Source organism: Chenopodium quinoa, unplaced genomic scaffold (genome assembly GCF_001683475.1).
Source record: "Chenopodium quinoa cultivar QQ74 unplaced genomic scaffold, ASM168347v1, whole genome shotgun sequence".
Classification (NCBI taxonomy): Eukaryota; Viridiplantae; Streptophyta; class Magnoliopsida; order Caryophyllales; family Amaranthaceae; genus Chenopodium; species Chenopodium quinoa.
Window position 1 is genome coordinate 446,463 of NW_018744722.1, and position 72,089 is coordinate 518,551.

At 40.1% G+C, this 72,089-nt stretch overlaps 1 protein-coding gene across 2 annotated transcripts; it reads right to left on the reverse strand.

Annotated features, from left to right (window-relative positions):
• Window positions 1-31,064: 31,064 nt before the first annotated feature.
• Window positions 31,065-36,489, reverse strand: LOC110703517 (arginine-glutamic acid dipeptide repeats protein-like). Of its 2 annotated transcripts, none has more exons than XM_021881321.1 (3): window positions 36,174-36,489; window positions 33,527-33,820; window positions 31,065-32,637 (listed from the first exon to the last, which is right to left on the reverse strand). In XM_021881321.1, exons 1-3 carry the CDS (start codon window positions 36,309-36,311, stop codon window positions 31,432-31,434), a joined length of 1,638 nt encoding a protein of 545 aa, XP_021737013.1. In that variant the 5' UTR covers window positions 36,312-36,489; the 3' UTR covers window positions 31,065-31,431. The 2 variants fall into 2 exon arrangements, with proteins under 2 accessions (XP_021737013.1, XP_021737014.1); XM_021881322.1 differs by having other exon boundaries at window positions 33,527-33,817; window positions 36,174-36,488.
• Between the last annotated feature and the right edge of the window lie 35,600 nt (window positions 36,490-72,089).

The window sequence follows — 72,089 nt, forward strand, 5'->3', positions numbered from 1 at the left end:
AGGGATCTTTTTCAAGAGCTTGGGGCTTGTTAGAATAATTCTGAACCACATTAACACTACAGCAAGTCTCCTCTGTCATGGGGCTCTTAGGGGTACTATTAAGATTAAAATTAATTATATCGTCCCCTACTGATAGTGTTAATTTTCCACTTCTCACATCTATAATTGCTCCTGCAGTGTTAAGGAATGGTCTACCAAAAATGATTGGGGTTTGCATATCCTCAGCTATATAAAAAACAACAAAATCAACAGGTATATAAAATTTATGTACTCTAACGGGAACATCCTCTAAAAGACCTAAGGGGTATTTGAAAGAACGGTCGGCCATTTGTAGAGTAATATTAGTAGCTTTTAATTTACCCATATTCAACTTGGAACACACAGATAATGGAATAACACTAACGCTAGCACCCAAATCACACAATGCATTATAAATCATTAGATTGCCTATATGACAAGGGATAGAAAAACTACCCGGATCTTTTAATTTAGGTGGAGATTTATTTTAAAGTACGGCACTACACTCTGCAGTGAAAGCTACTGTCTCTACCTCACTAATAGACCTTTTTCTTGTCAATATTTCTTTCATAAATTTTGCATATGCAGGAATTTGTGTGATTAATTCAGTGAAGGGAATTGTTACCTTCAAATCTTTTACCATCTGTAGGAACTTACCAAACTGCTTATCCAAATTTGTTTTCAGTTGACGATTGGGGAATGGAAGTTTGATAATTGGCTTTGGTGCATTACTGCTCCTATCTGGAGTGGCCACCTTCTCTGGAGTCGTACCCTGCAATGTAAAATTAGATATATTAGTACTACGCTTTAGCCCTGCAGGGCTATTAGCTACATTGTCTGGTTTAACGGAATCAAGATTAGCATTATTTATTAAAACAGGTTCATCAACTCTGGGCATAGGGTGCCTTCATAGTTTGAACCTATCCTTAGAGTAATTGCATAGGCTTGATCCGTAGGCCTGGCCGGTTGTGCTAGCAGAGCTCCCTATTGGCGGGCTTGTAGAGTGGCGGAAAGTTGCGCAATTTGATTATCTACAATTTTATTGTGTGCTAGAATTGAATCAATTTGTGCATCTCTACTCTCCATGTGCTTCTGCATATTAACCAACATTGCTCTAATTTGGACCAAGGTGGGGTCGGAAGATGAGGAGGGTTGTTGTGGTTGGTTCTTCTGGCCAGCATTGGGATGGTAATATTTCTGCTGTTGTTGTTGTGGCGCCTGTGGTTCTTGTGGTGTTGGACTTTGAACATTAGTGCTCCGGTAGGAAAGGTACGGATGGTTCCGGTACCCAGGATTGTAGGTGTTGGAGTATGGGTTATTCTGCCTATAAGCTTGAAAGGCATTAACTTGCTCCACGAAACTCCTGCAATCTTGTTCCCAATGACCTAAAATTCCACAATTTTCACAGAAAGCCTCATTAGCACTATTATTAATTGCAGAAACATTAGCTACATGAGCAGTGCTAAGATTATCTAATTTCTAGCAGATAGAGGTTAATTGAGCTTGCAAAAAGGATACGGAGTCAACACTATGCTTCCCCTTGTTAGCAAAGCCTCTAGGATTCCCATATTGGGAATTATGTATCGCCATATCTTCAATAACCTAACCTGCATCATCAACATTAAGATTCATAAACCTCCCACTAGCTGCGGAATCTTAAATTATTCTAGATGAATTTCCAATGCCATTGTAAAAGGCTTGGATTAACTGACATTGTGCCAAATTATGGTGGGGGAATTCTCTTTGTAGGTCCTTGAACCTCTCCCAAGCCTCATATAAAGTTTCATCGGCTTCTTGGGCAAAGTTCTGAATTGCACTCCGTAGTAAGGTTGTTCTCTCTGCATGATAATACTTGTTATAAAAATTCAAAACAAGAATTTCCCAGTCAGTTATACCAAGTGCAGTTCTATTTAAACCATTAAACCATAATTTGGCTTTTCAAGTTAAAGAGAAAGGAAAGAGAATCTCCCAGATTTGGTCTTGTGTGACCCCGGCTTGCCTAATGGTATTACAATATTGACAATAGTCTACAATGTGAAGATTTGGGTCTTCACCCTTAGCTCCACTAGATTGCTTCCTCTCTATCATCGTTATAAATTGAGGTTTAATCTCAAATTGTACCCCATCAAGAGCCAGAGTGGGAGTGAGATGTGGAAAATTTGTAAGCTTTGGTTGTGAGTAATCACTAAGCTTCTTTGGAGTCGTCATCTCTGGTTCTAGATCTGATGATACCTCTGAATCGCTAGAACCAGTTGGAGGATCTCGGTGATTATTATAATCACCAGAATCTGCCAGAATTTGCTTGTAAAAATTCTTCTGTCTATGGAAGGATCGTTCGATCTCAGGATCGAATGGGACGTACCCTGATATGCAACACCTGGGCATAAACAAAAAAAACTAAAAGCAAATATGAGACTTGCCTCAAAGAACTAACGTTCTCTGAGACAAAAAGTAATAACCTAGACTACAACAATAATCAGAAATAAAAATAAAATTGTCTCCCCGGCAACGGCGCCAAATTTTGACAGGGTAAAGTCGTATCCCCTAATCAAAAGTAATTCCTAAATCCTCTAACTAATGTGGATAGGGAAGTAGGGTCGAATCCACAGAGAAACGAGTCTTTCTATTCCTAATTTATTAAAGTAATCTAAATTATAAAGTAACCAATATGTAAATTTGGATATGAAACTAAACTACGAAGATTAAGAATGAGGAGAAAACAATGAATAAAAGGATCTAGGGCATAGGTTCACCAATAAATAATATTACAGGGTAAAATATAATAATCAATCATCAACGCATACATTAATCAGATCATACTGGGCTTTCGCTACGCATTACAATCACACAATTAATTTACCGGTATTAAATCTCATCTTTCGAATCTCGACTCAACCATTTATAAATTAACCTGCCTATTGAAACTAGACCTAAACATTAATTCTCATCTATCGAATCTCGAATCAATATTGTTAAACTCATGCATAAAAGATCTGCGCAAATCTAGTCACAGAGCATTAAATCAATCAATAATAAATTAATCAAGCATTGATAATTAACAACAATAAATTACCCCTTCATATTATTTATGGATCCCCACAAACCCTGGAAATAGAACTACTCACACATAATAAAAACTAAACTAATCAAAGTAATAAAGCAAGACATGATCAAAAGAATAAAATAAACAACTAAGATCAAGAGAAGAGAAATCGTTACCAAAATAAATCTGGAATTAAAAATAGAGTTGAGAACAAAGTGTATGAGAGAGAAAACTAATCTAAAAGCTAAGTAGAGAGAGAAGATCTAAGAAAATAATTAAGAGAAAGTAAAAGAAGGTACTAAACTTACTTAACGGAAAAATATTTATACTAAGCAAGAATCCTAAACTAAAATAAACTTAAACTTCGAATAATTAACATCTAATAATAACACGCGCCCGATCGGGCACCTTTTTCCTCAGGTACGTTTCTCGCGCCCGGCTGGGCGCGACTTCGGGCGCCAGCCTTGCTTCCCTCGCCTGGCCGGACGCGCCTCAAGGCGCCAGCCTCTTTGGCCGGGCGGCTCTCTTGGGCCACTGATTGGACTACGATTGGGCTCCAATTCTTCGGGCAATCTGGGTTTCCTCTTCGGGTCTTGAATACTTGGTCCAAATGCCCCGGTATCACATATACCGAGCCCTTAATCACCGGTTCAATGGCTCTAACCGGCCTTGGGCTTCAAAGATGGTCGTGCTCCTCTAATTTCCGTAGTTGATCCATGAAACCCAGGAAAATGCTCCAAAAGTGTAATTTCCTGCAAAACTCAACCAAAACTACAAAAACACTAGAAAACACTAATTAGTAATAAAAGTGACTTAAAAGAGCCAAAAACACTACTAATTATGACCAATGGACGGGTGTGAAATACTATATAAATTAGACACATCACCTGGATTCTGGAACTGGGTCTTTGATAGGTCCTATGGGCATGACTAGTTCTTTGTGGTGTAGCTTTTCGAAAGTTGTTTCATAACTCATACCAAGTGGAGTGAACACTCTTTTCGATCTTTGGATTCGTGGTTTAGAGGTGTTTGTAGCATGTACTTCATTAATGGGAGAGGAAGAAGAAGGATGGTCGTTCTTCTTTCCTCTCGCACTATTATCTTTCAGAATGTCATCTTCAATGTCGATGCCTATATTATACACAGCCTTCAAAGTATTCAAGTTGTGTTGGTATTTTAAGTGCTTTGCATATTTTTCTTGATGAACATCCTTACAGACTTCTTTTCGGTGCAAACCTCAACCATATTAGAAGAAGTTTCCCTCCATAAGTTGAAGAAAGAAGTGAACCCTTTGTTTTCTTTTTGTTTTAACATCTCAAGTTGTCTGTGGTCTGTTTCATCTTGGATGTTGCACATATATCTATCTACAAAAGCGTTTTCTATGGAATCCCAAGAAGAGGTTTTCTCTTTGTCAAGGGAAAAGAACCATTGTTGACAAACAGTTTCAAGAGATAAAGAAAATAAGGAATGAAAGACTTTCCAATCAAACCCCTTAATGTTCATTATGGTCTCGAATGCCCTTAAGTGGAAATAAGGTTTGTTTGTAGCCTTGAACTTTGGGATGTCTTTGGCATTGAACTTCTGCGGAAGGAGTTCCTTGCCCACCGAGACCCCTTGTGAGCTAATGTCCTAGAATCTGTAGTCATTAGATATTTTGCTCAAGCAGTCTTGCATGAGCTCCATATGTTGTTCCTTTACATGGTCATTAATTTGGAGGGTTAAAGTCCTCAACACCTCAGTCACGTCTGCCATTTGCTTCTTAAGCTCATTGACTTCTTCTTGACTTTGAATTATCTTCTTAGCTTTTCTTTTTCAACCGACTAGTTTATCAAAAAGTTGTACTTGAACGAAGGTGTTGTCCTTGATTAATCGCCCTTCTCTCCTTGACCAAGTACTGTGGAAAGGGAAATTAGGGATAAGTTTTTTTATCATTTATTTTGAATCAAGCTCTATTCAACATGGAAGAGAATGTGGAAGAGAATGGGAATGGATTGGACCCCCCCCCACTCGAATGACGAAAAACGACTCATGCATGAACCTAAGACATGGTCATGGTGACATATACAAAGTGTGTGCTAAGACTAGTGAGCGTAGGTGACATGTTAAGACTCATGTGTAAGATCATGGGACTAAGTGTTTAGACTCAATTAAGGACTGAATAAGGTTACTGCCATTAATAAAATAACCAAACTGATTAATAAACTGTTTAATTTGACTTGTCGTGATGAATCGAGCAAAAATTTGAACTGTCGCCGCACACTGCAATGCAGCGCCAGATGACAGGGTTGTTGCACGGCGTTGCACAGCAGCGTTTGGCGCTTCTAAATTTTTGCGCCATTACTGGAACATTAATCTGGGACTACTTTCAGTATTTTTACTTTACGGGAAAGGGCCTAAAGTCGAATTAAGTCAGTTTTGATTAATTTATTAAATTAATTAGGCAAAGTCCTTTTAGTCATTAATCAGTTTATTTAGGCTTAAAAACAAGTCAAACAAACGGTTAGGAAAAACACATAGAGTATGCACAATAAATAGTGCACAAATAGTCAAGTAGGCACAATATGATGCAATGAGTTTGCAACCTAATCATGGCTCTAGTTCTCTAAAGTTCGGTATATGGGTTAGTCAAACAGGGTCCCTGGTTATGAGTCCGGATGCACTGCGTGGAAGCCTCACCTTTGGAAGGGTTGGCGCGTGTAGATGGGACCCCGCGAGTTAAACTCGCTTCCATGGTTTGATGAATTCAACATTCTCGGTTGTACCCTTTGTTGCTCAGAGCGTTTAATCAGATAGATGGAGCATGAATTCCCAGAGGGTTATGTCCATATGTAGAGCACATATGGATTTCAGAAAAGTGAGAAAAACTCAATCAGGAAGTAGAATCGAGCCAACAGTGCTAGAACTGGTCGAAACAAGAAGGCAGATTTCTGGCTCGGTATTGGAAAAACGCAACGCCAAGAAACAGGGTTTGTCACCAGGATATGAGCCCTGTCGCCAAGCGACATAGCCATATCTTCGGCGACAGGCTCTGTTTTCTAGACGCCAGTTCCTACATGCCTCAGCAGTTGTCTGTGTTCTTAGAATTTTCCAGTTTTCGTAGTATTATTTCGATTCTAGTTGTGAAAGATATTCCTCAAATTTCCTACGTGTAAAAATCCTATTTTTTTTACTCATTACGGATGCTCTTTCCAATGAGAACCTTTTTTATGCATATGACAATAATATTAATCAAAATTACGCACATGAAATAAAATAGAAATCCTCCCCAGTGGAGTCGCCAAAAACAGTAGGAAATATTTCAAGCATTACCCCAAACTTGAACCCCACTATGATCATACACTTAAGCATCGTGGCGTCCAAAGGGAAAGAAGCTAGAGCAAAAGATTCGCCAACAAGTTTTAGGAACTTGTAAGTCGTTCACATGATAAAGGTTACACCCCTTAACGATCCAAGAGATTGTTAACTCCAATAGGTCTGGAACAAAGACTGGAAGTTCGGGGGTGAAGGTACAAATCCAATCTAAAAGAGAAAGAACCTTCCCTAATAATAGGCCTCTACTTTATTCTTCTCGTATTCATGTGCGCTTTCTAACTAACATGCAATCAATAGGTTTACCCAAAACCTGTTTATATATGTTGGTTGAATATTAATGCACAAATAAATCTATTATTGGCGATCACTTGAATTATAATAAAATTAACCCTAACCAAGATTATTAATTATCTTATTAAGCATGATTACAAGTACAAATTCCCTTTAAACATGCATAAAAGGTGTAATCAAGCAATAACAATATTATAATCAAGCAATAATCATGTCAAAACACAATAATAGCAAGATCCTAGTCATGATACTAACAAGATTAATAACAAACCCTAGCATGTCACTAAACATCAAAGATCAAATCTTTAGCCCTAACATGATACTAACATGTTACTAAGAAAGAAAATAGAAAGCATTCTTTTAATCATACTTGATATTAGGAATTTTTAGTTGTTACCCTAAACATGATACTAGGAAGCAATAAAACATCCTAACATGATAATATATATTAAAATAACAACCTAAGCATGATTTCTATATTATAATATCAATTAAAACAATTAAAGCACTTACTTGGATGCCTCATATCTCTTTCTAATAACAAAATACACACGTTAGTAACTTTAGAGAAAATATAGACAATTAAATTAAATAATTCAAATAGAGATTAGGGACCAAACCCTCAGAAATATCAAACCTTTCACGTCTAGGGCGAAGGCAACTTTGAATTTGGCTAGATGTGTCTAGGTCTTGTGAATGCGGAATTTTGTTTGTAAAAAGCTAGTTTAGAAAGAGAGGGAGAGAGAGAGTCAAGAAATTCTTCATGAGATTTGGTGAGAATTGATGAAGTCTAAGGACGCTATTTATAATGAAAACAGTCCGGATTTTAAAAAAAATATCGGAGTTTGAAAGGAACAAAACACATCGATGTCGCCACAACAGCCCCTGTTGCCGCGCGTCAGGGTCTGTCGCTAGGCGATAGCCTGACGTTCGGCGCTGCATGAGATTTTCCCACAATTTTTCTATTTTTTAATAAAATTAAGTCGTAAAAGTCCGTACATGGGTAAAATCATAATTTCATTTAAAACACTTCTTTTATTCCAAATAAAACTCATAAAACTTAATCATCAATCCTAATCACATTAGGATTCAAAAGAACCTTCTAGAAGATCTAGAAGACTATAATCAATCCTAATTTCATTAAGAATGATAATTCATAATAGGCCCTCGGCCCTCCTCTAGATCATTGGGCCGCATATAGAGATAAAACCGAGCCCAGTTTAGTAATTTGGTCATAACTTCCTCATTATTCATTGGAATTGGGCTTATAATATATAGTTGGAAAGCTCTTTTCGAGCCCTATCCAACTACACTATTATTGGACCCTTGTTATGGACCAAACTAAACTGGATTGGATATTCATAAAATAGAGTAAGTTTTCGAAAAGAGAAAGAAAGATTTTTAATAAAAACTAACCGCAACATTAGACTTTCCACACTTTCACTTCATTCGATTATGATTTGATGCGAAAGGTATTCATCATCAGGTTTGGTTTTGGGGAGACAGAAATGGGTGACTACACCCTAATTTCCCTTACCACGGTACTTGGTCAAGGAGAGAAGTGCGATTAATCAAGGACAACACCTTCGTTCAAGTTCAACTTTTTGATAAACCAGTCGGTCAAAAAAGAAAAGCTAAGAAGATAATGGAAAGTCAAGAAGAAGTCAATGAGCTTAAGAAGGAAATGGCCAAAATGACTGAAGAGTTGAAGGCTTTAACCCTTCAAATCAATGACCCTGTGAAACAACAACAAATGGAGCTCGTGAAAGAAAGCTTGAGCAAAATATCCAATGACTATAGATTCTAGAGCATTAGCTCACAAGGGGTCTCAGTGGACAAGTAGCTTCTTTCGCAGAAGTTCAATGCCAATAACATCCCTATGTTCCAGCCAACGGACAATCCTTACTTTCACTTAAGGGCCTTTGAAACTATAATGAACATTAAGGGGATTGATAAGAATATTTTCCCTCTTTATTCTCAATGTCTTTAGAAACTGTTTGTCAACATTGGTTCTTTTCTCTTGATAAAGAGAAAACTCTACTTGGGATGGAATAAAAAAAGCTTTCATTGACAGATATAAATGTAATATTCAAGTCGAACCGACTATAGAAAACTTGAGATGCTGAGACAAAAAGAGAATGAAGGCTTTAATTCATTCTTTAATAAGTGGAGGGAAACTTCCGCTAAGATGATTGAGGTGCCCACCGAAAAAGAATCTGTAAGGAATGTTTAGCAAGAATCGCCAAGAGAATTATTCAAAGCATTTAAAATATCAACATAATTTCAATACTTCCAAGGCCATTTAAGACATTGGTATTGAAATCGAATATGACCTCGCAAAGCAAAAAGCTACTAACAATTGTAACAACAGTGGCTGGAAAGGAGATAAGAACGACAATCCTTCTTCTTAAAATGCCCACTCTAGTAATAATGTTAGTACCTTTGAACATAACAGTGTCTTAGTTATGGATAATCAAGGATCTAAAAAGAAACCCAAAAGAGAGTTCACACCCATTGGAATGACCTATGATGTTGCTTTCGATTGTCTCTATGATCGAGGATTAATCAAACCTATTGGCCCTACCGAGGATCCAACGCCAGAAAAGCGATCTTGGAGATGGAATCCCAATTCTTATTTCAAGTACCATCAAGGAAATGGTCACGCCACGGATGAATGCTACAGGTTTCAAAATCTCATTCAAGGTCTCGTAGAAGCAAACAAGATCCCATTGCCTCTAGCTAGCAAGAAGACTAAGTGACAATAAAGCAAAAGACACAAGGCGGGCTTCAACGACAAGATTTCGTGACCTATTTTTCTTTTATTATTCTTTTCCCCAATAAGTCTAGCATAGGCACCTTTCACTTTCCTTAGATTTATTTTGTAGGATTTTTTCTTTTCCCTTTTAATAAAATGAGCATTTCTTTTCTTGCATATGATTATTTCATTACATTGCAAAAATTTAAAAAAATCCATGCCGAACTAAGCACAAGGTATAACCATGATTAGAGGCACCTCTTGTAGCCATGTTATACCTCTCACCCATGAAATATATAATCCCTCTCTAGATAAACTGCTTTGAGCCTCGTCTAACGATAGACCTTCATTTTTTCAAACCACATCTACCTAACCATGGGATGGGATAGTGTGCAACTTATGCAAATTCTAAATATAAAATCTTGAGTGATTTTACATAGAACTAAAAAATTCAAAAAAAAAAAAAAAAAAAAAAGCAAAAAATAGAAACAATAAAAGTGTACAAAAGGGCAAGTGTTCCAATGTCATTGATATGAACATGTCTTTGATATGAACGCATCTCAGGTTGCGTCTCTTATCGAGTGCTCGGTACTGTTCCTGAGAAACATGAATGCCAAGTGAGTGATAGACCGCATGATCGGGATTGCCCACACTTATCAAAAAGGTTCAAAATAAAAAGTGCTAAAGCAAAAAAAAAAAGAGAGAGCAAAAATATAAAAGAGAATTCAAAAATAAGAAAACTCAAGCATTAAAAATACAAGGATTCAAATGCAAGGTTGCACACCTTGGGGCTTATCTAGGGACTCGAGCCTTTATCCCCTTCTTCTTCAAACCTTTAGCCTAATCACGTTACAACCTCTAAAAGACCTCTTTGAGGTATACACACACTTGTGCGAGGTTCGGCTAGAGCTACGTTTGGCCTGATTCCTAACGAATACGTAGGAAAACCTCACATCGAGGTGCGGTCGTGATAAAAAAATGCATAATTGATCATATCAAGGGATCCCTAATGCTCATCCCTCTTCATTTAGAGCTAGACTTGGGGCTTGATCCTTACATTATTAGCCTACCTAGCCTTAGAGTCACCACCATTAGACTCTTTTCAATATATTTTTCCACAAACCTAGCCCTTGCGGCCTAACTTTAGTGTCACTATCACACACATCACAGATACATGACCAAATATACTTCCCTTAGGAACCCTTTGTCATGAAATCTTAACACAACGCTGAAGAATGCCTTGTCATATCAAGATCAATCATCATTGCATCACAAAGTATGAAGTACTTATCCTTTGCGCCTAAGTCACCTAATTACTTTCATTATCGAGTCAACTAGGATAGTCTAAGATGTTACAATCCTTGTACAATGAGAGACAATGTTAACATATTAAGCTCATTCAACATACACCATCAAACACGTCGATTCTTTTTTCGCGTCCTTCTCTTTCAGGAGAAAGTCGGTATTCTCCACAAAAATGACGGAAAATTTTTAAATTTTTGAATTTTTGCATTTTGAGTCAAGCACATCACAATATAATCACACGTGTCAATTCACATAAAGTCAACCTCAAGTCAGTCAATAAGTCTTAGGTAAACCCTAAGAAAAGGCATCAAGCCTTAGGTCAACCCTGAGAAAAACACCAGCAAAGTCTTTTGGCAATCTTTTGATTTTTACAAGATACAACTATTCAACAAAGCTCCTGTTCGTAGCCAACCGAACGATCGCAACAAAAATTCAAGTATCAAAGCTCTTTTGTTCAGAGTCGCGTGGACATATCAAAGCTCTTTTATTCAGAGACGCGTGGACATATCAAAAATCTCTTTTGTTCAAAGACGTGTGGACATATCAAAGCTCTTTTGTTCAGAGACGCTTGGACATATCAAAAATCTCTTTTTCTCAAAGACGCGTGGGCATATCATTCAAAGCTTTTTGTTCAGAGACGCGTGGACATGTCTTTCAATCTCTCCTGCTCAGAGACACGTGGGCATCCTATTTGTTTCGGGGTTTTCTGATGTCCTGCGAGAGAGTTACAATTCCGAGACTGGAACCGGACGCCTGTACCTGCAAAACAAACGGATGCTCCGGATGATTGGAGATCCGCCTCCGACGGTCAAGTTAGTACTTGATTAAGGAGTAATTAATGCGGAAATTAAAGTGATTGGGTCTCTCTAGGTGAGAGATTTTAATGTGTGTAATCTGCGTAATCTCCCTTAATGAGGATTAAGGGAGGTATTTATAACCTCGGGAAACGTGCCAATCTAGGTTTAGGTTAACCTTGGGCTGATTGGGCTTCCCACGGAAGTTGGGCCTAGGTGACCGGTTATCCCAGGTGTCATGGGAAGGACACGTGTCGTGTCGTAATTGGTCCATAGTGGACGGATCATTGCTTGACACGTGGCAGGCTCCTATTGGCCCATGTGACGGACACATGGCGGAACCTGATTGGTCCACTTGTCAGATGGTGATTGGTGGGGAAAAATCCCCTAATCATTTGCCCCTCACAGGTGGCACGTGACTGGTCACGTGTTACCTGTGACAGGCATCGCCCTGTAACAGGCGACGGCCTGCTACAGGTGTCACTCGGCGAGAGGCCGAGAGATTCTCCCGCCAAAATTTTGAATTCTAGAAGTGACCCTTCGCCTTCTCACTTCGCCTATATAAAGGAGTGTTGACTTCGGTCATTTTCACACTTGAAAACTTTGTGAGAGAACATTCGGACCCCTGAACTTGCTCTGACATTTTGGACCCTTTCTGCCTACCGCCTGCTCTGACAAGCCGACTGCAAAGGATTTTCATAACTTCATCAATCGTCACTCGTTCAAGTAACCGTCGGTTCTCTTACTCTTAATTTTCTCTTTACTTTATTCTTTTTTGAAATGGCACCACGGAAGCACACGACACGACCTAGGTTAGTGATCAGCCGGTCACCGGGGACGGCTGAATCTAGGACTAGGAGTGTCGCCTGCCCTTTTCTTGACCCATCTTTACCCTTTATACAAAGTCCGACTGTATCTGTGTCTATGCAGAGCATGATGGCCAGAACAAAAAAGACTGCCAGGATCTCAAACTCAGACGGCTCCTCCCACAGGGTGACGATTAGTGAAACATCTGACCAAGCGCCAGATGTGGAAGTGAAACAAAGCGGCTTGAAAGCCGGCAGTTCTGGGGGAGGAGTAAAAGTGACCCCTTCCCATTTTACAGTTGACAATTCTACATTCTCTCCTGCTCCTTTTAAAGGAGAGGAGGCGGGCCCCTCCGGGAGAGGGGAGGAGTCGTCCTCTTCGGACTCGTCAGAGGACGATTCCGAGTCTAGCTCTTCTGGCCATGCTTCTCTGGACACAGAAGAGGAAAACAGTCGCCTGCAAGAGGCGAGGCTTTCTCACGCAGTTGAGAAGGGGGACGATTGGGCGGAGCCATCCGCCTCTCACCGAGAGCAAAATACCCCCTACTACTGCACGGTACCTCGGGGCCGGATCACAACCATGCAAGAGAAAGTGGAGAGCTTTATCCCAAACCACACAATGGGCCCCGGCTTTTTAGTGTTCGTGCCGGATCCAGAAGACACAGTCGTCTGGCCGGCTGGTACCAGTTATGATGGCGCCTGCTTTGGCTGCTACGAGGCGGCCATCAAGGCTGGGCTGCGCTTCCCACTACATCCGGCTGTTCAGCGGATCTTGGATGGGTATGAGTTGGGGTTATGGCAGTTAGCCCCGAACTCCTGGGTACACGTACTCGGCTATGTGGCCGGGTGCGAACTGCACGGGGTGGAGCCGAACTTCGAGGCTTTCACCCACATGAACTACCTCAGCCGGACCCCTAAGGCAGGCGGTACCGGCTGGTATCAATTGACGAGCCACAGGGGCTACCTCATGACCAGAGGTAAAGCAAACAAATGGAAGGGCTGGCGGAGCACCTTCCTTATCATTGAGAGTTCAGACACAGAGCTGAACAAGCGCTTTAACAGGTGGAATAGGAATCCGCCCCTTCTTGCAGGCGGCCGCAGCATGCCGCCTGTTCCCCCCAAGGCTAAGAAAGAGATCCTAGATAAAGGACTCTTCAAAGTAGAGTCGAAGGTGAACTCTACTTCAGGGGTACGAGAGCAAGTACCCCTGCATTGCATCCCGAGCTTTAAATGGCTCTACGACGAGTACTTTTTGGCCGCCTGTGGCCTCAGCAATCGGTGCTCAAGAGGTAGCCGGCCTGTCAAATACTCTGTTGTTCCATGCATTTCTTGTTATGACTTTTATTAACTTTGCTATTTGTTTTTGCAGCGGACGCCATGAGCAAAATTACCGCCTTCAAGACTGCGGCGGCCATGTTGCGGGCCTCCATCATGCAACAGTCTTCAACCGACTCCCCCAACAAGGGGGCACCCTTGGTGGGCTTCGAACCTTTCACCCTCTTTTTGGAGTTGTGTTTATGCATATACTGACTCTTTTCTTCTTTTTTAGACGGGCGCTCCAAGAGCTTCTTCTTCCCAACAGCCGGACCCCAAGGCCCGGAGGACGACTGTTGCGAGCTCTCCTGGTTCTGCCAGGAAACATGTGGCGGCTGAGAAACAGCCGGCCACTTCTTCTAAAACTCCAGCTGGGCCACCTAGAAGTATGAAATTATCCTTGTAAATTTTAGACTTGCTCCCTTTTTTACTAGGTCTAATCCGTTTGTTTATGCTTGATGCAGCCGGCCCTCAGGAGCCTGACTTGGTCGAGGTGGCCAAGTCTATGATCAAGGCCGTTCCTCCAGCTGAAAGGGAGGCGGTCAGGGGTGTCGGCACCCTTGACCTAGACGGGATTGCAGGGGTCCTTGCTGAGGTATACTTAGCATATTTTTTAGTATTTGAATTCCAGGACGCCTGTTTTCTTTTTTATTTGGAAACTGACGCTTGTTCCCCTTTTTACTTAGGCCCTGCTCCGAGTGAACGGCCTTCGCAAGCCGCTTGACCGAAAGAACAAAGAGGTAAAGGCTGCAAAAGCTATGGCCGCCTCTGATTGTGATAAGGCAATGTTTCAAATTGTCCAAAATGAAGTTCTGACCATTGATATTCTTTATTATCAGGCGCAGGCTACCGCCGCTATCCGGGCTCAGTTAGAGGCGGCCCAGAAGAGGAATAGCGAGCTGGAGGCGACCATCAACAACCTCAAGGCCGAGCTGAGACCTCTTCGCCAAAAGATGTCCTCATACGAAACCTTGGAGAAATCCTTGGCGAGCGTAAAGGTACGCCTGGTGACCCAGGAGAAGAGTCTTACTCAGGAGCTCTCGGAAAAGGCCGAGCAAGAAAAGAAAGAGCTGGTCCGGGAGATGATGGAAGACTCTGCTCAAATCCAGCGCATGACTTGGGGCCGCCTCTTCCCCAATGCCGACTTTGCCTCATGGGAAAAAACGTACCGCCAGTGTTCTAATAGATATAATCAAGAGATCCTGGCGGCTACTGAGGAAGAGGCGTTGGAGGAGGAGGAGCAGCCGGTAGTGGCGCTTGTGCCGCTAGGGGGTAATGCATCAAAGAAGGATGCAGCTGAAGCCGAGTCCAGCAAGAAGAGTGCTGACCAGGCGGCAGCTGCTAATATTGAAGATCTGCCCCCTTCTTAAGCTTTATGTCTTCTTTCCACGGCCTGCGTGCCGTTTGTTTGTATTTACCCGGCCAGGGGGCCGGGGCTCTGAATATTTTGCCGGTCTTTGATGACCGGCTTCTTTTTAATGAATTTTTTTTGTTTTGCTTCAAATTTGTTTAAGTATTGAATATTCTGATATCCAATTGTACACTATACCGACTGTTTTACATGGCCGATAGTTGCAAACAGGTACGGATAGTTAGTCACGCCGCCTATGCCCCTGGACGACTGGTTGTCTATTTCCAGGCTAGACGATCAGTCGGCCATTTATCCATTCGGTATTCGAACCATTTTAAAGACTGGATCCCCTTTAGGCAGGCGGTCCTGTCATTTGTAAAATTTAACCAAGTAGGAAAGTTGTTTCCTACTTGTCATGCTTTTAGGCTAGAGACTTTAGGCCGTCTAGGCCGACTGTTCCCGCCATATTAAATCTAGTGTGAACAGGTGCTGTATGAACACCTTTTTAGTTTCATACTAAAATTTTTAAGGAGTGACCAAGTAAACATGATTGTTACCTAGTCGCCAAGTAACTGAGTAGTAGAGGTATCAAGCGATGGGTACCGGTTGTTCCCCTTTATTTGCCAATGTTTGTTGGCTTTTAACTCATAGGTTGTTAACCTAGCAGGAGTAGTGGTTGAGAGCCCCTGTTTGCTAAAAACAGGCGGACGACTCATACCTTTTAGGCTCCATACTAAGTTTGAGAGAGTGACTGTGAGTTAACTTTGGTGTTACTCAGTCGCCGTCACTCCTGCTTGAGTAGTAAAGGTACCAGGCGGCGGAGGCCGGCTAAACCTTTTGATTCGCCGATGTTTGTTGGCTATTAACTCAAGAGGTACCCCCTGCATTTATCCCAAGTAATACAGGCGGTCATCTGACTCAGATGCCAACTGCTACCACTGGTTTGGTTAGTGATAGAGTTATCCTTGTCTCAAATACGGCTATGTGGTTGCCCTTGGGGACAGTCGTATAGGTGCCGTGTAATTAGTTTATAGAGCAATGTTCCACCCAAAAGGGAGCTGCTCTCTGCGACGAATTTAATCCGGAGGGATGCCGCCGGACGCCTGCTATGATGTTGGGACAGGTCGTATTAGTTTAAAGATTGGATCAGTTGGCTTGGCGCCTGGACTGATCATTCGGCTTGTGGAATTGGTTAGTTCTTGGTGAACGTAGGTGCTAAGTAAGAGGAGGGTAGCCGATAAGAATAAAAATTAAACATGGAGAGTGGCCGACTGTTTGTCAGTAGGCATGCCCCTCTTAGGTAAAAATGAAAACTGAGTATGGAGAGTAGCCGACTGTTTGTTAGTAGGCGTGCCCCTCTTAGTACAAAATTGAATATTAAGTATGCAAACTTTTATTAAGTAGCCCTTGACTATTTATATCATTCAAAAGAAATATTTCTTAAGATTATCTGCATTCCAAGTTCGAGCAACGGTTGGCCGTCTGGTGTTTCTAGACGGTAGGTAGCGTCCCTGACCTCTTCACAGATTCGGTAGGGTCCTTCCCAGTTGGGAGTTAGTTTTCCAGACTCATTAGCCCTTCCAACTGCTTCCATTTTTCTAAGTACAAAGTCCCCCACTTTGAGTGGACGCCTGTGTACTTTTTTGTTGTATGATCTAGTCATTCGCAGACGGTAAATTTCATGGCGCAAGACAGCATTGCCCCTCCTTTCAGGAAGTGAGTCTAATGCCAGGCGCATGGCTTCCTAGTTTGCCTCTTCGTCATATAGCATTACTCGAAGAGTCGGCTCGTAGTGTTCTTTTGGAAGAACAGCTTCCGCACCATAAGTTAGGAGGAATGGAGTTTCTCTAGTTGCCCCTTTTTCAGTCGTCCTAATGGCCCAGAGAACATGTGGTAATTCATCCGCCCATAGGCCGCCTGCTCGTTCAATCTTTTTCTTGAGACCGTCTGAGATGATTTTATTAAAGGCTTCTACCTGGCCGTTTGCTTGTGGACGGCCGACAGATGCAAAGTAGTGTGCAATTCCTTGTTCACCCAACCAGCTTTTGAGAACAGGCGTCTCAAATTGGGAACCATTATCAAAAACCATAGACATTAGAACCCCGAACCAAGTGATGACATTTTTCCAAATGAATGAAATTACATCCTTCGTCTTGATTCCCTTTACAGCCTCCGCTTCTACCCATTTAGTGAAGTAGTCGAAGGCAACAAATATGTACCTCCTTCCGCCTGTAGCAGGCGTATATGGACCCAGAATATCCATGCCCCACTTAGCAAACGGTAGTGGGCTATGAATGGTAGTGAGGTCAGTAGCCGGACGGTGAATTAGCTTGCCAAAACTTTGGCACTTGTCACATTTTTTCACCATCTCCATTGCATCTGCTTCTAAAGTAGGCCAAAAGTAGCCCTGTCGCCTTGCCCGTTGAGCAAGCGTCCTACCGCCTATATGGGAAGCACAGTAACCGGAGTGAAGATCGTCTAGTATCTCTCGTCCCTTTTCTGGAGTAACACACTTTAAGAAGGGTTGAAGGTACCCCCTTTTGTGAAGTTCTCCCTTTATTATTTCAAAACTGGTTGCTCGTTTTTTCAGGGCTGCCGCCTGTTGATGATCATCCGGCAGGGTACCCTTTGTTAGATATGCCTTGATTGGATCCATCCAGGTTGAGCTTCTGTCTAAGATTCCAATAGGTTCTTCCTCAATGCTTCTCCTCTCCATTACTTCCCAAAAAACAGTTCGAGGAATATCACAGGAGGCGGATGATGCTAATTTTGAAAGTGCATCCGCCTGGTTGTTTTCTGATCTCGGCACTTGGGTCAGATGGAAATCCTCAAGGGAGCCGACTGTAAATACTTGATCATGGTCGGATGGGTTGCTTCGTATTCGCCATTGTACTGACTCACTATCAATTGTGAATCGGAACAGGCGTCTATTTTTCTTGCTCCTGCCGCCTTGCACATGCGGATTCCGGCTAGTAAAGCTTCATATTCTGCCTCATTATTTGAGGCCTGAAAACTGAAGCGTAAAGCATACTCGTACCTGTCGCCCTCTGGCGACTGACATATGACTCCTGCTCCACAACCATTTGAAGTAGAGCTTCCATTCACATATACCTTCCAGACTTGGTCTGTAACTTGAGAGTCAGGAGGACGAGTCATCTCAACAATAAAGTCAGCAAAGGCTTGCCCCTTCACTGCTTTTCTAGTCTCGAAAGTAACTTCGAGGCTCTATATTTCTATGGCCCATTTGATCATTCGGCCTGACGACTCCATGATGGTCAGTGGTCGCTTGATAGGTTGGTCTGTATACACGACGACTGCATGTGCCAAAAAGTAGGGCTTCAATTTTTTAACAGCCATGAAGAGTGCAAGACCAAATTTCTCCACTAAGGGATACCTCAACTCGGCATTTTTCAGTACATGACTGACAAAGTAGACCGGGAGCTGAGAGCCGTCTCTTTTAGCAAGGAGAACAGCGCTTAATGCATGATCAGAGACGGCCAGGTACATGTAGAGTACTTCTTTGGGCAAAGGGCTGACCAGCCTCGGCAAGGAATGCAAGTGAACTTTCAATTTCTGGAAGGCCGCCTCAGCATCCGGCCCCCATTCAAACCTTGCCTTTTTCTTAATTTCCTGGAAAAAGTATAGGCATTTGTCGCCTGATCGGCTTAGAAATCTTCCCAAGGCCGCCAGACAACCTGTTAACTTCTGAACCTCTCGGATGGTACGAGGTGACTGCATGTCGATGACCACCTGCACCTTCTCAGGGTTCGCCTCTATTCCTCTCTAATTGATAAGGAATCCGAGAAATTTCCCAGACTCAACTCTAAAGACACATTTCTTGGGATTGAGCATGACATGGTGCCGCCTGAGTGTGGCGAAAGTTTCTCGGAGGTCCGACAGATGATCTTTCTGAAATTTAGACTTGACAATCATATCATCAATATATGCCTCGACATTTCTCCCAATCTGATCAAAGAACACAGTGTTTATCATTCGCTGGAAAGTGGCCGGGGCATTCTTAAGACCAAACGGCATGACCGTGTAATAGTATAACCCCTGATCAGTGACGAAGGCCGTCTTCTCCTGATCTTTCTCCCATAAAGGAATTTGATGGAAACCAGAGTAGGCATCCATAAAGCTCATCAAAGCATGGCCGGCTGTTGAGTCGACCAGGTTATCAATTTTAGGCAGAGGGTAACTGTCTTTGGGGCACGCCTTGTTTAAGTCTGTGTAGTCTACACACATTCGCCAGGTGCCATTCGGCTTTTTAACAAGCACCACATTTGCAATCCAGTCTGGGATGTAACATTGCCGAATGAACCCTGCATCAAGTAATTTTTTAACTTCGGCGGCTGCTTCCTGACTTCTTTCTTTGCCATGGTTCCGCTTCTTCTGCCGTACCGGCTTCTTTTTTGGATCCACGGCCAGTTTATGTACCGCCAGATCAGGACTAATGCCTGGCATTTCATGGACTTCGAATGCAAAGATGTCCTTGTATTCTTTCAATAGTTTGTGAAAGTCGTCACCCAGGTCCCTTAAAGCAGTCGTCCCAACCTTGATTGTTCTGTCAGGACGCGAGTCATCTAAGATCAGGTCCGTATGCTCACCAGCTGGCTGAGGGAGGAATTCATCCGACCGCTCCTCTGCCAATGATTGCTATTTTCTATCTTTTCTTGCGGCCCCTGTCTGGGATGCCTTTCTCTTCTTGCCGCCTGCTTCTTGAACAGGCGCACTCTCCTAGACATTGTCAAGGTCTATTTTTCCACCGCTCGACCCAGTGGCCATAACAGTGGGCTTGACATCCAAGAGATAGCACTCACGGGCCATCTTTTGATCTCCCCTTAGGGACCCGACTGTTCCATTATCCCTCTCAAACTTGAGCAACATAAGAGATGGGATTATAACAGCCTTGGAATTATTCAGGGTTGGTCGTCCCAGAATCATGTTGTAGGCCGAGAGTTCTTCTACTACCAAGAACCGGACTACCATGTGTCGTCCTTCCCCTTTTTCGCCCAGGCGGATGGGTAAATCCACTCGTCCCACTGGGTGGACGACTCCTCCTCCAAACCCTACTAAAGGTTGGGATGCCGGATGTATGCAATCAGTCTGATATTTTAGTTTCGACAGACATTTGCTACTGATGAGATCTGAGGAGCTTCCGGTATCTATGAGGATTCGGCCAACTCTCTGGTTGGCCACTTTACATTCAATAACGATAGGGTCGTCATGCGGCCCTCTTACCCCTCCTACATCTTCTTCAGTGATGACAATCTCAGGAAATGAATATTTGGAGGGTCGTTCTTGGTGAACGGAATTTACGTCTAACCGTCTGATATTGTCTTTGTTGCCCCTAATAGTGGGGCCGCCTCCTGAGAAGCCGCCTGCAATGGTGTAGACGACTGCATCATCTGTATCGGAACTGTCGGCCTGTTGATTCTTTTTGGCCGACTGCTTTTTCGAGGAAGTGTTCCCCGTAGATTTCTTGACATAAGTGTCAAGATCACCTTGCTCAGCCAGGCGGTCCAGATACCGCATGAGACTGATGCATTCATTGGTGTGATGACCAACATCTTCATGATAATCACAAAATTTTTCTTGGTTCCGGTTGTTTGCAGAACCCTTCATGGGGACCGGCTTCTCAATTGAGATCCGTCCCTTGATTTCCTTTAGGATAAATTGGCTATCCTTGTTAAACGCATACTTTGGGGAGTATGGTTTGAATTCTTTTTTCTTTTTCTAGGCCGGATGTTTAGAGGAATCAGCCGCCCAGACCTCTTTTCTCTTCTCGTCTTTGTTTGACGACTGTTTCTGTCGTCCTTCTCTTTTGTCGGACCTTCTCCCGTCTGACTGTTTTACCGTACTACTAAGATCAGTCGCCTGTATATAAGCTTCCGCTTCAATCAGGCCTCTTGAAGAGTCGCCACCCTCTTTCGGACCAAATCAAATTTGAAGGTCGACCCGTCTTTGAGACCTCTGAAAAAGTCAGTATAGGCTATTTCATCCGGTAACCCTTGAATCTGTATTCTCATCAGGTTAAACCGCCTGATGTAAGAACGAAGCCCCTCCTTCTCGCCCTGCTGAATTGTTCCTAAATCAAGGGTCGTCTTCTTCGCAGGGATGTTCATGGCGAAGTTGGAGGTGAATAAGTAAGCAAGCGTCTTGAAGTTATTTACACAACCAGTCGGCAGGTTGCCGAACCATTGTTGTGCGATTCCTTTGAGAGTCGCTGGGAAACACTTGCACCAAGTGGGATCATCCAACCCTTGAAGGTACATCAGGTTGGTGAATGCCATCAGATGGTCTTCTGGGTTAGTAGTGCCGTCATAGGCGCCTACTAATACATTTTTCACTTTGACAGGCTGAGCGGCTTCAGTAATTTCCTTGGAGAAGGCCGACGGCTGTTCACCAAGTCTAAGCAACCGTAGCTGCCAGTCCATAGGTTGGACATTTTTTGCTGCATGTCCACCAAACGGAGGTGGCTGTAAAATATACTGTTGTTGCGGTACAAACGGTAAGTTTGGTACCGCCTGGTCGCTATGAAAGCCGGACTGACGGGAGGTGCCGCCTGACTGACTCTCATGATACGACTGAGTATGCCTCATCGAGGTATTTCGCAGACTGTCTTGGAAGTTTGAAGTAGAGGCCGACTCTGACAATCGGTCACTCTTCTTCTGCTCTAGCAGTAGCCGAGCGTCTGTGTATGTTTTCCTCGACCCGTCCGCCTGAATATGACGAACAGGTTTCCTATTTCCTGGAGTAGGAAAACGGTATTTTGTGAAATCAAGGGCAGGTGGCTCCCACTTCCTAGATTTAGGATGAGGGGTCGCCTCTCGCCCTTGAACTGGCTTCCTCTTCCGTGAAGTGGAGGGTTTCTTAGCCGACTGCTCCTAATTAACTCTATTTTACAGGTATCGGCGTTACAAGAATAATTTAGGGTCGTACAACGTTCTTAATAATCATTCTCTGTCCCTATCGCTACTTTGAATTTTGTTTTCGAAACATAAGTTTCTCCAAACTCAGTCAAAGTGGGGGCTTCTGTAGACACCCAAATGTGTCTCTTCAAAACTAAAATCATTGATCAATACCTTTCATGTCATTTGATTATCGAACATAGAAAAAGTGTGAAAAGTCTAGTGATGAGGATGTTTTTATTAACATATCTCTTCTTTCTGTTTTTGAAAATACTTCTTTTCTTACCCTATTTATGAAAAACGTGCATTACAGTTTAGTTTTTTCCATGTTATGGTTCCAATAATAGTGTATTTGGATGGGGTTTGAAAATACCTTTCCAACGATATATTATAAGCCCAATTCCGATGAATAATGAGGAAGTTATGGCCAAAATACTAAACAGAGCTCAAACCGGATTTTACCTACGGCCCAATGATCATGTGGAGGGTCCAAAGGTTTAATCATATTCCTAATATAATTAGGATTTATTAGAAGTTTCTATAAGTTCTAAAATATCTTAATTATCCTTTTTGTAAAGATAAAATCAAAGAGTTTGAAATTGAATAAAACTTTCCTTTTTTAAATCCAAATTCTATTCGAATTTAAAGATGCTCAAAGACAATCAGATATTATTTTCGTGCCTCATTATATTTATCCAAATCTTATATAGTTGGATATATAATGAAATTATCTTTCCAACGATATATTATTATATTAATTCCGAGCTATAACGAAAAAAATATATGAATGAGATACAAAACTCTATCCAAAACTTACACCCTTCCACTATTTCGGACATATCTTTTTATCTACAAAAGATTTTAATCTGATTCTAATTGAGTTGGAAATTATAATTCAAGATCTTTCCAAAGACATATTATATGACTTATTTGGACTTCTGGATCAAAAGATATGATAAAAACAAAATCCGCAAAAACTCTCTTGCATCGCCAAACGACAGGTTTGTCGCCTGGCGACAAGTCCTGTCGTTGGCAACAGAAGTGTGTTTTATTCCTTTTCGAAATCTGATTCATTTTTATCAATTCCGGACTATTTTCTTATAAATAAGGTCCCTGGACCTCCGTTTTCAATCATCAACTCTAAACTAGAATTATCCAATTCTTCTCTCTCTCTCTCTAAGCTAAAGCTTATTCTCTCTCTCTCTTTCTAGCCTAGCCCTTTTGCAAAATTCCTCATACATTAGCTCTAGAAACACCTAGCCATAAGTTGCCTTCGCCCTAGACGTGAAAGGTTGATAATTTCTGAGGGTTTGGTCCCAAATCTCTATTTCAATTATTTAATTTAATTCTTTAATTTTTTATTTTCCTTGAAGTCACTAATGTGTGTATTTTGTTATTAGAAAGAGGTACGAGGCATCCAAGTAAGTGCTTTAATTGTTTTATTGATATTATGATATAGAAATCATGTTTAGGTTGTTATTTTGATTCCTAGTATCATGTTAGGATGCTTCTCCTAGTATCATGTTAGGAAATTTTTCTTAGTATGATGTTTAGGGTAATAATTAATATTTCTACTATCAATTATGATTTCTATGGTGCTTCATATTTTGTTTCCTAATAGCATGTTAGTATCATGTTAGGGCTAAAGCTTTGATCTTTAATGTTTAGTGACATGCTAGGGTTTGTTATTAATCTTGTTAATATCATGCCTAGGATTTTTCTATTATTATGCTTTAATATGATTATGATTATTATAATTATTATTATGATCATGTTGCTTGATTGTTATTATTGTTATTGCTTTATCACGCCTTTTATGCATGTTCAAATGAAATTTGTTCTTGTAATCACGCTTAATAAGATAATTAATAATCTTGTTTAGGGTTTATTTATAATTCAAGTGATCGCCAATAATAGTTTTATTTGTGCATTAATATTCAACCAACATAGATAAACAGGTTTAGGGTAAATCTATTGATTGTATGTTAGTCAGAAAGTGCACATGAATACGAGTAGAATAAAGCAGAGGCCTATTATTAGGGAAGGTTCTTTCTCTTTTAGATTGGATTTGTACCTTCATCCCCGAACTTTCAGTCTTAGTTCCAGACCAATTGGAGTTAATGATCTCCTGGATCGTTAAGGGGTGTAACCTTCACCCTGTGAACGGTTTACAAGTTCCTAAAACTTGTTGGCGACTCTTTTTCTCTAGCTTCCTTCCCTTTGGACGCCACCATACTTAAGTGTATGATCACAGTGGGGTTCAAGTTTAAGGTAATGCTTGAAATATTCCCTATAGTCTCACTTAGCTTAAGTGCCTAAGCATTGGCTCATTACAAGCACCAACGCATCGGTTCAAAAGCAAGCACTTATACGACAATTTTTCTAAGATTGGATTGTCATTCCCAACTGAAAATATTTCCAAAAGTGGATTGTCGCGCAACTTCTTCAACGACAATTTTTCCAAGATTGGATTGTCATATCTAGCAAAGTTTCCAAGCGTGGCTTGTCGTGCTTCTTCACTGTTTGGCAATTTTTTCCAAGTTCGGATTGTCATCTCTATAAGTTTTCCTAAATTGGATTGTCATACACATAGTTTCCTATGGAAAAATCTCCCATAGGATTGTCGTAGGTCTCTACTCATCATAAATTTCGGCAAAGGTTCCTCAACGTGGATTTTCATTCATTTCAGTAAGTGACAAATTTTCACCGAAGTGGATTGTCGATCGATTTTTTTTTTTTTGCAAATGTTCCAAGACGCGGATTGTCAATAGCAGCAATTTTTCCTAAAAGGATTGTCGCATAGAGTTGGAAAAATTCCAAGGTGGATTGCTTTCAAGAGTTATATTCCAAGATGTGGATTGTCGATCATTACAAAGTTCTTACGACAGATTGTTACGAATCATTGGCAACTTTTCCTAAAATTGGATTTTGGCAAATTTTCCGAGATACGGATTGTCGCTTCATCGTGGTAACATTTCCAAGGATGGATTGTTACGAAACATTGACAACTTTCCCTAAATCGAATTGTCATACATCATACAAGAGTTGTGTTGGCAACTATTCCCAAAGAAAATAGGATTGTCATCACCCAAAGCATTACAGCAAAATTCAAGCAGCATTAAGGATCAACAAGCGTTGAACTTCGATAGTTTTCTTTGGAATATTATCGCAACAACTGAGGATGGCTTCAGGCAGAGCAATCTTCGATCATATTCCCTTGCTTGCGGAAGATGGTCACAAGGCGGTAGAAGATCGTTTCAGGCGAAGCAATCTTCGATAGTATTCTTTGGCTTGTAGAAGACTATCACAGCAGAAATTGGAGGCAGTTACAAGCATAGCAGTCTTCATGTGGTATCCCCTAGCTTGAGGAAGATCGTCAAACAAAGAGAAGCTCTTTGTTCAGAGACATCTGGACAAATAAAAAAAAAGCTCCATTGTTCAGAGACGAGTGAACATCAAAATAGAAAGATGGCGTTCCCTAGCTTGTGTAAGGTTGTCACAATAGCAAAAGCAACAAATAGGTTACCTTCAGAGACGTGTGCTCGACGGTGCAAGATGCGCATTTCTTAACTCTCTTATCTATTTAAACTAACGCTAGTTTGCAGGTATCGGGGTTATAAGAATGATTTAGGATCGCAGAACGTTCTGAATCATTCTCCATCCCCATCGCTACTTGGACTTTTGTTTTCGAAACATAAGTTTCTCTAAACTCAGTCAAAGTGGGGGCTTCTGTAGACACCCAAATGTGTATCCCCAAAATCAAACCTAGTGATGAATAACTTTAATGTCATTTAATTATCAAACAAAGAAAAAGTGTGAAATGTCTAGTAATGAGGATGTTTTTATTAAAATATCTCTTCTTGCTGTTTTTTTAAATATTTCTTATCTCACCCAATTTATGAAAAACGTGCATTCCAGTTTAGTTTGGCCCATAATTTAGGTCCAATAATAGTGTAGTTTGATGGGGCTTTAACCTTTCCAACGATATAATATAAACCCAATTCCGATGAATAATGATGAAGTTATGGCCAAAATACCAAACTAGGCCCAAACCGGATTTTACCTACGGCCCAATGATCATGTGGAGGGTCCAAAGGTTTAATCCTATTCCTAAACTAATTAGGATTTATTAGAAGCTTCTATGAGTTTCTAAAACATCTTAATTATCCTTTTTGAAAAGATAAAATCAAAGAGTTTAAAATTGAATAAAAATTTTCTTTTTTAAATCTTAATTCTATTAGAATTTAAAGATGTCCAAAGACAGTCAGATATTATTTTTTTTCCCTCATAATATTTATCCAAATTTTATATGTTTGGATAGATATTGAAATTATGTTTCCAATTATATATTATAATATTAATTCCGAGCTATAACAAAAACAATATGAATGGAATACGAAACTCTATCCAAAACTAACATCCTTCCACTATTTCGGCCATATCTTTTTATATACAAAAGATTTTAATTTGTTTCCAATAGGGTTGGAATATAGATTTCAAGAGCTTTCAAACGACATATTATAAGCCTTATTTGGACTTCTGTATCAAAAGATATGATAAAAACAAAATCCGCAAAAACTGTCTTGCACCGCCTGACGACAGATTCGTCGCCTGGCGACGAGCTCTGTCGTTGGCGACAGGAGGGTGTTTTATTCCTTTTCAAAATATGACTTTTTTCTATCAATTCCTGACTATTTTCTTATAAATAGGGTCCCTGGACCTCCGTTTTTTTAATAACCAAAATTCTCTAATTCTTCTCTCTCTAAGCTAAAGCTTATTCTCTCTCTCCTTCTTTCTAGCCTAGCCTTTTACAAACACAATTCCTCATACATTAGCACTAGACACACCTATCCAAGTTCGAAATTGTCTTCTCCCTAGATGTGAAAGGTTTGATATTTATGAGGGTTTGGTACCAAATCTCTATTTCAATTATTTAATTTAATTGTTTTAATTTATATTTTCCTGGAAGTTACTAACATGTGTATTTTGTTATTAGAAAGAGATACAAGGCATCGAAGTAATTAATTTAATTGTTTTATTGATATTGATATAGAAATCATGTTTAGATTGTTATTTTGATTCCTAGTATCATGTTATGATCTTTTGATTGCTTCCTAGTGTCATGTTTAGGGTAATGAATCTGTTTCTTATATCAATTATGATTTATATGATGCTTCCTATTTTCTTTCTTAATAGCATGTTAGTATCATGTTAGGGTTAAAGTTTTGATCTTTATTGTTTAGTGACATGCTAGGGGTTGTTATTAATCTTGTTAGTATCATGCCTAGGATCTTGCTATTATTATGCTTTAACATGATTATTTTAATTATTATTATCATAATTATTATTATTATTATTATTATTATTATTATTATTATTATTATTTTCTTGATGTTATTGTTATTGTTTGATCACACCTTTTATGTTGTTTAAAAGGAATTTGTATTTGAAATCACGCTTAACAAGATAATTAATAATCTTGTTTGGACTAATATGATTATAATTCAAGTGATCGCCAATAATAGATTTGTTTGTGCATTAATATACAACCAACATAGATTAAACAGGTTTGGGGTAAACCTATTGATTGCATGTTAGTCAGAAAGCGCACATGAATACGAATAGAATAAAGTAAAGGCCATTATTACGGCAGGTTCTTTCTCTTTTAGATTGGATTTGTACCTTCATCCCCGAACTTCCAATCTTGGTTCCAGACCTATTGGAGTTAACGATCTCCTGGATCGTTAAGGGGTGTAACATTTATCATGTGAACGTTTTACAAGTTCCTAAAACTTGTTGGCGACTCTTTTGCTCTAGCTTCCTTCCCTTTTGACGCCACCATACTTAAGTGTATAATCACTGTGGGGTTCAAGTTTGGGGTAATGCTTGAAATATTCCCTACACATACGTTTTGGAAACATGGTGCTAAGCTTACAGGCGGATAAGAACACCTCATCCTTGAACCATGCGCACATGGGAATCTAATTATTGGGGGCCTTGATTACGTCCCCGGTCGAGAGAGTCTCCGGATGGAGCTCAAAAAACTTGGTCTCCATGATTGCATCATAGTCGTCTCCCGGTATCCGAGGGAGGGCACATTCGCGACCTAGAAGGTCGGGTTTTTTATTATAGTGGCGCAGTTCCCGGTTCTCTCGGCGGGTTGGGGCAGACATCAAATAAAAGCGGGTCTTCCAACCATCATATTTGGACACCTTGTTCAAAGTCATCTGATATTGAGGGAGGGTGGTCAAGGTGTACCACGCCCTCTAGCCGCTGGGTTGCGGCTTAGATAGTACATGTGAGTAAAAGCCGCAGCTGGGGTTCAAGTTTTGCATCTCACAGGCAGCAACATACCCAAGAATGTTGGCCCACGAATTTGGGGAGAGCTGCTAGACTCCAAGGCCATAAGCTCTAAGTATGGCCCTCACCGCATGATAAAGAGAGAAACGGAGGCCTTCCAGGAATGCCGCCTCATAGCATCCAAATAAGCATCATCATTCTCCTGGTCATCCTTCCATGAGATCGTGCCTAGCTCAGGCGGCACCCGGATAGTATATCCCTTTCCCAGGGGCCGTTTCGCTAAAAAGTTCTCAATGCCTTTTGACATTACCCGCCTTTCTTTAGCGGAGATGTGAATTTGACAGGGATCATCCTTCTCTTCCCACTTCTTTCACTCCTCAACCTCACTATCCTCAAGCGGGAAGAGGGGGGTGTCACTATCATCCTCAAAGCCAGACCCTGAGGCGGAGTCCTCGCCGTCTCCCTCATAACCGATTGACCCCGAGGTGGACTCTTCCCCGTCTATGTGTACAGGGTCAGCTTCGTCAATGTCCATTTGGGAGACGGCCCCCTCACAGTCTCTACCCGTATATAAGATTGTGTCGCTAGGGGTTCTAGGAATCCCAGATGGGGAATGTTCCCCTGAGCCTTCATTGCTCTCAGACCCCTCAACCGGAGTTATATATATATATATATATATATATATATATATATATATATATATATATATATATATATATATATATATATATATATATATATAAAAATATATATATATATAATCGCCAATTGTTGAGTAACATGTGTCACAAATGCCACGTGGCGCACCACATCACATCTGTGAGGGGAAAATGTTTTGGGTAATTTTACACACGCCACGTGGACCAGTCATATCTTGACACGTGTCATACCCTTGTTGCTCCGAATTGGACCAATCTCTATGCGACACGTGTCCTTCCTAGAACTCTGGAGAAAAGGCGGCATTAAATGGCCCAAATCCGGAGAAAGCCGTAATTCGGCGCAGCCCAGAATAATTAGGTCAGAGTGACTTAATCAGGGGCACATTTTCCAATGACCCTATAAATAGGGAGATTTCCCCCATTTTTAGGTCATCTACAATTATTACAGCATACCTTACACTCTCTTATAGTAGAGAATCACATGATCTCGAAATCCGAGAAGATCTCATCTCTTTTTCCACGCTTTCTCCCGTGTTTATTCAAATACTAACTTGATCGTCGAAGGCGGAGCTCCAACCACCGGGAGTCTCCCTTGTTTTGCAGGTACAGCTGTACAGGCCGCGCGCAACCAATCTCTGAGCTATAACTCTCCCGAGGGACAAAAACACCCAAAATAGGATGGGGTGCCTGTCGTGGGATGAATTTTTTTTTTTAATTTTGACCAATAGGGTGGTGACACAGACCTTTAATCGAAAAGTAGGCCGGTATAGACAAAAAACAAGCCACATAGAGTAAGGGTGGTGATTCTTAATTATTTTTGGGTTATGCAGGTGGTTTTTTTTTATATATATATAATCTTATATATAATTGCAGAGTCAGTGAATGAGGAGCCTCCAAAACCTCATCCTTCAACTCTCATGCATTTAGTTGTTTTTTTTTTTTTTTAAAGATAAAAATAACTACGAATCTCACTCCTTTTTTTTTTAATTTTTTACAATCAATAACTACGCATTCTTTCCTTTTTGTTTTTTTTTTCAAGGGACTACTAATAACATTTCACTTTGTTTTTTTTTTGGTATGTAGTATAACATATGACATGCATGAGCACGAGTATACAATTTCTTTATCAACAATTCACTATAGCACTCAAAATCCCCAACATTTCATTTTTTTTAAACACTACGTACTAACATTTCACTTTGTTTTATGAGTATTTTTTTTGGTACATAGTATAATATATGTCATGCATTAGCACGAGTATATATTTCCTTTATCAACAATTCACTATACTACTCTAAATCCCCAACCCTTCAATTATGAATTTTTTTAGGGACTACCCTCCAAACATTTTCCACATCTTTAATCATCAAAAAAAAAAAAAAGTACAATACGTTTTTGTGCAACTGGCCTCAGCAAATAACTACTTGCAAGTTGCAATAGAACAATTTATGCAACTCCTAGAGCAAGACACTACCTCATATGAGACTAACTGAGTAACACGAATAACCCCTATAACACTGAACGAGTAACCTCCTTTGAAAAAGTAAACCTCATAATAGCATTGCTTGGCCACCGATAAAAAAAAAAAAAAAAAAAAAAAAAAAAAAAAAAAAAAAAAAAAAAAAAAAAACCCTGTTTTTAGAGCTTTTAAGCAAAGCATAGAATATCATATTTCAGCATAGCACAGCAAGTGTCAGTACCTTATTAATAAGATTATTAATACTCAATATAACATAGCTAATTAGGGTTCAACAGAACCGACCAATCCAAAATCGACCATTACAGCTCAAGTCTAAATTACAACATCAAAATCAACTTTCCATATTTTAAATATATTTTTTCTTATTAGCTCTGTTATATTGAGCATTAATAATCTAGTTTTGTAAAGAGGGTAGTTTTTTACAAAAGTGGTGTATTTGGAGGTGGTTTTTTTTTTTTTTTTTAAAATGTCCTTATTTATAAAAAAAAATTAAAAATTAAAAAATTAAGAGAGAGAGAGAGAGAATGGGAACAATCATCCGCCACCAAGGGGCAGCAGTCATAGACAGGCGACCACCACTTTGGGAAGTTAATAATTCTAAAAAAAATACAGTAATAAAAAAAAAAGTTTTAAGAGGAAAAACTCCCTCCAAAAAGACTGCTTTAGTATAGGTGTTTATAGATTACTGGTTTTATTCGGTCACTATCTGAACATCAACACAAAGGTGAGCCTTGAATAATTCTCCAAACCAGACAAAGATTTTCAACAGAGCTTGATGCATATCATTATATCAATAGGAATCAAGCAACACAATGACAAACACTAAAGTGAAGATATACTGAGCTACAGCAGGTAAATAAAGAGACAATCTCACATAATAAAATAGTCAGACTGTCACAATCCTTCAAGAAGTCTGGGTACTGAAAGACAACTTGGAGCAAATCCCAAATATACATTGATCTTGGACCTCTAAATCCAAATGCAACCAAATACCGTGCATATCATATCAGGCTTTTATTATAAACATTGATAGACAGTGCAACTCCAATGATAATAGATGCAGTTGCACTACACAAGGATTTATTTTAAACATTACCAGCTTCGTTGAGAACCCCCTGAAGAATGACCATTCAACCTGTCAAGCACAGCATTAAAATCTACAGGTTGCCCACTTTCCTCCAGCCTTTGAATCACACTCATAACATGATCACCCCTGTACCCCATGCTCACCAGCTTATCAACGAGCTCATTATAAGGATGGTTGCGAACGTATTGCTGAGGGGCAGGGCTGCGAATCATAAGATTGTTACTGTTTGGGGGTGGCATGTTTGGAAGTGAAGGATTTGTGGGAGGATAGCTGCCTTGAGAGTAGTGACTTGGTTGAGGAGTGTGATGAGACCGACCTCCTTCACTGTCATATAACATGTATGTCCCTGCAGAAGAGATTGGTTGGTGAGATCCACTAGTTGCATATCCATCACCTGGCTGAGATGAAAAGCCAGCCTTCATATGTGGAGGGGAAGGCTGGGGTTGAATAGGTCTACTAGGGACACCATACCCATAAGGCATTCCTTCTGCACGATTTACTCCTGCCTGTGGCATTCCTTGAAACGACATCTGCATTGGCATGCTGCTTGATATTGGCTCTGAAGGAGGCGGATTTGCAGGTTGACTAGGCATGTATGGAGGATAGATATTTGACTGGGGAGCTGGAGCTCTGATCTGATTCGGTGGTTGCATTGGTGGTTGCTGGGATGGGGGCATTGGCGATTGCTGGGGTGGTTGTACTGGTGGTTGGTGTGGCATTTGCATAGGCTGGGAAACTTGCTGGGGCCACTGCTGATACTGAGGATATTGTTGGGTCTGTGGAGTTTGGCTTGCTTGAGTTTGTGATTGTTGGGGAGCTTGTGGTGCTATCTGAGGAGCTCGATACTGGGCATCAGCTGCAAGATATGATGGATGTGACTGAGCTTGAGGATTTGGTAACTGATTAGAAGGTAAATAATAAGACTGCATCTGGCTATGACTTTGTGATGACGGTTGTGAAGGTGCAATAGACTGCTGCTGAGCAGCAGGGTGGGAAGGTTGTTGGGCAATTTGATTAGGCAGGGCCAGAGCCAGTTGGGTGTTAGGAGTATCTGATACATCATCATTCTTAGTCTCGGAGGCAGATACAGTAGCTCTCTCATCTTGTGCTCCTGCCGACGATTCCTTCTGTGCAAGCTGAAGCTTAGCAAGTTCTTTTTGAGTTTCGGCTAATTCTTGCTTGTCCCTAAGTATCTGGACTGATCTGTGGACCTACAGTTAGTTTAAAAGAATGAGATTCAACAGGCACACATTTAAAAAAAAAAAAAAAAAAGATGATTGAACATCCTGCAGATAGACACCACATCCACACCCACACCCACACCCAAATTCTCCTCGCCCCACTCCAACAAAAAAGAAAGGGTTCTGCTACAGCCTACATTGGCATCATCTTGCAATACAAGCTGGGTACAAATTAAACCTCACAGCAGAATGATGAAATATCAATTAAACAGTGCACAAAATTGTAAACAATTATCTCCTGACTAGAGAATGTTTAAATCAGAATAAAGCTTTTTGTCTTTTGATTTGATGCTCCTGAAGCAACATAAGCTCAGCAACCAAAACACATAATTCAATAAGATCCATTTGCCCAATGAGAGTAAATTGAAGTAGAGCTAATGCTAATCCTTCCTATTTTTTGTCAGTCAGCTTTGAGCATTCCAACTTATATACTGCAGAAAGTCTGTCTAAAAAGCTCCCACTATTAATTATCTAGACAGCTTACACAAGAAACAATTTTCAGTTTGGCATCAGAACTTCTCTAAATAGTAAGAGAAATTAAAGGTGTAATCAGGGAACTACAGGATTGAACAAGTGCAACACAGTAGAAAGCAGCAAGCTGTGATGCCTATAAAACATTTGGAAGATTAATATTTTTGGGGGGTTTCTTCTAGCTGCGACTAATACCTGTTAATTCTAGAGGTGTATAAATTCCAAGCTCTACAGGCTACCTTGATATGCATGACACACAAGACATTGACTCTCCACTAGCAGTAACCTCGGTTAATAAAATGCCAAAACAGGGCCTATTAAGATGACTTAAGCCATGTGGTTTACATATTCAGTGAGATGCCCAGAAGGTCAAGCAAAAGCAACTTACTTCCTGAAGATGTTTTTCCAGAAATTTCAGCTTAGAATCTGCTTCCCCGTGATCACGGCCTAAATCAGAGCGCATTTCTCCAATTGACTTATCAAGGTTGTAGCAATACAATTCCAACTGTGAGAGACGGGAACTGATTCCCTCCAGGAAACGCATGAGATTGTCAGCATACTTTTTCATGGTCCTTTCAACTACTGTAATCATTTCTTGACTCAAAGATTCCTCAGGCTGATTGTAAGCATTAGTTGTAGGAAACACTGACGACCTTGAAATCCTGCTTTTCTGAAAGTCCTGCTAAGAAAATCAGAATAATTATTACAAAAACAACACCATATATTTTTCTTTATTAACGTAAAAGGCAGAACAGTGATATCAACATTAAGTGAACAATAAGCTAAAGTTCCATTCCTAAACCACAGTTACATTAAACTTCATTGCAGCAAATAAAATATTACAGTGCCTCTTATATGAGGAGACCCCGGTTGATCAGCCTGATTAACATGTTTTGTTAATCAGGTGGTGTACTTGTCTTGGTTTTTGTGATTTATCAGATTAATATTCCTTTGCACCGTTATACTCAACAAAAGTGGAACGGGTTGTTTGTTCACGTTAAGAGACGGCTGTTAATGCTCGTTTAGACATAGTTACTTTACAGTAACTTTGTTCTTTTCACAAATTAGTGAAACTCAGAGCAAAGAAGTAGCTGCGAGGAGAAAGAAACTTATAACAACTGCTGAATTTAATGGATTTAAGGTATAATCGGATAAATATATTTATATTTCCATATTATTTACTTTCAAATTAGAATTACTCAAGAGTCTAAGTAATCAATTTAATACTTCATGCGCTGGTTCAAAGGAATCCAAATTAATGGAACTGAGAAAATAGGAGTTTCATCGGATTATTGGTAAGGAAAAAAAAAAATTTTAAAAAAAAAAAAAAAAAGCTAAAATTGTGCCAAATTTACCTGAATATCTACAATGGAAACCACCATTATTGGGAAATTTTTTAGTAGAGTTTAAAGGGAAGAAAAATTTATTGAATGTCACTGGACTAATCTACCACAAACTGGAATCCAACAACACTACTTGATTACCAATAACAAACCCATTATTGAAAGGTAAAACACAATTCTAGTAAGCAAATGTAGACAAAGCCTCGAAAGCAACACCGCAGTGACGGTAATTGACGGTGCTATGGGATCTAAAAAGTTGTTTAACTGCTGTTAAATATTTCTGCTATCTATCAAACGTATCCCGTTAGACGTCAACAACATAAGGATTGGAATTTACTTGCATACCCCCAACTAAATCAAAGAAAAGACCACCACACCCCTAGATAAAAATACATATTGATCAGCCTAATCCACTTGTATTTTCTCCCTCTTATATAGATCTCCTAAATACCCAACTAGAGCAGCTATTACTTTGTTCTGGCAGAGGAAATTTATTTTTATTTTTTATTTTTTTTTGGGGGGGGGGGGGGGAGGGATCACATATAAAGGTGTTTCGTTTTACACATTGTATGTAATACAAAGATCACGTCCATATCAAATCTAGAGAGCCCCGAGAAAAATTGGGTCAGTTAATTGACAATCAAAGGAAACCCAAAAAAGCAGCTATTACCACCAATGGTTTGGACTAAAAGGTCTAGAAGTGAGAGGCTTTAACCCTCCCTAATACATGAAGACTGAGATAATGTCATGTTTGATGTTCCACGGAATTATTGCATCCACAGCATACTTACATTCCAACAATGATAAAATCCAGAACCAAAAAGCATTGCTGGCTCTAAAACCCCATATCATCAACAAAAAAATAAAACATCGACCAAGAAAACCAACAGCTGTGATCATTTGTTAACTTGGTGAATTTAGTAGTTTTGGATGATTCCATCTAAATCATTTACAAACCACACAACGTCAAATTATTCATATGTTATCTGAACATACGACTTGTTTAAAAGAAATTAATAAATACATAAAATTCCACAAATATATGACACCCTACCTCTAAACAGATGAAGGAAAAAGGTGACAGCAAAAGCACCATCATTAGACCCTCCATCAAAAGCACCATCATTAAGCACAAAGGCGCAGTAGACTAAATGTCACACAACTACAAAACAGACTAAGCTCTTTTCTTGGTAAAACCAAATAATGAACCAGGTATCAGAATAAATCCCGAGAATAAATAACACAAAACCCTCGAGCACGAGCTCTAATCTTCCGCAATTTCAAAGGCATTGAAATCTATAGCTGGTTGTAACAGATAATATTAGATTGTCAATCTCCAAGTTTATGGCTTTGTCACCAAATTCATAAATTTTGCACGTACACCAACTATCAAATTCTGATTCAACAACCAAATGAATTGATATATGAAGAAAACCGTTGAACAACGTTTCTGATATTCAAAATCATAAAATCATCTCTAAATCGCCAAAAATAACTTTGCAAACGGAAACACATTTAACTTAGCAACAAAAATTTGTTCCTAAAGGACATAGCAATTAACCCTAAAAAAAACAATTTATAGCATCAACAACTTACTAATTAGGATCCGATCAAATTCCTCAACAAATCAGCATCATCAACCCTAAAAAATCAACACAAAACAAAACCAAAACTCAAAAATCCAACAAATACCTTGTTAGCGTTAGCTCCAATAGATGGATCGGATTGACTTCTATTAGACGATTCCTGATTAACATAATCTTCGTAGGAGCATAATATATCATCCGAAGCGAAATCAAAACCTTTTGAACCAGAAGATCCAGACGCCATTAAAACACAGAAGAACAGCTAATTAAGGCAAAATAAGAATGAAGAATTGATGAAATCAAACGAAAAAAATCGTTGACGAAGAAGCTAGGGTTTCGATTTTTTTTTTTTTTTTTTTTTTTGGGAGAGATAAGGCGGATAAAGGAAGGTGGGGAAGAAGATTGCTTCTGTTTGAGAGCTCGAGAAGATGCTTTATAAAACGTTACTGTATTTTTTTAATAAAATGACACGGAGTTATTTTTTTATTTTAATGTGATTAGGATAGAGAAAGATGAAGGGTTGGCCGGTTGTATTAAGAATGATTTTTTTTTTTTTTTTTTTGAATAGAATGATGATTAATTTACATACGCATAAGTTCACTTTAATTCGAACTAAATAGTCGTGGTTTAGCTGACATTACTAGGGATGGCAGTGGGTCGGGTTAAATGGGAGACCCGTCCCATCCCCGCCCAAGTGGGGCGGGGATGGAGGGAGGTTTGGCGGGTGATGGGGCGGGGATGGATATAAAATGTGTACCCGCCATGGGTGATGGGGCGGGTATGGATTTTAGAGTAGACCCGTCCTATATTCGTCCCGCTCCGTACCCACCTTATACCCGCACCATATTTCTTTTAGAAGAGTTGAGAATTTATGAAACTTGATACCCCTTGAGACCCAATAAGCTTGAATAGTGAAAGTCCCAATTTTCTTAACCTAATTTCATATAATCGTCATTAATGTGATACAATAGATCATCATGGCAAAGGGTTTGGGACAATTTTGGGGCGTGTATGAGGTGGGTATGAATATCCAAGCGGGTGATGGGGCGGGAATAGATCCTATCTTGTACCTAGTGGGGCGGGTATAGATGTGGATATTGTATCCGCCATGGGTGGTGGGGCGGGGATGGGTATAAGATTTTTAGGCGGGTATGGGTATGGAGGTACCATCATCCGCATCCGACCCGCCCCATTGCAACATTTTATGATAACATAAACAAAACAACAAAATTTTAAGATAGAGTAGAAGTATATTAATGTTAAATAGCTTTTTGTCTCCTTTAATGCACAAATCCATCCTATATATTAAAAGGCATTTATATGTGTCACGTGTATTACTTCTTACACGTGACCACGTGACACATATAAATGCCTTTTTAATGTATAGCATGTATTCGTGCATTTGTATAAATGCCTTTACACGTATATTCCTTTTTACACATGACACATAACTTACCATGTCACCAATGGATTTCATAATGACTTCTCTCTCTAGCTTTCTCTTTCCCTCTCAAGGGTCATCAAGGAACATCCTCCTTGCCTAGGCAAGGTAGCCTAGGGAACCTTTGTTAGAGTTTTTGATAGTTTTTTTTTCTCAAATTGTTTACTTTTACAGGTATTCAGCGTTCGAGTTCTTTTCTAGTCCTCTCATGTTCTGTCCTTCTCTGTCTTTTCATCTCTTCTTTTCTGTTTCTATTCAGTTCTCTAATGATGAGATTAGCAATCTCAACCCTCCTTCGAATAATTCTGATGATTTGGATAATCTTGTTTCCAACATGGTTGTTGATTTGCATGCTTTAGATGGTCCCTTGAATAACAATGCAAATGTTGTTTCCATTGAGGATACAAACATGGTGGATGAAACTCCTACAAATAAGGTTATTACCATAACTAGTGAGACATCAAGTAAACAATCTTTTAGGGAAGCAGTCCAGGCTTCTTCTCAGCTGTCACGGTCCGGGAGTTTGGACCCCAAAACGTGCGGCACGCTCTAGCCTTTTGGCGGCAGGAACTCTAGCCTTGAGCGGAAGAGGGGCTTGTGACCACAAAGCAACATGAGTGAGCAATTAAATCAAAGGAGCACTCACGTCTATTTGGGCGACGGAGTGCGGGTGGTCGGGGTTTGTGACGGCCGATACTTCAAGGCGGGCACAAGCGGGTCCGAACCACGAATTCTAAATGCGTCAAGTTGATTTGGTGGTTTTCAGAAGCAAGGAAGATTGTTATCACATCAACTGAATGGGAGGATGAAGTTTTTTCTCCTCTTGATCAAACAAAGGGTGATTCTTTCCCCAAAGAAACCTTGCAAAAATTAAGACAACCATGGAAGTTAACCTTAACGGGCAAATGCTTGGGTATTTTGGTTCGACTTTCTTTCATTACTCAACGTGTTAGAGCTATGTGGAGGCCTAAAGGTTCTCTTGAGGTAATTGACCTTGGAAGGATGTCTTTCTCTTTCGATTTTCTATTTTAGATGATTATGAGAGAGCTCTCCTAGGGGGACCTTGGTTTATTATGGATCACTACTTGATGATTACAAAATGGAAGCCCAATTTTCGTTCATCTATGAATCTTTTTTATAGGATGACTGTTTGGATTCAATTCCCTAAATTACCCATGGAGTATTACAACAAGGATGCTCTTTTCGACATTTCCAAATTAGTTGGGAATCCCTTAAGAGTTGATTATGCCACAAATCATCTTACTCGTGCTAGATATGCAAGAGTACGTCTTGATATTGATCTTACTTCTCTATTAATCACAAGTGTTTGAGTGGGTAACTCTTGGCAAGTTATTGAGTATGAAAATATTCAATGTTTATGCTTTTTATGTGGAAAAAGTGGTCATTCCAAAGAAAAATGCACTCTTAAAAAAGTGGATGTTGAAAATATAGACACCAATAACAAAGGCAAGTCCTCCTTGGCTCCTTGCCTAACCCACCTTCTACTACAGTTGATGAAAATATGATGGATAAACCTTCTTCGTCTACCCCCCATATTTCAAGGGTCATTGCTCCCCACTTAAACTCAGAATATGGTCCATGGACAATTGTGTCCAACAAGATAAAATCATCCCAAAACAAATCCCAACAAAAAAAAATACATCTAAGCAGGTTACTTTAAAGCCCAAATAGCCTTCTCAACCCATTTCCTCTCTAAAGTCCAATCCTACATCAAGTACTACTTCAATACATCTTGCTGTTGTCAAAGATATTACCCCTTCAACTTCCAAAAAACTCATTTTCCATATTGGATCCCATTATTGTTCCCCCATCAATCAGATTATTAATAATATTTTATTTAATGACAATGATGAGAACATTCTTGAGAAAGACCCACAAATCCCCTTTTCTCCTCAATCTCTTTTTCAGCCACACACGCTTCTAAAGAACCTTTTTTCCATTTAGCAGTGACTAAGTCGGCTTCAACAATGGCAAAGCATGCAAACCCTTCCAATCCCCCTATGTTAAACCCAATTTCACTGAACTCAAACTCACTAGAAAAAACTAAACACAGAAAACCAATTCAATGGAGAACAACAAAACCACACTAACCCCAATTTGCCCTCCTTGGCGATCGATAAGAATCAACTGGAATATATACCTTCTCGACAACAACCTCTCCCATCGATTACATTGTCCCTCCCTTCTCAGAGTCTCCCCGTGACACTAGCTGAGCCTCTTTCAATGAGGTTGCCATTCACCCCATTCCCCCGTCCTCCACCTCCTTCAAGTCAATTCCCTTTCAACAACTGTATGACCCCAGCTCAGATTAGGGAATCAGTTCAAATTCCTTCCACCCCTTCTCCTCTCAACCCTCCAACGCCACTACTATGGTCGTCGATCAAAACCCCTCCAACTCCAGCTAAAATCAAACTAATGTACAATGCTCTTCTCCAATTAGCCAAGGTCATGGTGAACCAAATTGCCCAGCCAATTTCACAGTTTATTCCGACTCCACCATCTCCCACTCAGCAAACCCTACTCCCTCGGTACCAACAGCAGGTTGCATGGCCAAATTACCAGATTCACGACCTTGTTTCACCCCCTCTCAACCCTCAAATAATCCCTCTCTTGTCCGAAAACATTGAACAAGATCTAAAAAACCTAGATCACCTTATGAAAATTTTCAAGATCAAAAAAGGTGTGTTGGGACTTCAAATAGATGCCAACTTTTGGGAGACGATCAACACGATCATGGAGCTAGACTCAATGGTAACCCCTCTGAAAATTCACGACATTGTAATGATGGATCGACAGATGAGTTGGTCGGATTGGGACAAATTTGATCCCCTATTCTGCAATGGTTCCTCTCCACCAGAATTTCTTTATTTAGATATGAAGATCTTTATGTGGAATGTTAGGGATGCATGTAGAAACGAGTTCATCCCTCATGCATGGGATGTGATTGTTACTCATAAACCGAGTATTTTCATAATTCTAGAAACAAAGAGTGATGACACTCGTTGTACTCGGTCTCAAAGCTTCTTGGTTTTGATAAATTCAAATTCATTAAGCCTAATGGCCTTAGGGGTGGCATTTGGCTTATGTACAACAATAATGTTGAACTTATTGACTACATTGAAGGCCATACAAGAGCTATTTTCATGCCTTGTCTAAGTTAAGTCCAGAAAGCAAGGAAGTCTTGCTTACTACAGTCCATGCTCCGTCTTCTCCTGCTAAAAGACATCAGCTATGGAATGATCTCCAAGCCTCTCTCCCTGTGGACAACACCCCATGGATGTTTTAGGGAGACCTAAATGAAGTGACCAGTCCGGCTGAGAAAGTCAGGGGGTCTGAAATTCAGGCAATCTTAGTGTTCAGACTTGAACAAACTGGCAGAGGCTTCATGCTTGGTTGATTTGGGATTTTCTGGTAATCCTTTCACGTGGAAAAATGCAAGGGAAGGATTGGATCTCATTCAAGAACGCTTGGACAGGGCTTTGGGCAATTCGAACTGGCTGAATACCTGTCCTAACATTCAGGTGTCTCACTTAGCTCATACTTATTCTAACCACAGTCCAATTTTAATTACTATTTTTATAAAAGAAAAGGTGGTCCTTACCCTTTTAGATGTAAAGCTGCTTGGCTGAACATCTAGATTTTCATGACTTTTTTGTTAAAAATTGGGATCAACATGCTTTAGACTTTGTTAAAGGCAGAGATGAATTTTTATATAATATTAAAAGGTTGAATCATGATGTATTTGGAAATATAACTAATCAGGAAAGGAGATTGATTGCTAGAATTGATGGGATCCAAATTGCCCTTTCTAAAAATTATTCCTCTTTCCTTGTGAACTTAGAAAAAGAATTGCCTTTTGATTTAAACATATTTATAACCTATAAAGAGCTGTTTATGCTCAAAAGGCAGCTTTAGATTGAAGGAAAAATGCTAATTACAATACAAAGTATTTTCACTTAATTGCTAATATTAAAAAGACTAGGGGAAAGGTTTTAACTTTGTAAAATAATGATGGTGTTTGGATTACTGATTTGACTACTTTGAAATCTATGGCTAGAGATTATTATATTAATGTCTTCAAAACTGCTATTAATGATATTGATACTCATCTCGTGACTTTATTTCATTATCCTAAAAATAAATCTGTTTGCTCCTGCCTTTCTTTTGCTTTACCTCCCACTGATTTTGAAATTAGGAATGTTTTATATCAAATGAATCCCATAAAATCCCCGGGGACCAGATGGCATTCAACCTATTTTCTATCAAAAACATTGGTCTTCCATTAGCACCTCCATTACTTCTTTTAATTTTGACTATTTTATTACAGGTTCTATACTTAATTCTATCAATGACTCTTATATCTCCCTAATTCCTAAAAATGATTTTCCTGCTACTATGAAAGACTTTAGACCTATAGGTCTTTGTAATTCTATTTACAAATTAATTACAAAATGTGTCTCTAATAGACTAAAACCTATCATGGATGATCTTATTAGCCCTTTTCAGTCTACTTTCATTCCTAGTAGGTCTATTGAAGAAAAAGTTATCATTATAAAAGAGGTTGCTCATCATTTTAACAAAGCTTCTAAAAAAAGCTAATCTCATTGCCTTAAAAATCGCTCTCCAAAGCCTTTGATAGTCTAGAATGGGATTTTATTAAGGATACTCTTCTTAGCATTAATCTTCCTTTTAATGTTGTAAATCTCATCCTTAGTTGTATTTGTACCTCTAGGATTTCCCTTCTTTAGAATGGTGAAATAACTGATTCTTTTTCCCCTTCAAGAGGAATAAGACAGGGGATCCTCTCTCACGTTATATTTTTGTGCTTTGTCTTGATCGACTTTCTTGTATGATTCAAGATAGAGTTAATGATGGTTCTAAGAAGCCTTTGAAAATTGCAAAAAATGTCAATATTTCACATTTATTCTATGCTGATGATGTTTTCCTTTTTGGAGAAGCATCATAAGATAATATAAAAGTCATGATGGATGTCCTTGCTAACTTTAAATCCATATCAGGTTTATCCATCAACATTAAAAAATCTTCAATTGTTTTTCCTAAGAAATGAACTATAATGTTAGAAAATCTATTTGTGATATGTGCAATATATCCAATACTACTAATTTTGGTAAGTACCTTGGTATAATCATCTCACACAAACGTTTAAATCACATGGACTACTTTTCTTTACTTGATAAAACTTGTTCTAAAATTAGGGGGTGACACGCAAAACTTATTAATATGGCTGGAAGATGTACCCTCATAAAATTTGTATTGAATTCCTATTCGGTTTATGCAATGCAAACTAATATTCTCCCTAAGAATGTTCTATGATCTTAAAAAAAATGTAAAAAATTTCTTTGGAATAGAGTTGATAGGTCTAGATACATACCTTGAACAAATTGGAAAGTGGTGTGTAATCCTATAGGTAAAGGGGGGCTTGGTATTAGAGACTTACAAAGATGGAATTTGTCTTTTATGGCCAAATTAGGGTGGAAAATCTTGACTCAACCTCACAAGTTATGGGTTAATATTTTGAAAAACAAGTATCTAAACTATTCTAATTCATGGATTATAATCCCAAAATTACATATTATATTTTGAAAAACAAGTATCTAAACAAGTATCACATTTTTAGAGACTGCCCTAATACTTCTGCCTTCTAGTCTCTTGTTTTAACCAAGTTTAGATATTTAAAAATTGATTTAAACAGATTTTACAACTCCAATCTCTCTAATTGGTTAGCTTTCAATTTCACAAACACTTCTACTTGGAAAACTATTTTTGCTGTTTATATTTGGCATATTTGGCATACTAGAAATATTGATATTTTTGAACAAAAAATGATTTTTGTTCAATCTACTTTTAATAAATTCAGTCTTAATTATTATTACTGCTTAAAATTAAACCAGGCTACTGTGGATAAACCTTGCTCTTCTAGCAATCAAGCTCTTAGATTAATGTGGGCTTCTGCTCATAAAGGGTACTACGAGCTGAACACAGATGGCTCCTGGATGAGTGTTGATAATGCCGGTGGAGGTGGAGTCATAAGATGTGACAAGGGTCTCTGGATTATTGGATATACTATGAAATTCAATGCTCTTACTACAGCTTCAACGGTATTATTAGCTATCAGGGAGGGTTTGCTGACTGCTTGGAGCAAGAACATCAAGTTCCTAGAACTTGAAACTGATGCTGATGCCTTGATAAAGATGCTCAAAGATCCAAAATTATTTGAAGACTCTGATCTGGGCAATGTTATGAAGGATGTAGCCTCTCTTCTTCAGAGAGATTGGTCTGTTACTATTTTTCATGCAAGCAGAGAGGTGAATTTTGTGGCTTGTGGCTTGCCACTATAGGAAGAATTAAAATTAAAATTAAACTATCCTCCTGCTTAAATTTTCCAGATTTATGCTTCTGAATTTCCAGAACTCCCTCTTGCCTAATCGATGCAGCTATGTTCTTGATGTCAGCAATTTCTTCTATATTGCTGCTTAATAGTTTCCCTTTTGTGAACTTTAAAAACTATCTTACTGCTTTTAGTTATAGTCATATTTGGGTAGTCATGAGTTGCCTATGTTTGTACTCAGGCTATTTCTTTTGCCAGGAAGTTTTAGAGATGCTTTTTCATCTCTCTAACTTTCTTGTATGTTTGATGATTTTAATCATCAACATTTTTATCCTTTAATATAATATAACATTTTCCTTTGTAAAAAATTATTCCTTCTTACACCGATATAGTGCCACATCATCATACAACAACCTTTAACATTATGTCACATTATCATCTAATGATCTTAATTTAAAATACATACAAAGATATTTGAACCCCACGTCCCTAACATATTGTTTGGATAGTATTTTAGGAAGGAAAGGGAGGGAAGAGATAAAGAGGGGAGGGAAAAGAAGGGGAGGGGAGGGAGGAAGAATTTTAATTGCCTTGTTTGGATATAAGAGAAAGGGAAGGGAAGGGAGGGAAGAAAACACAAAGTTAACTTAACTACTCCACCTTGCACCAGTCCACACACCACCTCACACTAGTCCACACACCACTGTCATCGCACATCAACACCACTCTCACCATTTGCGGATTCGCTCCACCATCACCAGCCACATCTTCCACTACCACCAACTAAACCTCACACCAAACTGACCACAGCAGCCCCATCTCACAAATTAACCATAATAGTCCCATCTTACCCCTGTTCAGCAATAGCCGCCGGCAACAACCACCACTGGAGTGCCGCACACTCACAAAAACAACCGGCTAGCAACCTAACACCTATAATCACACCAAATCAACCAGTCACCGTCACACCACACTATTGCGCTACTAAGAAACGCCGCTAGCCCATAATCCAAAGCTGCAAACTCCAATTTTAGCCCAAATCGATAGCTCTTCGCTCAATTATTTCTATTCGAGGCCGCAATTTCTTCTTACCTCAAAATCGCACTCCATAAAATCGCTGTACAATATTCAATCAACAAAATCAAACTAAAACTTGACACTTACCTTGAAAAAATCAGTTAAATCATGAGAAAGATGACAAGTATGAGTAGATTAGTAGTGAAATCGCACTTTGCAAACCCTAAAAATTAGGGAAAAAATTGCATTTTGGAACCCTACAAATTGGGGAATCGTGAGGAGAGAGAAAAAAATCACATGAAAAATGATGTTCAGATTTTTGTTAGAAAGTAAAGGGTATATTTGTCTTTTTACAATACATCTATTTATACAAAGTTTTCCTTTCAAATCTTTTCAAAATTGGAAAGATTTTACTCTTAAGTAATTAATGAATTATTTTCCATCGGTTTCTTTTCCTTCCATTTCCTTGCCTTTCCTTAATTTGCTATCTAAATAAAGGAAATTATAGCCCTTCCTTTCCCTTCTCTTCGTTTCCCCCCAAATCCCTCTATCCAAATACACCCTAAACCTCATTAAATGGAAACCACTTGTATTATCATCTTAACTAGAATTAATTCATGCTCTATTAACCCAAATTATATATAAATACATACATGTATTAGAATGTAAAATAAAAACCAAAATAAATTATTGTTGTAATTGTATTCTAATTTACCTATGTTAAAAAAATTATTAAGTCTTTTATAGCGTCTAATATAAAAATGAAATTATTCAAAGTATCACTCGAGGCAAAGCCACTAGTTATATTTCAAAAATTACTTCACAAACGATTGGAAGAGGCCAACCTTTACCAACATTTCATGTGGTAACCCTCATTAAGTAGTCTGGTCCATATGTTTATACACTAACGATTGAGAATAAAAAAATAAACCGCCGCGTGATCCAATCCTAATGTGACACAAGGCCTAATAAATGGGCAACACGTGTTTTAATAGATAGATTACATGTGACACTTATAGATAGTTCACTAGGGTAAAAAGGCTACTATCACATCAAGCCCAATTACCGAGGAAACGCTAGAACAACGCTCCCAAAGGACTCGCGTCGTCCTTACATGATAGTGCAGCTAATCACCACCCATCAAGGCACACATTCCCACCCCTATAAATACCCCTATCATATATGATGGAAGGGATTGATTGAGACATTGCATTAAATTATCAAAGAAATTATTTATTATTTATTGTTGATTGCTCTAACTTAATCGGTTACTTTCTCTCGCTATCACTATTGGGTTTTGCGGCATCCGACACAAGCGGAAACAAAACTCGGTATTGGATCACATGCATAATAATTACAACATAAACAAAAGCATGCAAATAAAAAAAAACGAACATAAAGAGAGAAGAGAGAGAAAGAAACTTACCCTAGAAGCGTGCTTCACTCACTCAATGAGGTCGGACTTGAAAGGTTCAAGCTATGCATGTGCGAAACCTCTAATGGTTCACACCCTCGCTCACCAAACCGTAACCGGCCTCTACCCCATAGCTTATATGGAGCTAGACCAAAAATAACTTAGAGTTTACAAACTAAGATATTCTCGCTTTAGGAGATCCTTTAGTGATCACCAACTCAAGTGAAAATCCTAATACCCATTGATGGGTATTTATTAGTGTAGACACCCATTTGTGTCTCCCTAAAACCAAATCCGATGATGAATACCTTTCACGTTGAATCATAATCGAATACAGTGAAAATAAAGAAAGACTAGTGTTGCGGTTAGTTTTAATTCACTTCTTTCTCTTTGTTTTTGAAAATCTATTTTTTGAAAATAGCCAATCCAGTTTAGTTTGGTCCATATCAAGGGTCCAATAATATTGTAGTTGGATTGGAATCGAAAAGAGCTTTCCAACGATATATTATAAGCCCAATTCCGATGAATAATGAGGAAGTTATGGCCAAAATACTAAACTACTCATTACGGATGGTCTTTCCAATGAGATCCTTTTTTATGCATATGACAATAATGTTAATCAAAATTACGCACATGAAATACTTAAAACTTTTCGAGTCTCATCCACTCATTCTAAATCATTGCCAAAATAAAATTTCAAGAATTAAAATACAAATCTTCCCCAGTGGAGTCGTCAAAAACCGTGGGGCATATTTCAAGCATTACCCCAAACTTGAACCCCACTGTGATCATAAACTTAAGCATGGTGGCGTCCAAAGGGAATAAAGCTAGAGCAAAAGAGTCGCCAACAAATTTTAGGAACTTGTAAACCGTCCACAGGGTGAAGGTTACACCCCTTAACGATCCAGGAGATCGTTAACTCCAATAGGTCTGGAACTAAGAAAGGGAGTTCGGGGATGAAGGTACAAATCCATCCTAAAAGAGATTGAAACTGCCCTAATAATAGGCCTTTACTTTATTCTTCTCGTATTCATGTGCGCTTTCTGACAAACATGCAGTCAATAGGTTTACCCTAAACCTGTTTATCTATGTTGGTTGAATATTAATGCACAAATAAAACTATTATTGGCGATCACTTGAATTATAATCAAATTAACCCTAAACAAGATTATTAATTATCTTATTAAGCGTGATTACAAGTACAAATTCCCTTTAAACACGCATAAAAGATGTGATCAAGCAATAAAAATAAATATCATCAAGCAACATAATAATAAATCATAAAAAATTATTACAATTATAATCATAATCATAATGATAATTAAAATAATCATGTCAAAGCATAATAATAGAAAGATCTTAGGCATGATACTAACAAGACTAATAACAAACCATAGCATGTCACTAAACATTAAAAATCGAAGCTTTAGCCCTAACATGATACTAACATGCTATTAGGAAGAAAATAGGAAGCATCACAGAAATCATAATTGATATAAGCAAATTACCCTAAACATGATATTAGGAATCAAAACCTAAACATGATTTCTATATCATAATATCAATAAAAACAATTAAAGCACTTACTTGGAAGCCTCGTACCTCTTTCTAATAACAAAATACACACGTTAGTAACTTCAAGGAAAATAATAAAAATCAAACAATTAAATTAAATAATTGAAATAATGAATTAAGAAAGGTTAGACTAGATTTGGGACCAAACCCTCAGAAAATACCAAACCATTCACGTCTAGGGCTAAGGCAAATTCGAACTTGGCTAGGTGTGTCTAGTGCTAATATATGAGGAATTGTGTTTGTAAAAGGGTTGGTTTAGAAAGAGGGAGAAGGAGAATAAGCTTTAGCTTAGAGAGAGAAGAGAATTAGAGAGTTTTGGTTCAGAGTTGATGATAATTGGTGATTAAAAACGGAGATCTAAGGACGCTATTTATAACGAAAATCGGCCAGAATATGATAAAAAAGTATCAGAGTTTCGAGAAGGATAAAACACAACGTTGTCGCCACACAAGCCTCTGTCGCAGAGCGTCAGACGTGTCGCCGCAGCGAAAGCCTGTGGTGCGGTGCTACAGACAGTTTTTTCACACGTTTTCATATTTTGAAAAAATTTAAGCGCACGAGGGATAAAACTATAATTTCCTTTAAAACACTACTTTTATTCTAAATAAAACTCTTAAAACTCAATTATTAATGCTAATCACATTAGGATTCAAAAGAACCTTCTAGAAGATTCTAGAAGATTATAATCAATCCTAATTGCATTAGGAATGATAAATCATAATAGGCCTTCCTCTAGATCATTGGGCCGCATATAAAAATCAAACTGGGCAGAGGAACCTCGGGAGGGGTTTATACCCCATGTATGATGATTATGCCCGTCGGGGGGCTATTCCCCCCGATTCACTTGTTCCCGATTGGTTCCAATATCCGCAAGGTGGATATACGAACCCAAGTGCCTACGGTGCCTATGTGGACTATTCATCGGTCCATGGTTATGGGACCGATGTACCTTTTGGTGGGCTTGGGGGGAATGTAGACCCTAACTACTTTGCAGGTGGTTCGGGCTATGGTGGTGGTGGCTCTAGCCATGGAGGAGCCGGTCCTAGCCACGGAGGGGGCTATTCGAGGATGGATGAGGATGAGGAGTAGGCTACACTCCCAAGTCAATGAGGGCATTGCTTGATTTGGCTTGGGGGGTGATCTTTCGCTTGGTAATTCTCTTCCTTTTCTCTTTTTATTTGCTTTCTAGTATAGTTTTTATTGCTTTCCTAGTGTAGTTTTTATTGCTTTCTTGTATATGAAAAATACATAAAAATTCAAAAATAAAAAAAATTCAAAAATACGTTCCAATGAATTGTAAATCATGCTTCCCTGTGCCCCTTACTTGAGAAAATTTGTTTTGATTCTTGGTTATTGATAATGAGCATTGTGGATTTGTTGGTCATGATTTGAAGTTTAATTGCTTGGATTCCTAAACATGCGTCAATTTTGCCAACTATTTGTGAATATAGTGCTTGACTAGTTGATTTGGTTAGGAAATGTGTGATAGTTCCTTAATTCCTGGTATGTCAATGAATTTGAGTATTGATTTGCAACTATGAGTAGTGTTTCATGACTTGTTATTATGCACATGAGGAGGACGAAGGCGTTCATTCTTTTAGGTAGCCTTCAGAGTATTAGATACATTTGTTCCCTTCTTGTTACCCATGTTGTTGCTTGTGCCCTTTCATTGTTTATTTAGCCACATTACAAGCCTATATGAGCCCCTTGGTTACTAGTCCCAAGCTTGGCTTGGGGGAGCTATTAGTTGGTGAGGTGAGGGAGTTGTGGTGTGCACATTATTTGCATAATTTGGGAATAAAAGAAGAGTTATTGTTCTTTGATTTTTGATTGGAAAATATTGATGTTGTGTTTCAAAGTTGAAAATTTCCAATATGAGTTAAAAAGAAAAAAAGAAAAGAGCAAAAGAAAAAATTTAATGCTTAAGTGTTCTATTTGAAGGTTGTTCAAGAAAAAAAAAGAAAAAAATTCAAGTTTGAAAAAGAAGAAAAAAAGAATGAGTTCAAAGTTTGTTTTTCACTCAAGTTCTACATTATCATATTTTTATGAGTGAATTTTGTAGGTGTTGGGATTGTTTATGATGATTGGAGTTGTATTTGGTGGTGTTTGTTGGAGTTAGTTATGTTGATGAAGATGTATGATCATCATTTATTTTGATCATGGGTTTATTAGGATTTGGCTCCCTTAATGCATAGCTTTTCTCTCACATACTCCCAAATTTATCCTACCCTTTACCCTAGCCTTACATTACAAGCTTTAAAGACCTTCCGATCTTGTGCATAAAAGTTGTGTAAATGTGAAAGTGTTGTTTATCAATGCAAGTTATGACTTGACATATTTCGAGTCGACTAGTAGGATGAGCGTTCATTGTTTTTATACACACGAGAGTGTGAGTTGGGAGGGCATTGTTCACATTAAAGGGGTTGGTTGGAGAGAGATCGAGTACATCTTTTACTCGCCACATAAATGAGAGTTGAGTGTGTGAGCACTAGTCTTGAATTCTATATGCTCTTGTGGTTTGCTCTATTTGACAATTGTTGGGGAGGAAGAGTAATAAATCTTATTCATCTATATTAGTCTTGAATCGTTCGTGCTTAATTTGATTATTGGGGTGAAGTATGTTTTATATGTTCATTGATGAGCTCTTTGCTTAGGGACAAGCAAATGTTTGGCTTGGGGGAGTTTGATATGTCGATTTTATATAGTAATTTACCCCCGTCCCTTGGTCATAATTAGTAGTGTTTTTGGCTCTTTCGAGCCACTTTTGTTACTAATATGTGTTTTCTAGTGTTTTCGTAGTTTTAGTTGTATTTTACAGGAAATTGCACTCTTGGAGCATTTTTCCGGGCTTTATGGATTAACGACGGAAGCTAGACGGACACGGCCACTTTTGAAGCCCAAAATCGGTGGGAGCCGATGATTAACGGCTCGGTAAGAGACATCGAGGCTATTGGATCGTTTAATCAAGACCCGGTGAGGAAACTTAGATTGGGCCGAGGAATCAAGCCCAATCGACATCCAAGCCTCGAAGAAGAAGACCGGGCCCGATCGGGCAAGCTTGTGCCCGATCGGGCGGGCGCGCATAGAAGAATACCAACAAGAAGGCGCGCCCAATCGGTGAGCGTTAGCTCGATCAGGCGCGGCTGCCCAGATAGAGTGTGAAGAAAAAGGCGGGCCCGATCGGGCGGCCCTTCTCCCGATCGGGCGCGTGTTTTTATGGGACATGATTAGCTTAGTTTTAATTTTTGTTTTAGGGAATGTTTAAGTACGAGATTTGTACGTAATTTTTGATTACCTTTTTCTTAGACTTTCTCTCTCTACTTAGAATATTTCTCTTTCTTAAATTCTCTCTCAACTTTTGTTCTTAATTATTTCCATTAATCCAGATTTCTTTTGGTAACAATTTCTTCTCTTTTAATTTTAGCTATTTTACTTACTTCTTTGATTATGCTTTTATTTATTTATTTGATTAGCTTAGTTATGATGATGCGTGAGTAGTTTTATTTCTAGGGTTTATGGGGATCTAATAAATGATATGAAGGGGTATTTTTGTGATTGTTAATTATCAATGCTTGGTTGATTTCCTATTGATTGATTTAATGCTATGCAATTAGGTTTGGCCAGATTTAATTGTATGAGTCTAGAAATATTAATTTGAGATTCGACAGATGAGAATTGATGTTTAGGCTTAGTTTTAATAGGAGGAATAATTTAGACTATAATAATTAATTAGGAGTAAAAAGACTTGTTTCCCTGTGGAGTTCGACCCTACTTCCCTATCTACTTTAGTTAGAGGACTTAGGTAATTATTTTTGATTAGGGGATACGACTTTACCCTGTCAGTATGCAATTACCTTCCTATTTTGCATAAGCACACACCCCAAACCATTCTTTGACGCATCGCTATACACATCATAGATACCACTGTCGTCTAGCAGTGTAAGCACTGGTGCTGTAACTAGCTTCTGTTTCAAGAGTTGGAATGCTTCTTCACACTTATCATCCCACTCAAACTTCTTATCTTTCTTCATTAGAGTAGTCATAGGTTTAGTAATCTTCGAGAAATCTTTCACAAAACGCATATAATATCCTGCTAGACCTAAGAAACTCCGAACGTCAGACACTGTTTTGGGCGTAGGCCAACCCTTTACAGCTTCGATCTTGGCTAAGTCTACTTCCACGCCATCCTTAGACACAAAATGACCTAAGATTGCTACCATTTCCAACCAAAATTCACACTTAGAGAACTTTGTGTAAAGGTTGTTTTCTCTCAGCGTTTGTAAAATTGCTCTTAGGTGTTCCACATGCTCCTCCTTGTTCTTGGAATACACTAATATGTCATCTATGAACACCTTAACGAACTTATCCATAAATTGATGAAACACCCTGTTCATCAAATCCATAAAGATTGCCGAAGCATTAGTCAATCCAAATGGCATCACTGTAAACTCATAGTGTCCATACCTTGTCCTAAAAGCAGTTTTAGGAATGTCTTCGTCTGCAATCCTCAATTGGTGGTATCCAGGCCTCAAGCCAATCTTACAAAACACGGTTGCGTCTTTCAATTAATCAAATAAATCATCAATCCTCGGAATTAGATACTTGTTATTTATTGTCACCTTATTTAGTTCCCTGTAATCGATACATAACCTCATGCTTCCGTCTTTCTTTTTAACGAGCAGAACTGGTGCTCCCCAAGGGGATGCACTCGGGCTGATGTACCCTTTGTATAACAAATCTTGCAATTGCTCCTTTAACTCACTCATCTCTGCCGGTGCCATCCGATATGGTGCCTTGGATATTGGTGATGTCCCTAGGACTAAGTCTATGGTGAAATCGATTGCTCTCTTGGGTGGCATTCCAAGTATTTCGTCCGGAAATACATCCAGAAATTCGTTCACTACTTCTATATTTTTTTAGCTTATTTGCCTCCTCATAATCCATGTTCCTCACACTACAAAAGTATACTGGATGCCCCTTCTTCATATACTTTGCCAACTTCAATGCAGAAATCAACCTAGGGCATTTGACTTTGCCATGCATCTAATAAGTCACCGCCTCATTCCCACTTTTGGTCAATTTTACTTTCTGTGATCGACAAACTATTTCTGCATTGTACTTGCTCAACCAATCCATTCCTAGGATGACATCAAAATCCTTTAACCCAAACTCAATCAGATTCGACTGAAACACTTTCCCTTCGATCTCTAAAGGTACGTTCCTAAAGGTTTTGGTACAGTTCACTACCCCACCCGTCAGAATGGTTATCGGTAAATCCACTACTTCTATTGTTTTCAAACAGTCTCTAAGTTTCGAAACGATTCTTTTCGAAATGAAAGAAAAAGCTGCACTAGAATCAAATAAAACTTTAACAGGAATAGAGTGAATAGAAAAAGTACCGGTGATGACATCTTTTGTGGAATCCGCCTCATGCCTACTCAACACATTCAATTTTCCTACAGCTCCACTTTTCTGTTGATTGTTCCCATTGCTGCTGTTATTGTTATTCCTTGCTCCATTCTACTGCGCTCCCTTATTCCCATTGAAGCTGTTGTTGTTTCCCTGAAAGTTCCTTTGGGTCCCTCGTAAATTATTGGTTGGTTTATACCCATTAAAACCTGTAGAGAAACACTCATATTCTCGATGCCCAAGCTTGTTACAAGCACTACAATTAACCAAGTTTCCCTCACAGTCTTTTTCGGGATGGTTATTTTTGCATCTCCTGCAAAAACAACGCCTCTCATTTCTGTTATTCCCTTGGTTATTGTTTCTAGCCCCTCCATTAAAGTTACGTCCTCCTTAACGATTGTTACCTTGGGAATTGTTGCTGTTGTGGAAGTTGTTGCTATTATGGTGGTACTTCTGCTTTTTGAAGCTATTCTGGTTACCTTGTTGATTCCCAGTGTTTTGTCCTATCTCTTTCCTCTTCTCTTTCACTTCCACATCAGCCATTTCTTTCTTTTTCTTCAACTCCAAAGCATACAAGTGCGCAGCTCTGCCATACACTTCATCCAAGGTTTCAAACACTCGACCACATAAATTCAGCTGCAAATCAGTAGTCAACCCACTCTCAAACTTCCTAGCCTTTACCTTCTCCTTAGAAACCGACTCTTCAGCAAAACGATATAGCTCTATAAACTTTGTATAGTATTCACTCACTAACATGCCCTCCATTTTGAGGTTTGAGAATTCCTCAGCCTTTTGCTTCTGTAAGAAGCTAGGGTAAAACTTGTCTCTCATCTTTTCTTGGAACTTAGTCCAATTGAATCCAGGCAGCGCTCTAATAGTTGTTTCATTTTGCTGCCACTAAAGATCAGCTTCACCTCTTAAGTAATAAGTAGCATTGCCCACCTTAGAATTTTCTGGGCACCCAACTGCCCCAAACAGTTTATCAAACTCCCTTAATCAATTTTCCAATATGGTAGGGTCATGCTCTCCTTGATAGGTTGGTGGTTTGCTTTGGGCCACCTTCTTAAAAAGTTCTCCCTGAGCATCCCCATTGGTGGGTGAGTTCCTTGCCAACTGCTGGGCTAAACTGCTAATTGTCTCACAACTTCATTCAAATCGGCCACCATTACCAGAATTATTTCCCCCTGCCATTTTGCTTCTCCTGAATTAAGGACAAGGGTCTATATTAGAAATGGCTATGGTTAGTTCTCAAGACTTACACCCATCTATTACCTAGCACCCTTAAAACATTCAAAGTAAAATTTGAAGCTAACAAATTGGGAAAGCGAAAGCTAAGAATTCCCTAAATTTGTAGCTTTGTCAATCAATTATTGATTAACCAACCATACATTTAATAAAGCATCACATAGATAAATAAAATAATAATTCCCATAGATTCCCATAGCTTAGAAATAATTTATTGGGATTAATTTGCTTGGAATTTTGGCTATTGGAATAGTAATGTGAAATGGAAGATTTTGGAAAATAAATGAATTTTTTTATTAATAATATAAAAATTTTGACAAAGAAATAAATGAGATCTTATAAATTAAAATAAACTGAAATTACTGAAATAGAATTGTTTTCTAAAAACTTATGTGGTCATGCCACTTATTAATTTAAAAATAAAATGATAATAACTGAAATAAAGACTGAGAATTTATGACGAGGAAAGTTATAAAATCTAATCCTTTCGAACATTGTCCCTTTTGTCAGTGGATTGTTTGTAGCTTGAAAGATCGAAATCAGAATCATTTGACTCCTCCATTAGTTCAGGTGACTCAGGTTTGGGTTCTACTTGTACAAACTCCCCTTCTTCCACCTCATCCGATGAAATGTCTATTATTGTTAGAGTTGGAGGGGGATTAGGATAAGAAATTTCCATAAGTGAACTATCTCCTTCTTGTTGTTCTCCATTTTCAGCCCGACTACCCCCTGACGAAGAAGAAGAAGAATTTCTTGGTTGTTGATTAGGAGGAGGATTGTTCCCTACTGGATTATCGTAGTAGTAGGCAGGGTAGGGAAGAATTAAGTGCTTACAATGAGGTTTTTCCACTCTTACGAGATATTTAGTCAAGAAAGCATAATTTGGATACCACAGGCCATAATAGTCTTTGTATTTATGGTAATTTGGGATGTCTCCTGGAAGGTAAAATTCAGAAAATCTCTATTTGATAGCAATGTAAGGAGGCTCCTCTGGAAGACAATGGACAATCATAGCCGAAATACGATCAAGGGTGTCATAAACTCTGTCTCGTAAGACATTGCTCATGTAGGAACAAAAGTATGTGATCTTTTCTACAAAGTCGTAGGGGTGTTCATTATGTTTCTTAACAAGTGATCCCATTTGAGTAAATTTGCTAGGAAAGATTGGCATCCTGTAGAGGAAAAGGCTTAGAAAAGAATTCCCTTCCTAAAGAAAATAAAATAAATAATACAGTCTTTGCAGGAAATTAAGTTCGGTGTTCAACCATACAATCTTGAAAGATAACATATAATAATACAGATATTGCATGCTTTCATTAACAAACATCTAGTCATACAACATGCTTGAACACCACAAAATAAAATTATGCACATAGGAGAGAAATTAAATTCTAGCCTATATGCCCTTTTTTAGTTCCTACCCAAGCTCACCAACATATTAATAAAAGCTTTGATAATTCTTACCTCAATCCTTGCTCCCTGCAAAAATTAACAACTAAAATATTTTTACTCTGCTAAAGAAAAAGTTTTGAAATTAAGGAAAAAAAGGGCCAATAATTCGGCCCTATTAAAAAAAAATTCAAGTGTCTCCTAACAAAAATTTTCAGACCAAAATAAAATAATAAAACAAAAAAAAAATAAAAAAAATTTCGGTCCTACTAAAAAAAAACAAAATTAACACTCCATAATGAAATTAACACTTGGCCTAGTTTAAAACATAGTAAAAAAAAAAACGTTTTCGGGTTAGTGGTAATCTAAAATCTCAACCAAAGCTCCCAGATACCACTTTGTAACACCCTAGAAATTCCTTTCTTTTGAAACACCTGTTTTGCCCTGTATTAAACTTTAAATAGGAATATCTAAGAAATTACGGCCACCGTGATAATGGCTAAGGCAATTATCAAAGACACACAGCGGAAGACTAAATTTCAAAACCCTTCAAAACAAGTCAACTTGAAAAAGTCAATCAACGAAAGTAAAGTCAAACCAAAGTTAAACGAAGTAAAATAAAATCAACCTACAACTTGGAACCATTATAGGCCCTTATTAAAACCAAACGAAACTCAAAACCCTTTTCGTTAGTAATGCTTAGTAATAATATCATAAATAGTTAAAGCGATAAACACATCATATACTTATGGAAACTAGCATAATACGCTTTTCACTCATGCCCATTCATGAATATGCTTCAATACCTGAAAAGCTTATCTCTACCTATTTCCCCTACTCTCCATGAAAAATGGGTCATCATAGGGCAAAGATAAAGACAAGGCCAACAAACACATAAAACACTCAATCAGCAAAGCTGAGTACATAAGCGCAATTAACACACTAGCATACAATTCTCTATCAACACACTACTTACCTTGTTGTAACAGTTTTTCAAGTATACCACATTAAATAAAAATTCTCACTAGACACTAATTAATTATTTAGCTTTGATTACGCATCGAACGGGTTTCCCACTAACCTCCCCCAATAAATTGAGGTTACAGACACGGGAGCTAACCGTGCCAGCATCAAAAACCACACTAGGTGGCGAAATTCCTGTGCATAATAATAATAAAAGGAATGTACAGCTTCCTATACTCCAGTAGAAGTAATGGTTAAATATAAAACCCCATAACTCCCCCCATATGTTCATAATCGAGTTATATACGTTCCAAGAGTTTTGGTGCGTAATCTCTTTCACTTTATGTTATTTGCAGATTATTAGACTCAGTGATGACCCTCTAACCATAATCACTCAATCAACAATAATTATTCAAACAATCAAACACACCAATTTAATTCTTGAATAATTAGTGACCACATATTATTTAATGTTGAATCCTTTTTGATTCTACCTCGGTGCCAATGACACCTTAGACGCGTAAACCGCCACAAATCCTATCCCTCGGTGTTAAAAACACCTTAAGTGCACTAAGGCACCAACATACAATTTATTCCTCGTGTACATAAACACATATATAGCTCTTTCCTCATGCTTATAACATCAATAAAAATTATATGAACCATAATAAAATTCCTTTTCAATATTCCAATCCAAATTAAACATTTAGTTTAATTAAACATGCTCTCTAACATGCCATAAATAAATATGTGGCTCATAAATAATATTCTAAGCTATTATTTTCCATTCAATAATCCAACACAGATAAATCATGCTTCATAATCCAATCACCAATAACATCCGAATCATAATTTCCAAACCAAACCTAGCATGATACTACTTGTAATCAATCAAACACATTTAGCATGCTATTACATCAACATAATTATGCTCAGTACGTGAGCGTACCTTGAATACGATCTTAATATCGCCACAATTAATAGAAATCACTTACTTCAAAGTCTCCTACAATTTAAAATCATAAAATAATATTAAAATCCACTCTACACAAATTTCCAGCAATATATACTATTATAAAACCCCTCATAATTTGTTTAAAATAAGCCGAAATTATATTTAAAACATCATAATTTAATCCCAATTATGGGTAATTAAAATTCCTTAAAGAAACTTGATTTTTAATGCTTTTCCAAAAATTTTAGCACTATATTTTAATTAAATCTTGCTATAATTTAGTCTTAAAACACTTTAATCAAAGGTTTACACCATTATATATCATAATCCTTCAATAATTTATAAATCAAGAACCTAGGATTACAAAATTGGGGCTTTTTAATTAAAAACATAATCTGAAAATTAATTAACATAACACTTATAATCAAACATTAAAAATCAAAAATCAAATCACAAAACCCATAATTAATATTTAGATCTAGGATTAAATTGATTTTTAAAACAAAGATTAATTTTTTTTAATTCAAAAAAGAGGGAGGAAGGGCAGCGGCAGCCAACACGCCGGCTGCCAGCGCCGGTGACCGTCTTCTGGCGACGACAACCACCTTTTGCCGGTGGCTGGCAGTGGTGGTGGTGGTAGGCTGCCGAAAAAAGAAGGGGAAGGGGAAGAAGGAGAAAGAAAAAAAAAAGAAAGAAAGTAAGGAAAAAGGAGAGACAAGTTTACCTTGGGTTTTCTCCACTTTGGGCATAGTTTTATACCCCTTCTCTAAAACCCTTCTCCCTAAACTTTCCCTTTTTAATTTTCCTAATCCCATCCCTAATAAAACTTTACTAAATTAAACTTACCTAAAATAAACCCCAACTTAATTAAAATAATTAATTAAATAAACTTTCCTTTTATAAAATATTTCTAACTTATTAAAATAAATAACTAAAATAATTTAAATAAGACATTTCAATTCAATTAAATACTTCTCAAAATACTTATTTTAAATAAAATACGTATAAAAATACGAGGTATTACAACACCCATATCTAATATGCTTGATTTCTTTCACGCAATTTGTGAATGTTGTCATTCACTTATTGCATAGGTTTAGTTATAATTACTTTGCAAATCTTAGCATCTTCATTATCCACCATTTCCATAGTAAGATGATAAAATTTTGAGAGTGTTAATGGATTATATGTGATCTAGGATTTATTGTCCAAGCAATGGCTCCCTCTCATTTTTCATGATTTATGACCTTCAGCTTGACAACCTACAATCATCAATGTTCAACAACGAACTTTCCATTTAACATTTTCCTTATTATTGCTTTTATAGGCAATAATATTCTCATCATATACTTTAGTAGGCTTCTTGATGATGCCTTGCTTGGGTTTCACTCCCAACGGTTCACAATGATTTGGAATACCCTAATCACTTGTGATCATGGAAATTTACCTTAAATTTCCGCACATTATACATGGATGCACATCCATGTTACCATTTCTCAAGCCACGACGCTTCTTACCTCGTGCTTACAAATGGATTCCTTATTAAGGATTTCATCCTTATTTAAGGTTTGTGCTTTCATCATCAATGCTCAAATTATATTTGTTTTCATGCGTCAAGAACTCATCCTCTAACTCATCCAAGTGTTTTTGATGTTCTTGACTATAATCTAATACTTAGATTCAAGTTAATTGGTATTATATACGTACTTCACATGCTCTAAGTAAGTAAGTCGTGTGACGATTCCATATCATAGCTTTACATGATGGATTTAATTGTAGAATGATTCTAAATCTTTATCCCATAAATTTGACATTTTAGCTAATTCAGTTTCACTGAGTCTTTGCTAAATTGTTCGCTATGTGATATGGTTGAAAGTATCTTACTAGAGTCTTTCTTGTTTGACTTAGTATTTAGCCTAGTTTATACTTAGTTTAAACATTTACTTAGTTTTATACATATGGGTCGAAAGCCTTTTAATGTCCTTCATGTATAATGTGGTAAATTCCTTTACTCGTTTAAACGTTTAATTAAGTATATAACATAGAACTTAATTCCCAATATGTATACTAAGTATCGCCTTTAGCTTGGTCCATTGTCAAAATACTTTCAAATCTAAACAATTAGCATTTGATAGTTGTTTCTCAATAGAGTTTGTAAACTTCTTGTTGGACCTTTACTTTTGCTCCCACTAAACTTCTTATTCATCAAAATTTCTATGTTTCTCCATTAGCCAAACCTCTTATTAACTTTTTGAGAAAACACGTTCCAATTCCTATATGCAATGCTTCCTTTAATCCCATGACGGATTCCTTGAGCTTGATTTCAAATCTAGCATTATTTAGATTTTCAAAACCCTTAGACTATTCCATAGTCACTTCCAAAATCCTATTTTGGGAAGGCGGTTTTGGTATCTATTTTGCCGTATGTCATATGTTCAATTTTGCTAGATCAATCACGAAAAACTTAAGCATTCCGATTAGTGAATGGGTTTGTGTTAAAATCAACTCCGTGAATTTAATTATATCCTTTTCAACCAATCTAGCTATGTATGTGTTTCGGGGTTTTCTGATGTCCTGCGGGAGAGTTACAATTCCGAGACTGGAACCGGACGCCTGTACCTGCAAAATAACGGAGACTCCTGTGAGCTCCGCCTCCAACGGTCAAGTTAGTACCTGATTAAGGAGTAATTAATGCGGAAATTAAAGTAATAAGGTCTCTCTAGGTGAGAGTGTTTAATGTAGGTAATCTGCTTTGTTAGCGAGATCAGCCGGTTATTACTGTGTGTAATTAATGTGTTTGTTCCGTAATGTTTTTCGTAAACTTCTTGTGTCTCCCCTCCTTAATGAGGATTAAGGGAGGTATTTATAACCTTGGGAAACGTGCCCATCCTAGGTTTAGGTAAACCTAGGGCCGATTGGGCTTCCCTCGGAAGTTGGGCCTGGGTGGCCGGGTTCTCCATTAGGCATGGAGTATGCCACATGTCGTGACATAACAGGTCCAAGGTGGACGAATAAGCGCGTGCCACGTGGCAAGCCTTGACAGTTCCAACTAGGAGATACTTGGCAGGACCTGATTAGTCCACGTGGCGCATTCTTATTGGTAGGAGCAAAATCCCCTAATCATTTGCCCCTCACAGGTGGCACGTGACTGGTCACGTGTTACCTGTGACAGGTGTCGCACTGTAACGGGCGGCGGCCTGCTACAGGTGTCAGTCGGCGAAAGGACGAGAGATTTTCCCGCCCAAATTTTGAATTCTGAAAGTGACCCTTCGCCTTCTCACTTCGCCTATATAAGGGAGAGTTGCCTTGAGTCATTTTCACACTTTGAGAACTATTTGAGAACATTCGGACCCCTGAACTTGCTCTGACATTTTGGACTTTTTCTTCTTACCGCCTGTTCTGACAAGCCGACTGCACAGGATTTTCAGAACTTCATCAACCGTCACTCGTTCAGGTAACTCAGTTCTCTTACTCTTAATTTTCTTTTTATTTTCTAAAATGGCACCACGGAAGCACACGACACGACCTAGGTTAGTGATCAGCCGGTCACCGGGGACGGCTGAATCTAGGACTAGGAGTGCCGCCTGCCCTTTTCCGGACCCATCTTTGCCCTTTATACAAAGTCCGACTGTATCTGTGTCTATGTAGAGCAGGATGGCCAGAACGAACAAGACAGCTAGGATCTCAAATTCACACGGCTCCTCTCACAGGGTGCCGATTAGTGAAACATCTGACCAGGCGCCAGATGTGGAAGTGAGACAAGGCGGCCTGGATGCCGGCAATTATGTGGGGGGAGTCGTAGTGACCCCTTCCAATTTAACAGTTAACAAATCTGCTCCTTTTCAAAGAGAGGAGGCGGGCCCCTCCGGGAGAGGGGAGGATTCGTCCTCTTCAGACTCGTCGGAGGACGATTCTGAGTCAAGCTCTTCTGGCCCGGCTTCTTTGGGTACAGAAGAGAAAAACAGCCGCCTGCAAGAAGCGAGACTTTCTCACGCAGTTGAGAAGGGGGACAATTGGGCGGAACCATCCGCCTCTTACCGAGAGCTAAACACCCCCTACTACTGCACGGTACCTCGGGGCCGAATCACAGCCATGCAAGAGAAAGTGGAGAGCTTTATTGCCAACCACACCATGGGCCCCGATTTTCTAGTGTTTGTGCCGGATCCAGAAGATACAGTCGTCTGGCCGGCTGGTTCCAGTTACGAAAGCTCCTGCTTTGGCTGCTACGAGGCGGCCATCAAGGCAGGGCTTCGCTTCCCATTACATCCGGCTGTTCAGCGGATTTTGGATGGGTATGAGTTGGGGTTATGGCAGTTAGCCCCAAACTCCTGGGTCAACGTACTCGGCTATGTGGCCGGGTGCGAACTGCACGGGGTGGAGCCGAGCTTCGAGGCTTTCGCTCACATGAACTATCTCAGCCGGACCCCTAAGTCAGGCGGTACCGGCTGGTATCAATTGACAAGCCACAGGGGCTACCTCATGACGAGAGGTAAAGCAAACAAGTGGAAGGACTGGCGGAGCACCTTCCTCATCATTGAGAGTTCTGACATTGAGCAGAACAAGCGTTTCAATAGGTGGAACAGGAATCCACCCCTTCTTGCAGGCGGCCGTAGCATGCCGCCTGTTCCCCCTAAGGCTAAGAAAGAGATCCTTGATAAAGGACTCTTTAAAGTAGAGTCGAGGGTCGACTCTACTTCAGGGGTACGAGAGCAAGTACCCCTACACTGCATCCCGAGCTTCAAGTGGCTCTATGACGAGTACTTTTTGGCCGCCTGCGGCCTCAGCAGTCGGTGCTCAAGAGGTAGTCGGCCTGTCAAATACTCTGTTGTTTCATACATTTGTTGTTTATCTTTTATTAACTTTGCTGTTTGTTTTTGCAGCTGACGCCATGAGCAAAATCACCGCCTCCAAGACTGCGGCGGCCATGTTGCGGGCCTCTATTATGCAACAAGCTTCAACCGACTCCCCCAAGAAGGGGGCACCCTTGGTGAGCTCCGAACCTTTCACCCTCTTTTTGGAGTGTTTATGCATATACTAACTTTTTTCTTCTTTTTTAGACAGGTGCTCCAAGAGCTTCATCTTCCCAACAGCCGGACCCCAAGGCCCGGAAGACGACTGTTGGGAGCTCTCCTGGTTCTGCCAGGAAACAGGTGGCGGCTGAGAAACAGCCGGCCACTTCTTCTAAAGCTCCAACTGGGACGCCTAGAGGTATGAAGTTGTCCTTGTAAATTTTAGACTTGCTCCCTTTGTTACTAAGTCTAAACCGTTTGTTTATGCTTGATGCAGCCGGCCCCCAGGAGCCTGACTTGGTAGAGATGGCCAAGTCTATGATCAGGGCAGTTCCTCCAGCTGAAAGGGAGGCGGTCAGGGGTGTCGGCACCCTTGACCTTGACGGGATTGCAGGGGTCCTTGCTGAGGTATACTTAGCAAATTTTTGAGTATTTGAATGTCTGGACGCCTGTTTTCTTTTTTGTTTGGAAACTGACGCCTGTTGTTTGTTTTTTTTTTTTTTTTTTTTTTTTTTTTTTTTTTTTTTTGTACTTAGGCCCTGCTCCGAGTTAACGGCCTTCGCAAGCCGCTTGATCGGAAAAACAAAGAGGTAAAGGCTTCAAAAGCTATGGCCGCCTCTGACTGTGATAAGGCAATGTTTCAAATTGCCCAAAATGAAGTACTGACCATTGATATTCTTTATTATCAGGCGCAGGCTACCGCCGCTGTTCGGGCTCAGTTAGAGGCGGCCCAGAAGAAGAATGACGAGCTGGAGGCGACCATCACAAATCTCAAGGCCGAGCTGAAACCTCTTCGTCTGAAAATGTACTCTTACGAAGCCATGGAGAAATCCTTGGCCAACGTAAAGGAACGCCTGGTGACCCAGGAGAAGAGTCTTACCCAGGAGCTCTCGGAAAAGGCCGAGCAAGAGAAGAAAGAGCTGGTCCGGGAGATGATGGAAGACTCCGCTCAAATCCAGCGCATGACCTGGGGCCGCCTCTTCCCCAGTGCCGACTTTGCCTCTTGGGAAAGAACGTACCGCCAGTGCTCGGATGCATATAATCAACAGATCCTGGCGGCTGCTGAAGAAGAGGCGTTGGGGGAAGAGTTGGAGGAGGAGGAGCCGGTAGTGGCGCTTGTGCCGCTTGGGGGTAAGGCATCAAAAAAGGATGCAGATGAAGCCGAGTCCAGCAAGAAGAGTGCTGACCAGGCGGCAGCTGCTAACACTGAACTGCCCCCTTCTTAAGCTTTATGTATTCTTTCCACGGCCTGCGTGCCGTTTGCTTTGTAATTACCCGGCCAGGGGGCCGGGGATTTGAATATTTTGCTGGTCTTTAATGACCGGCGTATTTTTAATGAATTTTTGTTTTGCTTCAAATTTGTCTAAGTATTCCATATCTAATATCCAATTGTTTACTAGACCGACTATTTTACATGGCCGAACGTTGCAGACAGGTACGGATAGTTAGTACGCCGCCTATGCCCCTGGACGACTGGTTGTCTGTTTCCAGGATGGACGATCAGTCGGCCATTTATCCAATCGGTATTCGAACTATTTTGTCTTTTGTAAATTTAACCAAGTAGGAAAGTGGTCTGACCAAGTAGATAGAGTATTACCTTGTCGCCAAGGAATTGAGTAGTAGAGAAAACAAGCGGCGGGTACCGGTTGTTTCCCTTTATTGCCAATGTTGTTGGCTTTTAACTCATAATTTTTTTAACTTAGCATTGAGGGCCCCTGTTTGTTAAAAACAGGCGGACGACTCATACCTTTTAGGCTCCATACTAAGTTTGAGTGACTATTAAGTTAACATAGGAGTTACTTAGTCTTCGTCACAATCTAGATTGAGTAGTAGAGGTACCAGGCGGCGGAGGCCGGCTGATCCCCTTGATTTGCCAATGTTTGTTGGCTATTAACTCAATAGGTTACCTAGTAGGAATAGGGGTTTGAGTGCCCCTGTTTGTTAAACAGGCGGACGACTCAAACCTTTTAGGCTCCATACCAAATTTGAAGGAGTGACTTATGAGTTAACGTTGGAGTTACTCAGTCGCCGTCACTTTTGTTTGAGAAGTAGAGGTACCAGGCGGCGAAGGCCGGCTAGACCCCTTGATTCGCCAATGTTTGTTGGCTATTAACTCAATAGGTACCCCCTGTATTTATCCCAAGTAATACAGGCGGTCATCTGACTCAGATGTCAACTGCTACCACTGGTTTGATTAGTGATAGAGTTATCCTTGTCTCAAAAACGGCTACGTGGTTGCCCTTGGGGACAGTCGTATAGGTGCCGTGTAATTAGTTTATAGAACAATGTTCCACCCAAAAGGGAGCTGCTCTCTGCGACGAATTTCATCCGGATGAATGCCGTCGGACGCCTGCTATGATGTTGGGACAGGTCGTATTAGTTTTGTAGATTTGATCATTTGGCTTGGCGCCTGGTCTGATCATTCGGCCTGTGGCCTTGGTAAGTTCTTGGTGAACGTAGGTGCTAAGTAAAAGGTGGGTAGTCGCCTGTTAGGCACAGGGTCGGCCAGGCCCTTATCTTTTTAGCTAAGTATTGTGAGTAAAATACTCAATGGAGAGTAGCCGACTGTAAAGGTACAGACGGCATGCCCCTCTGAATATAGAGTGAAAAACTCAATGGAAAGTAGCCGACTGTAAAGGTACAGACGGCATGCCCCTCGTAGTACAAAATTGAATAGTAAGTGCAAACTTTTATTAAGTAGCTCTTGACTATTTGCATCATTCAAAAGAAATATTTCTTAAGATTATCTACATTCCAAGTTCGAGGCAACGGTTGTCCGTCTGGTGTTTCCAGACGGTAGGTACCGTCCCTGACTTCCTCATAGATTCGGTAGGGTCCTTCCCAGTTGGGAGTTAGTTTGCCAGACTCATTAGCCCTACCAACTGCTTCCATTTTTCTAAGTACAAAGTCCCCTATTTTGAGTGGACGCCTGTGTACTTTTTTGTTGTATGATCTAGTCATTCTCAGGCGATAGATTTCATGGCGCAAGACAGCATTGCCCCTCTTTTCAGGAAGTGAGTCTAATGCCAGGCGCATGGCTTCCCAGTTTGCCTCTTCGTCATATAGCATTACTCGAAGAGTCGGCTCATAGTGTTCTATTGGAAGAACAGCTTCCGCACCATAAGTTAGGAGGAATGGAGTTTCTCCAGTCGCCCCTTTTTCAGTCGTCCTAATGGCCCAGAGAACATGTGGTAGTTCATCCGTCCATAGGCCGCCTGCTCGTTCAATCTTTTTCTTGAGACCGTCTGAGATGATTTTATTAAAGGCTTCTACTTGGCCGTTTGCTTGTGGACGGCCGACAGATGCAAAGTAGTTTGCAATTCCTTGGTCACCCAACCAGCTTTTGAGAACAGGCGTCTCAAATTGGGGACCATTATCAAAAACCATAGACATGGGAACCCCGAACCGAGTGATGACATTTTTCCAAATGAATGAAATTACATCTTTCGTCTTGATTCCCTTTACAGCCTCCGCCTCTACCCATTTAGTGAAGTAGTCGACGGCAACAAGTATGTACCTCCTGCCGCCTGTAGCAGGCGTATATGGACCCAGAATGTCCATGCCCCACTTAGCAAACGGTAGTGGGCTGTGAATGGTAGTGAGGTCAGTAGCCGGACGGTGAATTAGTTTGCCAAACCTTTGGCACTTGTCACATTTTTTCACTATCTCCATTGCATCTGCTTCCAAAGTAGGCCAAAAGTAGCCCTGCCGCCTTGCCCTTTGAGCAAGCATCCTACCACCTATATGAGAAGCACATTAACCAGAGTAAAGATCATCTAGTATCTCTCGTCCCTTTTCTGGAGTGACACACTTTAAGAAGGGTTGAAGGTACCCCCTCTTGTGAAGTTCTCCCTTTATCATCTCAAAACAGGTGGCTTGTTTTTTCAGTGTTGCCGCCTGTTGAGGATCATCCGGCAGTGTACCGTTTGTCAGATATGCCCTGATTGAATCCATCCAGGTTGAGCTTCTGTCTAGGATTCCAATAGGGTTTTCCTCGATGCTTCTCTTCTCCATTACTTCCCAAAAAACAGTTCGGGGTGTATCGGAGGAGGCGGATGATGCTAATTTTGACAGTGCATCCGCCTGGTTGTTTTCTGATCTCGGCACTTGGATCAGATGGAAATCCTCAAGGGAGCCGACTGCTTGTCGGACCGCCTGTAAATACTTGATCATGGCTGGATGGGTTGGTTCGTATTCGCCATTGTACTGACTCACTATCAATTGTGAATCGGAACAGGCGTCTATTTTTCTTGCCCCTGCCGCCTTGCACATGCGGATCCCGGCTAGTAAAGCTTCATATTCTGCCTCATTGTTTGAAGCCTGAAAACTGAAGCGTAGAGCATACTCGTACCTGTCGCCTTCTGGCGACTGACATATGACGCCTGCTCCACAACCATTTGAAGTAGAGCTTCCGTCCACATATACCTTCCATACTTGGTCTGGAACTTGAGAGTTAGGAGGACGAGTCATCTCTACAATAAAATCAGCAAAGGCTTGCCCCTTCACTGCTTTTCTAGGCTAGAAAGTAACTTCGAGGCTCTGTATTTCTATGGCCCATTTGATCATTCGGCCTGACGACTCCATGATGGTTAGTGGCCGCTTGATAGGTTGGTCTGTATACACGACGACTGCATGTGCCAAAAAGCAGGGCTTCAATCTTTTAACAGCCATGAAGAGTGCAAGACCGAATTTCTCCACTAGGGGATACCTCAACTCCGCATTTTTCAGTACGTGACTGACAAAGTAGACCGGGAGCTGACAGCCGTCCCTTTCAGCAAGGAGAACAACGCTTAACGCATGATCAGAGACGACCAGGTACATGTAGAGAACCTCTTTGGGCAAAGGGCTGACCAGCCTCGGCAAGGAATGCAAGTGAACTTTTAATTTCTGGAAGGCGGCCTCAGCATCCGGCCCCCATTCAAACCTTGCCTTTTTCTTAATTGCCTGGAAAAAGTATAGGCATTTGTCGCCTGATCGGCTTAGAAATCTTTCCAAGGCCGCCAGACAACCTGTTAACTTCTGAACCTCTCGGATGGTACGAGGCGACTGCATGTTAATGACCGCCTGCACCTTCTCAGGGTTCGCCTCTATTCCTCTCTGATTGATAAGGAATCCGAGAAATTTCCCAGACTCAACTCCAAATACACATTTCTTAGGATTGAGCATGACATGGTGCCGCCTGAGTGTGGCGAAAGTTTCTCGGAGGTCCGACAGATGATCTTTCTGAAGTTTAGTCTTGACAATCATATCATCAATATATGCCTCGACGTTTCTCCCAATCTGATCAAAGAACACAGTGTTTATCATTCGCTGGAAGGTAGCCGGGGCATTCTTAAGACCAAACGGCATGACCGTGTAACAGTATAACCCCTGATCAGTGACGAAGGCCGTCTTCTCCTGATCTTTCTTCCATAAAGGAATTTGATGGAAACCAGAATAGGCGTCCATAAAACTCATCAAGGCATGGCCGGCTGTTGAGTCGACCAGGTTATCAATTTTAGGCAGAGGGTAACTGTCTTTGGGGCACGCCTTGTTTAAGTCTGTGTAGTCTACACACATTCGCCAGGTGCCATTCGGCTTTTTAACAAGCACCACATTTGCAACCCAGTCTGGGAAGTAACATTGCCGAATGAACCCTGCATCAAGTAATTTTTTAACTTCGGCGGCTGCCGCCTGACTTCTTTCTTCGCCATGGTTCCGCTTCTTTTGCCGTACCGGCTTCTTTCTCGGATCCACGGCGAGTTTATGTACCGCCAGATCAGGACTAATGCCTGGCATTTCATGGACTTCGAATGCAAAGATGTCCTTGTATTCTTTCAATAGGTTGTGAAAGTCGTCACCAAGGTTTTTCTCAGAGCAGTCGTCCCAACTTTGACTGTTCGGTCAGGACGTGAGTCGTCTAAGATCAGGTCCGCATGCTCACCAGCCGGCTGAGGGCGGAACTCATCCGACCGCTCCTCTGCCAATGATTGCTATTTTCTTGCTTTTCTTGCGGCCTCTGTCTGGGACGCCTTTCTTTTTTTGCCGCCTGCCTCTTGAACAGGCGCACCCTCCTTGACATTGTCAAGGTTTGTTTTTTCACCACTTGACCCAGTGGCCATAACAGTGGGCTTGACATCCGAGAGATAGCACTCTCGGGCCATCCTCTGATCTCCCCTTAGGGAGCCGACTGTTCCATTATCCCTCTCAAACTTAAGCAACATAAGAGACGGGATTATAACAGCCTTGGAATTATTCAGGGTTGGTCGACCCAGAATCATGTTGTAGGCCGAGAGTTCCTCTACTACTAGGAACCGGACTACCATGTGTCGTCCTTCCCCTTTTTCGCCCAGGCGAATGGGTAAATCTACTCGTCCCAGTGGGTGGACGACTCCTCCTCCAAACCCTACTAAAGGGTGGGAGGCCGGATGTATGCAGTCAGTCTGATATTTCAGTTTCGACAGACATTTGCTGCTGATTAGATCTGAGGAGCTCCCAGTATCTATGAGGATTCGGCCAACTCTCTGGTTGGCCACTTTACATTCAATAACGAGAGGGTCGTCATGCGGCCCCCTTACCCCTCCTAGATCTTCTTCAGTGATGACAATCTCAGGAAATGTATATTTGGACGGCCGTTCTTGGTGAACGGAATTTACATCTAACCGCCTTATATTATCTTTGTTGCCCCTAATAGTGGGGCCGCCTCTTGAGAAGCCGCCTGCAATGGTGTAGACGACTGCATCATCTGTATCGGAGCTGTCGGCCTGTTGATTCTTTTTGGCCGACTGCTTTTTTGAGGAAGTGTTCCCCGTAGATTTCTTGACATAAGTGTCAAGATCACCTTGCTCAGCCAGGCGGTCTAGGTACCGCATAAGACTGATGCAGTCATTGGTGTGATGACCAACGTCATCATGATAAGCACAGATTTTATCTTGGTTCCGGTTGTTTGCAGAACCCTTCATGGGGACCGGCTTCTCAATTGAGATCCGTCCCTTGATTTCTTTTAGGATAAACTGGTTATCCTTGTTAAACGCATACTTTGGGGAGTATGGTTTGAATTCTTTTTTCTTTTTCTGGGCCGGCTGTTTAGAGGAATCAGCCGCCCAGACCTCTTTTCTTTTCTCATCTTTGTTAGACGACTGTTTCTGTCGTCCTTCTCTTTTGTCGAACCTTTTCCCGTCCGACTGTTTTATCGTACAAAGATCAGTCGCCTGTATATAGGCTTCTGCTTCAATCAAGGCCTCTTGAAGAGTCGCCACCCTTTTTCGAACCAAATCAAATTTGAAGGTAGACCCGTCTTTGAGACCTCTAAAAAAGTCAGTATAAGCTACCTCATCCGGTAACCCTTGAATCTGTATTCTCATCAGGTTAAACCGCCTGATGTAAGAACGAAGCCCCTCCTTCTCGCCCTGCTGAATTGTTTCCAAATCAAGGGTCGTTTTCTTCGCAGGGATGTTCATGGCGAAGTTGGAGGCAAATAAGTAAGCAAGCGTCCTGAAGCTATTTACACAACCAGTCGGCAGGTTGCCGAACCATTGCTGTGCGATTCCTTTGAGAGTCGCTGGGAAACACTTGCACCAGGTGGGATCATCCAACCCTTGAAGGTACATCAGGTTGGTGAATGCCATCAGATGGTCTTCTGGGTTAGTAGTGCCGTCATAGGCGCCTACTAGTACATTTTTCACTTTGGCCGGCTGAGCGGCTTCAGTAATTTCCTTGGAGAAGGCCGACGGCTGTTCACCAAGTCTAAGCAACCGTAGCTGCTAGTCCATAGGTTGGACGTTTTTTGCTGCAGGTCCACCAAATGGAGGTGGCTGCATAAAATACTGTTGTTGCGGCACAAATGGTAAGTTTGGTACCGCCTGGGCACTATGAAAGCCGGACTGACGGGAGGTGCCGCCTGACTGACTCTCATGGTACGACTGAGTATGCCTCATCGAGGCATTTCGCAAACTGTCTTGAAAGTTTGAAGTAGAGGCCGACTCTGACAGTCGGTCACTCTTCTTCTGCTCTAGCAGTAGCCGAGCATCTGTGAATGTTTGCTTCGACCCGTCCGCCTGAATATGACGAACCGGTTTCCTATTTCCTGTAGGATAACGGAATTTTGTGAAATCAAGGGCAGGTGGCTCCCGCTTCCTAGATTTAGGATGAGGAGTCGCCTCTCGCCCTTGAACTGGCTTCCTTTTCAGTGAAGTGGAGGGTTTCTTGGCCGACTGTTCCTTGACTGGAGCAGTCGACTTCTTGTTGATCAACTCTTGAATCTCTCCCTTGAAGTCCCTCATGAAGGTCATGAGTTCGTTCCTTGTGATGGGAGCAGACCCATCAGTCGGCTGTTGCCGAACAGGCGGTGCGCCTGCTGGCTCGCTTCCTGTTTGAAGATGCTCCCGTTCCCTCCTTTCGGAATGACGGGTACGTCGGGCCCTTAGGGTCCCGTCTGAAGCTGTATGAGTTTCAACTTCAAATTCACTTTCGGTGTCATGGTCCGACTGAACTTGAGGGTCGTCTAGGGGACGCCTCTCTTCAGGAGTCGGTACAGACTTGGATGCCATCTCTGAAGTACTCTCCCCACAGACGGCGCAAAATGTTTCGGGGTTTTCTGATGTCCTGCGGGAGAGTTACAATTCCGAGACTGGAACCGGACGCCTGTACCTGCAAAATAACGGAGACTCCTGTGAGCTCCGCCTCCAACGGTCAAGTTAGTACCTGATTAAGGAGTAATTAATGCGGAAATTAAAGTAATAAGGTCTCTCTAGGTGAGAGTGTTTAATGTAGGTAATCTGCTTTGTTAGCGAGATCAGCCGGTTATTACTGTGTGTAATTAATGTGTTTGTTCCGTAATGTTTTTCGTAAACTTCTTGTGTCTCCCCTCCTTAATGAGGATTAAGGGAGGTATTTATAACCTTGGGAAACGTGCCCATCCTAGGTTTAGGTAAACCTAGGGCCGATTGGGCTTCCCTCGGAAGTTGGGCCTGGGTGGCCGGGTTCTCCATTAGACATGGAGTATGCCACATGTCGTGACATAACAGGTCCAAGGTGGACGAATAAGCGCGTGCCACGTGGCAAGCCCTAACAGTTCCAACTAGGAGATACTTGGCAGGACCTGATTGGTCCACGTGGCGCATTCCGATTGGTAGGAGCAAAATCCCCTAATCAGTATGCATATACATTTCCACATTTGTTTGTTTTCTACTTGAAAACTTAGCAATCAATGGGTCTTTCACCATTTATGCAAATTAATCAAGTTTCAAAAATGATT

Excerpts from the sequence above, each read along its gene's own strand:
- LOC110703517 (XM_021881321.1), bottom strand. The coding sequence starts at position 36,311 with ATGGCGTCTGGATCTTCTGGTTCAAAAGGTTTTGATTTCGCTTCGGAT. Across the intron at positions 33,821-36,173 it reads TTGGAGCTAACGCTAACAAG|CAGGACTTTCAGAAAAGCAG; the intron begins GTATTTGTTGGA and ends TGATTTTCTTAG. Across the intron at positions 32,638-33,526 it reads TGGAAAAACATCTTCAGGAA|GTCCACAGATCAGTCCAGAT; the intron begins GTAAGTTGCTTT and ends AACTAACTGTAG.